The sequence below is a fragment of the Onychostoma macrolepis genome, chromosome 07 (assembly GCF_012432095.1).
Source record: "Onychostoma macrolepis isolate SWU-2019 chromosome 07, ASM1243209v1, whole genome shotgun sequence".
In the NCBI taxonomy this organism is placed as follows: Eukaryota; Metazoa; Chordata; class Actinopteri; order Cypriniformes; family Cyprinidae; genus Onychostoma; species Onychostoma macrolepis.
In genome coordinates this window covers 13,791,308-13,863,396 of record NC_081161.1, presented here as the reverse complement: position 1 = coordinate 13,863,396, position 72,089 = coordinate 13,791,308, and the positions used below count along the sequence as shown (strand labels likewise).

Here is a 72,089-nt window from a genome sequence, read left to right as displayed (position 1 = left end):
TTGTGAAATCTTACTGCTATTTCTAATATTGATTTCCTATTTTAATATACTTTAAAATAAAATGTATTTCTGTGACGCAGCGCTGAATTTCCAGCAATCATTACTCCAGTCTTCAGTGTCACATGATCCTTCAGAAATCGTTCTAATCTGCTGATTTATTATGAGTGTTAAAACTGTTGTGTTGTTTCATATTGTTTTTGGAACATGTTTTTGGAACTTTTTATCTTTGATGAATACAAAGATAAAAAGAGCAGCATTTGTTCAAAATATAAATCTTTTCTAACAATATAAGTCTTTACTATGACTTATTCATTTAACACATCCCTCCTGAAAAAAAAAAAAAAAAGTATTAATTTCTTAAAAATTTACTGACCCCAAACTTTTGAATAGCATTGTATATTGTAACACAAAATTATTATTTTTTAAATAAAAGCTGTTCTTTTTAACTTGATATTAATCAGAGAATTAAAAAAAAACAAAATAAAATAAAAAACCCACAGGTCCCAAAACAAATATGAAGCAGTACAATGGTTTCCAACATTGATTATAAATCAGCATATTAGAATGATTTCTGAAGGATCATGTGACACTGAAGACTGAAGAATGATGCTGAAAATTCATCTTTGATCACAGAATTCAATTATATTTTAAAGTATATTAAAATAGAAAACTCTTATTTTAAATTGCAATAATATTTCACAAAATAACAGTTTTTTTTCTGTATTTTTGTACAAATAGATACAGCCTTGATGAGCAGAAGAAACTTATATATATATATATATATATATATATATATATATGTATATATGTGCACACACACATACACACACACATATGGAAATGTCGTGGAAAAGTTCATTTATTTCAGTAATTCAACTTAAATTGTGAAACTTGTGCATTAAATAAATTCACTGCACACAGACTGAAGTAGTTTAAGACTTTGGTTCTTTTAATTGTGATGATTTTGGCTCACATTTAACAAAAACCCACCAATTCACTATCTCAACAAATTAGAATATGTCATAAGACCAATAAAAAAAATTTAAAAAAACATTTTTAGTGAATTGTTGGCCTTCTGGAAAGTATGTTCGTTTACTGTATATGTACTCAATACTTGGTAGGGGCTCCTTTTGCTTTAATTGCTGCCTCAATTCGGCGTGGCATGGAGGTGATCAGTTTGTGGCACTGCTGAGGTGGTATGGAAGCCCAGGTTTCTTTGACAGTGGCCTTCAGCTCATCTGCATTTTTTGGTCTCTTGTTTCTCATTTTTCTCTTGACAATACCCCATAGATTCTCTATGGGGTTCAGGTCTGGTGAGTTTGCTGGCCAGTCAAGCACACCAACACCATGGTCATTTAACCAACTTTTGGTGCTTTTGGCAGTGTGGGCAGGTGCCAAATCCTGCTGGAAAATGAAATCAGCATCTTTAAAAAGCTGGTCAGCAGAAGAAGGCATGAAGTGCTCCAAAATTTCTTGGTAAACGGGTGCAGTGACTTTGGTTTTCAAAAAACACAATGGACCAACACCAGCAGATGACATTGCACCCCAAATCATCACAGACTGTGGAAACTTAACACTGGACTTCAAGCAACTTGGGCCATGACCTTCCTCCAGACTCTAGGACCTTGGTTTCCAAATGAAATACAAAACATGCTCTCATCTGAAAAGAGGGCTTTGGACCACTGGGCAACAGTCCAGTTGTTCTTCTCCTTAGCCCAGGTAACGTTGTCTGTGGTTCAGGAGTGGCTTAACAAGAGGAATACGACAACTGTAGCAAAATTCCTTGACACATCTGTGTGTGGTGGCTCTTGATGTCTTGACCCCAGCCTCAGTCCATTCCTTGTGAAGTTCACCCAAATTCGTGAATCTATTTTGCTTGACAATCCTCATAAGGCTGTGGTTCTCTCGGTTGGTTGTGTATCTTTTTCTTCCACACTTTTTCCAACCACTCAACTTTCTGTTAACATGCTTGGATACAGCACTCTGTGAACAGCCAGCTTATTTGGCAATTTCCAGAGACCAGAGCAACTTTTCCATGAACTTCTGATGCTGACCCAGAGGATGTAGTGATAGTCCCAGAGAGTCCTCATCAGACAAGAATCTTATTTTGTTCAGACACATCACCTTTGAATGACTGGGATCTTGCTCTTCAGACACCTAATATTATGTAAAATGTTTTATTTCTATGGAGCTCTAGACAAAACAAACACTGTTCATAAGTACACAAGAGGTTGCACTTTATTCTTATTAGTCTATGCTGATCTTGGATTAGCATACCAACAGCATATGATTGTTAAGGGGATAGTTCACCAAAAAATAAAAATTCTCTAATTTTTTACTCACCCTCATGCTGTCTCAAATGCATATTACTATACTTTCGTTCTACTGGACAGGTAAACACAAATTAAGATTTTTAGGCAAATAATTAATCCCTGTGTATCCTAAAGATGCTTTTAAAACCACACACAGCGACCGTGACAGTAATCCATCTGACCTTAGTGGTTAAATCAGTATCTTCAGTAACAACAGATAAGAAAAACACTAATACTGAGCCTGGTTTCTCCCAAGGTTTTTTTCTCCATTCTGTCACAGAGGGAGTTTTGGCTCCTTGCCGCTGTCGCCTCTGGCTTGCTCAGTTGGGGACACTTAATTTCTAGCGATTATCGCCGATTTGATTGCACAGATACTATTTAAACTAAACTGAGCTAGACAATGACATCTCTGAATTCAATAATGTAATACCTTTAACTGAAAATTGAGTGTTTAATCTTATCATTATACATTACTGACACTCTATCCTCCAATTTGATACTGTTAAGTGCTTTGACACAATCTGTAATGTTAAAAGCGCTATATAAATAAAGGTGACTTGACTTGACTTAATAATATAAACTTTTGACTATTAACAATCGCTTCCAATCAACTGTCATATGTGCATGGGTTACAATTCACTTGTGTTATGTGGATTCTCAGAGATGAATTATTTTCTTAAAAATCTTTGTGTTGAGAAAGAAAGTCATATACATCTGCAAAAGCATGAAGGTGAGTAAATGAGAGAATTTTCATTTTTTGGATGGACTATCCCTGTTAAAACTGATATTGCACTCCATTACATACCATACTCATTCACGGTTTTGTAACTTATACTGTAACAGGAACTGTTGAAAGGATCATTGCCGTGTTTAAAACATATACAGAATGTTTCAAATTCATCATATTATGTTCTTGTGCATTTTGTGTAGTAATGTAAATTATAATAATAATACTGTGCATTACGTATACTATGCAGTTAGTGTTTTGTGGATTCTGGTCTTTCCTATCACAACATAATTGCATCAAAGACTTTCACTTTGATACTTGTGCATATTCTATAGTGTCAATAAAGAATGTAAATTCATATTTTCATTTACATTCATTCAACTGGTTTATAAAAGTCACACATGAACGAGTTGATGATTGTTAAAAATGTATTTCCAATTTTAAATGTTAGATGATGTTAACTAAATAAAATAACTAAAAATTATCAGCATGATAAAAACAATTGGCAGCAAGAACATTCTTTGTGTGGGATATGTAATAAAACAAGCTTGATTGCCTGGTTGGAGTGAGACTTTCTTGACGTCTGAATATCACAGGATAGTATTATATTTCAAATGTAACAGCTCAACCTAATTAGACCCTACAATGCAAAAGAATCAAGAGCAATAAACAAATATCATAAGAGAACATTGGACATTATACAATAGTTCCAGTATATACTGTACTTTAATAATTAAACCTAAATATGACCTTTTTCTCTCGCGTTTGATTTCTCGCGTTCCTAAAAGCTTATGTTGACAGAGTAGTAGCAACAGATAAATACAGATTGAATTCAAAAACAAAACTCCTAACTTTATATCATTAAAATGAAATATGAAGCCGCTAACAGACGCTCACATCCACACTGACACAACAACACTGACGCCTTCACTTCCAGGTCAAGAAGCTGTCAATCAAAAACTCAGTAGCCAATGAGAACACACCGCTGCTAGCCCCACCCCCACGACAGATTTGCGCCAGAATGGCGAACGAAAACTTCAGAATCATAAACGAAAACTTCAGAAGTGTAAATGAAAACTCTGGAAGCACATTTGTAAGTACAGATCAGTGAATGAAAGAGGAGAAAACAGTTACAAAACCTGCAGTATATTAAAAACGAAGTCAAAGATTTTCCCTGTAAATTAAAAAAAAAAAAAAATTTAAGTTTCAAAGACATTTTATTCAGTTTCAATTTATATTTTCATAAGTTTCTTGAAAAATTACATTAATTTTAACTGGCACAAATCTGATTCCATAAGGAACTGAGATAAGTCAGGAAGATTATTTATAAAGCAGTCTTTTGTGGTAGAAGTGATGGTTCTACCATATTTGTAACAAGGAGTTGGCTTTACAGCTTTAGCTATATGGAATATACAGTTGACTAGATAATGATCTGAGATATCATCGCTCTGCTGCAAAATTTCAACGCCACTGACATCAATTCCATGTGACAGTATTAAATCTAGAGTATGATTTCGACAATGAATAGGTTCTGACACATGTTGTTTAACACCAATAGAGTTTAGAATGTCTATAAATGCTGATCCCAACAAATCTTTTTCATTATCAACATGGATATTAAAATCACCAACAATTAGGACTTTACCTGCAGCCAGCACTAAATTCTTTAATAAAGTCTGTATGGTGCCCTGGTGGCCTGTATACAGTAGCCAGTACAAACATCACAGGGGATTTATCATTAACACTTGTTTCTTTGGATAATGTTATATGAACCACAGTAGTGATAGGAAGCCACGGAATGTCAACGATTTTGATTGATGACCGACAGCTGTTGACCTTTGACCTTAGGGATTAACTTCATGACCTTTTAATGATTGCAGCTGTGTTATGACATGTGTTATGACAGGTGTTATGACATGTGTTTGTAATATATCATGTTTATGTATCCTCATCCGTGAAATAAGAAAGTGGTTACATTGTTTGTTAATGTGCAGCAGCTGTTTGTGATATAGCATGCCGGACCTCCGATTCGTAACGCAACACGTGTTTGTAATGCATCATCTTTATGTATCCTGAAATAAGACAGCGGTTACATTGCTTGTTAAAGCGCAGCAGTTGTTTGTGGTATAGCATGCCGGACCTCCGATTCGTAACGTAACACGTGTTTGTAATGCATCATCTTTATGTATCCTGAAATAAGACAGCGGTTACATTGTGCGTTAATGTACAGCAGCTGTTTGTGGTATAGCTTGCCGGACCTCCGGTTCGTAACACGACATCTGTTTAAATTGGATTGATGGGACAGCAGGTGCTCTTATGTGGTGTCACGCCATCCCATCGGTTTCGGTCAGCCTGCATGGATGTGAGAAAGAGATAGTGGTTAAAGGACAATTTGAAAAATAAGTAAAAGAAAAACAATTTTAAGAGATAGTTCTTAAAATTCAGTGTGATTTATTGTTATAGCCAGTACAATCATTGCATTTTAGATGTCTAAAATATAATTACACCACTAAAGGGGTCAATAAATGAGTAATAATACAATAAAATAACTCTCACACACACACACACACACACACACATACACACACACACACACAGGCAGATATACCAGACTAGAGGAAGCAGGGGTCGTCTCTCACTCTCTCTCTCTCACACACACACACACACACATGCGCAGGCAAACTATATCAGACTATAGGAACCAAGAGTCAAATATGGAAAATATCGAGTAACGTTGGGGTTAAAAAATATTTGAAAAACATCACCGGTCATCTGGCAGCTGCATGGCTTACTCCTTGATTAATTATAGAGGTTCAAACACTTACACTAGTTTTAGGCATCGCTAAAAATATAAAAATGTAAATTTTTCCAGCAGCGGGAAAAGAGATTGTCGTGTTAGGGTTAGGGTTAGGATCAATTATAAATTTATAGATTATAAACACCAAATGGCAAAAAATATATATATATATATATATATATATATATATATATATATTAGTAGGCCAAAGGATAAGGGCTATTGTCCCGGACATGTCTGGACTTGCCATAGATGTAGTGATTTTAATTCTCCATCATTACCTACAGTAAACCTGTCACAAGCCAGGCCTCTGTGGCTCTCTCCGATCACCACCGGAGGGCACCCTCACCTGAGTACTAACACGCGTATGGACTCCATTTCCCACACACCCCGTACCTAGGACTAATCACCGCCAGGTGTTCTCCATCAATCCCATTATATAAGGCACACTCACACTCTCCTCCAACGCGAAGTCTTGTTTAGCCTGTCTGACATTTCTGAGCGTTTTACTTTGACTGTTCTTCCGTGTTTGATCCTGTACTGCCTTGACCTTTGGAATTCTCTGCCGCCTGCCCCTTTGATTGTTTGCTCGGACTCTGACCTGATTCTTGCCTGCCGCCTGCCCCGACCCAAGCCTGGTAAACGTCTATGATCCTGGTTCACTGTGTTATCCTAGACGCTGTTGATTGACCTCTGTCTGCTTGTTATACTGATCTTAAATAAACACTGCAAATGGATCCGATTGCCTCTGACTCCGGGTTACAGAAGACTTCGCCACACCAGGACCCAGCAGTGTTAGATCAGCTCTCCACTGAGGTATCAGCCCAAGCCTCGATGCTAGCCGCACATCATCAACAGCTGCAGAAGCTCACCTCACTCACAGAGGAGTTAGTGAGGACACTGCAAACCCCCCACGTGGCGAGTCCGCCACTGAACACCACTCCACCCGCACCAGCGCCGGTGCTAGCCACTCCTCACAACCCGCGACTTTCGCTTCCCGACAAATACGACGGGTCCCCGGAGAAATGTAAGGGCTTTCTTATGCAATGTTACCTCTACATCAACCAACAACCCCTCACTTTCTCCACAGAGGACAGCCAAGTCTCATTTATTTGCTCACTGCTTACTGGCAGAGCATTGGAGTGGGCCACTGCGATGTGGGAGGGAAACCGCATGTCTTTTCCCTCTTATAACAACTTCCTTCGTCAGTTCCGGGAGGTTTTTGAACACTCTGCTAGTGGAAAGGAGGTGGGTGAGGAGCTGCTCGCTTTACGCCAGGGCAACAGCACTGCGGCGGATTACACCCTCGCTTTCCGTACACTCGCCGCTCAGACTGGTTGGGAGGATGGTCCCCTTAAACTGCTCTACCGAAAGGGACTTAAGGAGGAGCTTCAGTCTGAACTGGCCTGCCGTGACGAGGGGAGAACCATAGAACAATTCATGGAGCTGACCATCCGCATTGATAATTTGATGCGCTCACGACGCACTCGTCGTCCAGCCCTACCTCAGCCCAGCACACAGAGACTTCCAAAACCAGAACCCATGCAGATCGGTGTCACCCGCCTCTCCACCGAGGAGCGAGAGAGACGCATCCGTCAACATCTGTGTCTGTACTGCGGGGAGTCGGGGCATCTGAGGGCTGCCTGTCCCACTCGCCCATCCCGGCGAGATTCAACTACGGTGAGTGCTGATCACGATCACCGCACTTCTTTTGGAATCCCCATCACTATTAACATGGAGGAGGGGGGAATCGAGACCCTAGCCATGATCGATTCGGGGGCAGCGGGGAATTTCATTGATATTTCATTTGCCAAGTCTCATAACCTCCCTCTCATTTCATGTGAATCCCGGGTAGCAGTGGCAGCACTAGACGGACGGCCGCTGGGCTCTGGGAGGATCAAATACCTGACCCCCGAATTACAACTTCAAACCGGAGCCCTGCACACCGAACCCATTAGGCTATTCGCCATTGAATCTCCTCAGAATCCTGTCATCCTGGGCTTGCCATGGCTGGAGAAACACAATCCCGCATCTCCTGGTCGACACAGCAAATTCTTCAATGGTCAGAGTTCTGTCAACACCACTGTCTGACTTCAAGCCCCAAATCAACTGCTCTTCCCATTAAGGAGAGGCTCAAAGATCTCCTCGAATTACCCATCGAATACCAGGACCTGTCAGAGGCCTTCAGTAAGGCCAAAGCCTCCAAACTCCCTCCGCATCGACCTAGTGACTGTACCATAGACCTTATCCCAGGGTCGATGCCCACTAGAGGCAGAATTTTCCCTCTCTCACAACCCGAGTCAGAGACTATGAAGCAGTATATAGAAGAGGAGTTGTCAAAGGGTTTATTGTACCGTCAAATCTCCAGCTTCAGCAGGGTTTTCTTCGTCAAGAAGAAGGACGGAGGCCTCCGACCCTGCATTGATTATCGAGCACTCAACGACATCACCATCAAGTTTCGCTATCCATTACCCTGGTCCCTGCCGCCTCGAGCAGCTCCGCACCGCCACATACTTCACTAAACTAGATCTGCGCAGTGCATACAACCTGATTCGAATTAGAGAGGGAGACGAGTGGAAGACAGCTTTCTCGACCACATCCGGGCACTATGAATATCGGGTTATGCCGTTCGGGCTTGCCAACAGTCCTTCTGTGTTCCAGGCATTCATCAATGAGGTCTTCCGGGACATGCTGAACCAATTCGTCATCGTCTACATTGACGATATTCTGATATACTCTAACTCCCTTGAAACCCATGTCAAACACGTCAGGGCAGTGCTCCAGCGGCTCATCAAACACCAACTGTATGCCAAGGTACAGAAATGTGAGTTCCACCAGACACAGATCTCGTTCTTGGGCTATATCATCAAATCTGAGGGGGTCACCATGGACGACAGTAAGGTGCACGCAGTGCTCAATTGGCCTAAGCCCACAACAATAAAGGAACTTCAACGTTTTCTGGGATTTGCAAATTTCTATCGACGCTTCATCAGGAACTTCAGTGTGGTCGCGGCTCCCCTCACATCTTTACTTCAAGGGGGTAAACAACGTCTAAATTGGACACTTACCAGCGAACAATCCTTCCAGCAGCTAAAGGAACGGTTTACTTCAGCTCCCATCTTACATCATCCCAATCCTAACCTGGAATTCATCGTAGAGGTGGATGCCTCGAACACTGGAATCGGGGCAGTTCTTTCCCAGTGTCATGGTAATCCACCCAAACTATTCCCATGTGCGTTCTACTCCCGCAAACTCAACTCAGCAGGGAGGAATTATGATGTGGGTGATCGGGAATTATTGGCCATGAAGGCTGCCTTTTAGGAGTGGCGGCATTGGTTAGAGGGGGCAAAAGTACTATTCCTCGTGTTAACAGATCATCGTAACCTCGAGTACATCAGGTCCGCCAAACGACTCAACCCCAGACAGGCAAGATGGTCCCTGTTCTTCTCCCGTTTTGACTTTAAAGTAACTTATCGACCTGGATCTAAGAATGGCAAGGCAGACGCCCTATCAAGACAGTTCGACCATCTTCCCACATGCAACACGGCAGAACCCATTCTGCCTTCCACAATCATTCTAGCACCTGTACAGTGGGACATTATGACTGAGATTTCCGAAGCACTCATTAATGATCCAACTCCGGCCGAATGCCCACCTGATCGAACCTATGTTCCCTCCACTCTACGTCTTCGAGTCATGCAGTGGGTCCACTAACTCCCCAGTGCAGGTCATCCAGGTATCAATGCCACCATTCAACTAGTCTCTAATCGCTTCTGGTGGGCAACCCTACAAACAGATATAACACGGTTCGTGCAGAAATGTGACACGTGCAACATCTCCAAGTCATCCCATCATCGACCAGCAGGTCTTCTCCATCCCCTTCCCATTCCTCAACGACCTTGGTCCCATATTGCCATCGACTTTGTGACAGATCTACCCAACTCCAATCACTTCACCACCATACTCACCGTGATCGACCGTTTCTCAAAAGCCTCCCCTCACCAAACTACCCACAGCATTCGAGACAGCTGAAGCTTTAATGCAACAAGTATTCAGGTTTTATGGCCTCCCAGAGGACATCGTGTCCGATCAGGGCCCGCAGTTCACATCACGGGTCTGGAGAGCTTTCTGCCAACAACTAAATATCAATGTCAGTCTCAGCTCAGGATACCACCCTGAATCCAATGGCCAGGTCGAGAGACTTAATCAGGAACTCACCCGCTTCCTTCGCTCCTACTGTCACAACAACCAGAATGATTGGAGCCGATATCTGATCTGGGCAGAGTACGCACAGAACTCACTCAGGAAACCAGCTACTGGACTTACCCCCTTTCAATGCATTCTCGGATTCCAACCCCCATTATTCCCCTGGTCAGGAGAACCCTCGGAGCTCCCCGCTGTCAATGACTGGCTAAGAAGGAGTGAGAAGACATGGAACGCAGCCCACGTGCACCTACAACGGGCAGTTCGGAGAGTAAAGGAACAAGCTGACCGTCGCCGCAGAGCAGGACCAAACCTTACTCCTGGCCAGTGGGTGTGGCTCTCCACCAGAGACCTGCGGCTCCGCCGTCCCTGCAAGAAACTCAACCCTAGGTACGTGGGACCATTCAAAATCCTTAGACAGATTACCCCAGTTTCATATCGTTTGGCATTACCTGCAGATTACCGTATCTCACCCACCTTTCATATTTCTCTGTTCAAGCCCGCCGGTGGTCCGAGAGGAGAGAGGGACCAGGAGGAGGCCACCAGGGAGAGCACCCCTCCCATTGTCGTGGACGGCGAGGAGGCCTATCAAGTGCGAGAGATCCTGGACTCACGACGCCGAGGCAGGGTCCTCCAGTACCTCTGGCTTGCTCAGTTGGGGACACTTAATTTCTAGCGATTATCGCCGATTTGATTGCACAGATACTATTTAAACTAAACTGAGCTAGACAATGACATCTCTGAATTCAATAATGAAATGCCTTTAACTGAAAATTGAGTGTTTAATCTTATCATTATACATTACTGACACTCTATCCTCCAATTTGATACTGTTAAGTGCTTTGACACAATCTGTATTGTAAAAGCGCTATATAAATAAAGGTGACTTGACTTGACTCATAGACTGGGAGGGGTATGGTCCCGAGGAGCGTTCCTGGGTAAACTCCCAGGACATCTTGGATCCCAACCTTACAACCGAGTTTCATCGGGATCACCCTGACAGACCAGCACCAAGACCCCGTGGAAGACCTCGGCGTCCAGATCGTTCTCGCTTCAGGAGCCGCTCGCAGGGGGGGGGGCTCTGTCACAAGCCAGGCCTCTGTGGCTCTCTCCGAGGGCACCCTCACCCGAGTACTAACACACGTATGGACTCCATTTCCCACACACCCCGTACCTAGGACTAATCACCGCCAGGTGTTCTCCATCAATCCCATTATATAAGGCACACTCACACTCTCCTCCAACGCGAAGTCTTGTTTAGCCTGTCTGACATTTCTGAGCATTTTACTTTGACTGTTCTTCCGTGTTTGATCCTGTACTGCCTTGACCTTTGGAATTCTCTGCCGCCTGCCCCTTTGATTGTTTGCTCGGACTCTGACCTGATTCTTGCCTGCCGCCTGCCCCGACCCAAGCCTGGTAAACGTTTATGATCCTGGTTCACTGTGTTATCCTAGACGCTGTTGATTGACCTCTGTCTGCTTGTTATACTGATCTTAAATAAACACTGCAAATGGATCCGATTGCCTCTGACTCCGGGTTACACAGACAGAGAACTTCATTAATTTCTATCTGATCCCCACGTTCAGTCATCATATCCAGAATTTTTCTGGTGGATACACAGATTGGCTCTTTGCTGTAAATAAACATGCCAGTCAAATCAGGCCAAGGGTTATTTTTCAAGCTTCTTACAATGTCCATTTCGTTCTTGAGATTTTTCACACGCTTGATATCCCCCGTACAATCATGATTTGGATCGCAACCATGCTCGATGACCGTTTGCATCAGTTTGATCATCTGTCCTCGGTAATGCGGTTTGAACGTAGTGTCTATGAAGCCAATCACGTGACACGTTTTTCCCGCGGGGCAGCCGCACCTCAGCTGATCATCCGCAGCGGCGTCAGAACTCCGGTCGCGCTCCATCGGCTTTTGCGCGGCGTCAGACATCCTTTTCAGAATTCAATTCTTTCCAAGAGATAAACTTTGTCTCCTAATCGATATAGAATGTTGTCGCCGTTTCCTAGAATCTGGACCGACTGTTTTAATCCACGAGGGTCCAGGCCTTGTGCAATTCCAATTTCAGCTTCAATTTCCGGTTTATGGTTCAGATCCGTCGAAGCCTTGTTAATTGAAAAATTGCAGAGTGCTCAGACAAATTGGATTGTTGGAGCTGATTCTGTTGGTCCATATAGATAATGTTTTGATCAAAAAGATGTTGCAGTAGCTCCGTTGACCGTGCTGTCAGGATCTAGGAAAGTACACGATAACTGCAGAGTTTATCCAGAACAGCAGCTCTTCGCACACAGGGGATGTAGCGTAGCTGTAGTCACAAGGAAGTAGTGGCGGATCTTTTGTATTGCGGCGTAAATTCGAGCGAAATAAATTGTTGGGGCTGAGGTTTTTACGTTTCGGCTGATGGTGGGTTGGTTGTTGAGATGGGGGTGTTGCCCTCAAGGGGCCTGTTTAGGGATTTGCTTTGACCAGCAAAGCCTCGCAATATTTTGATTACTGAAAGATATTTTGATTAAAGTTTGAGATAACTCGGTCATTTATTAGGATTTTTGTTGGTATTGTATTGTGGCTTGGGAAAACTCAACCCAATAGCCAATTATTAAACAATTAAACATACAGCAAGGAACACATAGATGGGTGAGTAAACGCTGAAAAAGAAGCATTACAATATCATAGTTCAGCTTTTGATTATACCGAATATTATACTGAATACCCAGCCTGATTATTCGGTTTAAAATAAATTTAACTTGACTGAAACAGCTCGTCTATCTTTGGAAAAAATGGTGTTTAACACAGGTACGTCGCTTTGATCGAAATATAGACTCTTTTTGCAGCATTCGAAAGGGTTGACCTCAGGAAGAGGCCAGTCTCGATCATACTCATCGCTGCTTTGAGACAAAATGTTTGTTTCTGAGTCCTCCCGACGTTTATTTACCAGCATAAGATAATTTTGGTCATGAAGCATTTTGTTCCAACAGGATGATATGGATATGTAGTCTGGTGGCTTGCTCGCATTATACCTCATGCCAGGCATCGTACCGTCCCACTGGTAATTGTACCAAATGTTTTCATCCATAATAAAGTTTATCCAAATTTGATTGTAGAAGTATGTCCAGTCTATGGCGGTCAAAAGCAGGTAGGAGCATTCGGGTGTATATTCATCGTAAGATTCCAAAACGTAGAGTTTCACAATCTGCAACTCTTTGTCAAACACAAATCTCCCCACACGATCACAAGACACATTGAAATCTTGTTTCACAATATCTTCATCTTCAATGAGAACCTTTCTTAGGCTCTTCCCTTGATTTTTCCTTGGTGCTAAAGTCAGGTCCTCTCTCATTTCAACAGAACTTCTTGGCGGTGTTACAGACATCATTCTTCTAGATGTTTCAGGACTGTTTGGAACAGCAGCATCCATTGTAACAGGAGACTGCAATGTCTTCTCTGGTTAACTCTATGGCCTCTAAACCTTATTTAAATACCAAATTTTGAATGTAGGTTGGGGCTGTAGGCGTCAATCAACCAAGGACGTAACGCCTTCAACAGTCATAAAATGTGCACTTTAACTGTTTTATTGTGCATTATCACCGGTTGTTCTTGCAAACTGTGCAAGAGTAAACTCAAGTAGTTTGTGAGAACCTCTGGGAAGGTTTTTATTTTTTAGTCAATTGAATAAAAAGAAAACGGAAAAGAATTATTAAGAAATGATCTTGTGTCCGATATCTGATATAAACTAGGATAATGTAATAATATAACGGACATGTCTCGAATGAAGATGAGGTTTAAAGCATATTTCATTAAATCAAGCAAATTCACAGAAATACAGCTGCATACGAACAAAGAGCTCGTTAACATGACAGCAAAAACTAGGAAACAAACCGCGAGGCCTAGCAATTACAATTAGATGGGAAAATGAGATAAGAATGGTGAAACAGGCCTAAACGAAATCAAACAGAAAGAATGATCCAAGTCGTGGAAACATAAAATTGTTCCGGTTTCATAGTGTAAGGCAATGAAAAAGCAATTTTGAATGAATGAATGAATGAATGAGGCATTTATATAGCGCTTTATTGTGTATTGCAATACACCCAAAGCGCTTTACATCATGTGGGGGGGGTCTCTCCTCAACCACCACCAGTGTGCAGCATCCACTTGGATGATGCGACGGCAGCCACAGGACAACGGCGCCAGTGCGCTCACCACACACCAGCTACAGGTGGAGAGGAGAGAGTGTCCTAGAGCCAATCAAGTGGATGGGGATTATTGGGAGGCCATGATTGACAAGGGCCAGTGGCGGGAATTTGGCCAGGACACTTTATTTTAGGCGTACTTAGCAGGGATCAGTCTGTTGTATCGTTAGGCTATATTGTAGATTTGCACGTTTATATTCATTTCAACATGTTTATGATCAGTGTTACAGAATTTGTCTTAGTAACATGCAATAAAATAGAATTATTAAAAGATAACACGGTGGACTGTTTGAGTAACACTCTAGTCCCTGACACTTTTACTGGCAAGTTTTCACCCAACCAACCGAGACTCGTAACTCTATCATAATTATTTAAAAAATAAATATAAGCTTCATGCCTGACACCTATGTAACCGACTTAAACTAATATTTAAGCTAAACAAACATTTACAATTGTGAAAAATGAAGAGATGTTAAAAATTATTCTTAAAAAAGAACAGGTTATTAAGACAACCATGACAACGCGCAGTCGCAGTTGTACTGCTGTTTCCTGGATCAGACCTAAAACTCAACGACCGACTAAAATGGTCAAAATCATCCCTCCTCTCGCTTAAATTAACTACATATCAACAGTGGTTTATTTATTGAAGTGTTGTTTAGAGACGCGTACAAAGCAAATAGCGCATCCATGACGTCATCCATGCGTCATTTTATACGTAATAGTTGTAACAGAGACTCGCTCTTCATGTCGAGGCCTTGTGTCTTGCGGCCGCTTCGTAGACAGACCAGAAAAAGCTCTACAGTACATCACAATCTCGGTTTAAACAATCTCTTGTAGAAGGACTATCCTTTTATTTTCTTATAATGTATTTGTTCATATTTTCCTGCAAACACTCGCAACATGATTGACCAGATTCTGAGAATAGTCTTCATCTAAAAACAATGAAAAGTATAGAGTGGTAGGCCTTCAAAATCATCATTAAAACTTTAACAAATTTAGAAGCGTGGATTTCAGTATTAGGTATTTGTTATACCGATACATATTTCTGTTGCGCAAACATATTTCCTGTATAAACGACTATGTCTATAGCCTTTTCAAGGGCATGTAGTGTAATGTTATGTTTCTTAATTGTGATCGCATTACCTACGCTTTAATGTCGAGTGGAAATGTTGAAACGAGTACGACCAATAAAATGTGCGCATCTGAGCAAGAGGTCTAAATCTAATGCCGTAAGGAAAAAGTAATTTAAAACAACGCTTATAAAAATATACCCAAATGATCACGAGTGGGTTTTCTGTATTCATATGATATTTACTTGTGAGTTACATGGAGAGCACTAAAAAAATGCCTTGATATTTTGTGTCTGTAGCCTTTTCAAGACCTCAAACTTTACTGAATGTGTAGCTTTGAGCACAATGGTAAGATATGTCAATTCAGTTGTAAGTGTAAAACAGCACGCCTTAATTTTTGTGTCGATACTTAATGGGGTCTCACATCAAATAGATGAATAATCGTCCTAAAAAGAAATAACGACTTAGTCAAACACTCTCAAGAAATTTTCATTTATTTATATAAACAGTGAATGCTGATTGCTCTCAGAGAGAGAGAAGGCCTCGCCTGCAGTCATAGTAGTGACATAAACGGTCCAACAAACAAAATGTGTACAGTATCATCCGCAATCCTGATCATTTGACTAAGTAAAACGCCGGTCATAATAGATCGAGAGGGGGGTTTCTGTATTCTGAATGCATTGTGGCGCTTTTATTAAATGGTGCTAACTAGGCCTCTTGAATTTACAATTGTGCATGGGGGTCTGTAAACGGGAAAAGCATGGACGATAAGGTTATTCTACACCTATTCTATATGCAAATAAAATAATAATAATAACCTAAGAAAATGGTAATAAACAGCTGAAACAACTGATACAACTCTTTAATTTCATGTTGGATACTGAAAAAATCCACATTCTGATGCATCTAAAGCATCAGACAAGCCTTTAAAAAACAAAAAGGCATGAACCCATGGTACTCGTGCAAAATATTAAAAATATGTTGAATGAATGTGAAAAATATGTTTTCTTTGTTCGGTTAAGAAGCTGCATCTGTAGCCCCTGTATTGGAACTTAGAAAATAAGAGCTATTCCGCTTTGATGTGAAACGCCTCAGGTGCAAATTACTTGAAACGTAGGTTTGTAAAAAAGAAAAAACTAATCCGTCGTCTGGTTTAGTTGTATTTTAAAACATCCCTTTCTTAAAAACATTGTGTAAAACTTATTTGGTACCACAATTATTGTTTCATCATGTATTGACCGCATATTTATTAGACTGATAAAAGTACTGTAGCATGAACCTTTGTAGAAAATAATAAAAGTAAATCTTATAAATTAAAGAGAATCGGTTGATGACATTGTGTCAAAACAAAACGGTTATGAAGATACATTTGTCAACCTTTTATTCAAATGTCCAAGCTACATTAAAAAGTATAAAATGGACAATATATGATTTTGGGGAGATGGAACACTTGAAAAAGTTGGAAAACTAGCTTTTAGCGCTCAGTGTAGACCTAGACCGTTGACCTTTCTGAATGGTGTCAGTGTGTGTGTGTGTGTGTGCTGTGTCTGTACTTGTTTATATCATTTATCAAGACAATTGTATGATTATATGTGTTTTACAATGCTATAATTACATAAATGCAGTTTATGAGGATATTTCTTGAGTCATTATAATTAAAATATTTACAAACATACTAAACAATGTTTTATTTAAAATGGGGTCTTTGGGGAATTGGGGAAGTTTTGACATACCCTGACATTTGTGTTTTTCAGTATCTTAAAAATATAATAATGGCTAAAGTCTGATTATACTGTATTTGCCACAAACTGGGCTACAATAATATGTGAGCAGCATGAATGTACATGTTTGTGTTTTTGTTATTGAGAAAACAACGTTTATGTGTGGTTAGTGAAAAACTAAAATTTGTGTTTAAAATGTATGATAAATGGCTTGCTTTGCTCGAGTAACATGTTTGTTACTATGATGTCATATATAAATCTATATTTTATTTATTTCCATATTCTTTAAAATAGAGAGAAGTCTCTTTTTAGCTTGAAATGTTTATGTATGTGTGTACTTGTTTATATGATTTCTCAGAACACAAATTTGTATAATAACACGGGTATTACACTGATATAACATTGGAAATGTGGTTTATGATGAAATTTCTTGAGTCCTCATAATTAAGATCGCTTACAAACTAAATTTTATAAAAAATGGAATCGTGTGCAGAAATTTTTGTGTGATGGGTAGGTCTAGAATCTGTAAAAAAAAAAAAAAAAAACATTAATTACGTCTGTATGGAGTGTCCCCCAAACCATATGTGTAGTAATAGTCCAAATGATTGACCTCTGCTAAATTTGTCTCCATGAGCATAACAACTTTTTAAATGATAAATTATACAAAATTATGTTTTTGAAAATTTTAATGAAAAATAAATGTAGAAAGTTTACTGTGATGGATAGGTTTACTGTAGGTAATGATGGAGAATTAAAATCACTACATCTATGGCAAGTCCAGACATGTCCGGGACAATAGCCCTTATCCTTTGGCCTACTAATATATATATATATATATATACATATATATTTTTTTTTTTTTTTTTTGCCATTTGGTGTTTATAATCTATACATTTATAATTGATCCTAACCCTAACCCTAACACGACAATCTCTTTTCCCGCTCCTGGAAAAATGTACATTTTTATATTTTTAGCGATGCCTAAAACTAGTGTAAGTGTTTGAACCTCTATAATTAATCAAGGAGTAAGCCATGCAGCTGCCAGATGACCGGTGATGTTTTTCAAATATTTTTTATCCCCAACGTTACTCGATATTTTCCATATTTGACTCTTGGTTCCTATAGTCTGGTATAGTTTGCCTGAGCATGTGTGTGTGCGTGTGTGTGTGTGTGTGTGACGGCTGGTCCACCTCCCCCTCCCCTGCCTCTCATTTCACTGAACGATGGGGAAGTTTTTCTAATTTAGCTTCAACTATCTGCAAGCCTTTTATTTGAGGATCTGCTGTCAATGTGTAAAGACGTAATTTCTCAACCTCCCTGAAAATGTAAGTCATTTTCATTGTACTCAAAGTTTTTTATTGCAATATTTATTTTATTCCTTAAGCTAAGTTTTAATTCTTTATTTCATTATAATGTGTGTGTGTGTGTGTGTGTGTGTGTGTGTGTGAGAGAGAGAGTGAGAGACGACCCCTGCTTCCTCTAGTCTGGTATATCTGCCTGTGTGTGTGTGTGTGTGTGTGTGTGTGTGTGTGTGTGTGTGTGTGAGAGAGTGAGAGACGACCCCTGCTTCCTCTAGTCTGGTATATCTGCCTGTGTGTGTGTGTGTGTGTGTGTGTGTGTGTGTGTGTGTGTGTGTGAGAGAGAGAGTGAGAGACGACCCCTGCTTCCTCTAGTCTGGTATATCTGCCTGTGTGTGTGTGTGTGTGTGTGTGTGTGTGTGTGTGTGTGTGTGTGTGTTAGTGTGTGTGTGTGTGTGTGAGAGTTATTTTATTGTATTATTACTCATTTATTGACCCCTTTAGTGATGTAATTATATTTTAGACATCTAAAATGCAATGATCGCACTGGCTATAACAATAAATCACACTGAATTTTAAGAACTATCTCTTAAAATTGTTTTTCTTTTACTTATTTTTCAAATTGTCCTTTAACCACTATCTCTTTCTCACATCCATGCAGGCTGACCGAAACCTATGGGATGGCGTGACACCACATAAGAGCACCTGCTGTCTCATCAATCCAATTTAAACAGATGTCGCGTTACGAACCGGAGGTCCGGCAAGCTATACCACAAACAGCTGCTGTACATTAACGCACAATGTAACCGCTGTCTTATTTCAGGATATATAAAGATGATGCATTACAAACACGTGTTGCGTTACGAATCGGAGGTCCGGCATGCTATACCACAAACAACTGCTGCGCTTTAACAAGCAATGTAACCGCTGTCTTATTTCAGGATACATAAAGATGATGCATTACAAACATGTGTTGCGTTACGAATCGGAGGTCCGGCATGCTATATCACAAACAGCTGCTGCTCATTAACAAACAATGTAACCACTCTCTTATTTCACGGATGAGGATACATAAACATGATATATTACAAACACGTCATAACACCTGTCATAACACATGTCATAACACAGCTGCAATCATTAAAAGGTCATAAAGTTAATCCCTAAGGTCAAAGGTCAACAGCTGTCGGTCATCAATCAAAATCATTGACAGACTGGCTTCCTATCACTACTACTAACCACCATTACTTCGAACGAATTATACTTGAAACTCGACCTCTGAGAAATACTGAAAATATTGCTATAAATTGTAGCAACACCTCCCCCTTTACCTTTTGGAAGCGGTTCATGTTTGTAACAGTAATCTTTGGGTGTACACTCGTTTAAAGTAATGTAATCATCTGGTTTTAGCCAGGTTTCTGTCAAACAAAGCACATCTAGTTTATGGTCAGTGAACATATCATTTACAAAAAGTGCTTTTGTAGAAAGGGATCTAATATTCAATAAGCCAAGCTTTATCATGTGTTTATCTGTATTATATCTGTTTTTTATTTGTTGAACATCAATTCAATTGTTACTCTTAAATTGGTTTGGATGTTTTCTGTATTTTCTAGTTCGGGGAACAGACACAGTCTCTATAGTGTGATATCTAGCTGAAAGAGTCTCTATGTACTGAGAATTAACTGACTTCTGTGACGCGAGGCGGCTAGCAGACAGTCGGTTTAGCCAGTCTGTCTGCTTCCTGACCTGGGCCCCAGTTAGTCAAATACGAACTCTTAAGACTATGTGCCATATTTCTAGAGAGAAGAGCGGCACCACCCCAGGAGGGATGAACATCATCTCTTTTCAACAGGTCAGGTTTGCCCCAAAAACTCGTCCAATTGTCTATAAAGCCTATGTTATTTTGCGGGCACCACTTTGAGTGACATCCAGCCATTCAGTGACGACAGTCTGCTATGAATCTCATTGCCATGGTAAGCAGGGAGCGGACCAGAGCATATTACAGTGCCTAACATCGTATTTGCAAGTTCACACACCTCTTTAACCTTATTTTTAGTGATCTCCGACTAGCGAAGTCGAACATCATTAGCGCTGACGTGGTTAACAATCTTACTGAATTTACGTTTAGCATTAGTCAGCACTTTTAAATTTGCCAAGATGTCAGGCGCTCTGGCTCCCGGTAAACAATGGACTATGGTGGCTGGTGTCTCTATTTTCACGTTCTGTACAATAGAATTGCCAATAACTAGAGCACTTTCATCAGGTTTCTCAGTGGGTGCGTCACTGAGTGGGGAGAACCTGTTTGATGTTTTGATCGGAACGGAACAGCTGTGTTTTGACCCACGACTAGGCCGCCTAACAGTCACCCAGTTGCCCTGCTGCAGAACAATGAACAGAACAATGTACAGGACTCCCTGAGCTAGTCGCATCCAAAGCAGTATCTACAGCCCTCACATTCTTACTATTCTCAACTAAAGTTTGGATGCGTGTCTCTAGTTCTAAAGCCTTCTCTGTCAGCCTAACTATTTCCCTGCATTTATCACATGTGAATCCCTCGCTGCTGACAGAGAGAGATAAACTGTACATGTGGCAAACAGTGCAAACAACAATAGCAGGAGAAGAAGCCATTACTCACCGTGATTGAAGAATGATTCACTTACCACTGTTGTTTGATGAACTTGTGAAAAATGGAGCGAGAGAGAAATGAAAGTGAGCAAGAAAAAGAAAACAATAATAGGCGCGAATAGAAACATGAATGGATCCGTGAGTGACAAGCTAACCGGCTAACGAATGCTAACATGTTGCACTCGCGGTTTTAAAAAGCGAACGATCAAATTAGTTTGATAGATAATAGCAGAAATATGGTGGGAAATAAGTTATATATTGTCACTTTAAACAACAGAGAGTGAATGTGAGATTCAATAGAAAAGCAAAGCTACAATTGCAAACCTCTCAGCAGCACGACAGACAGAAGCAATTCTTACAGGCTTGTCTATAAGAAATACTCATACGTGAGCTCATCCACTTATTTGTTTCAGCTCAATGCAGCAGCGGAGCTGAAAGAAATAGTAATTAGTCGGTGTTACGACCTATGGCTCCTAAAAGGACGCAACAAAGAAAGGTACACACGCGGTTATGTAGAGTACTGTACTGTGGCCCTGGTAAACCGAACGAAAGGGTCCACATCAAGTAGTAGACTGGCTCCTTTTGAAGGACAAGATGATGGGGAAGCCAGGTGTGCGTGATAAAACCACTTATGGAATCAACCATCTTCCAAATGCAAGGTGGGGTTTTAGGGAATGCACACAGGACCGTCACACCCCTCCCCTCAAAAACAGGGGTTCTTTCAGAAATCCCTGTAAGCAAAGAACAAACAGTTAACAATACACAACATATCAATTGTGCTAAACTTAGGATCCATGAACAGCTACTGGAACAGCCAATTAATCATAGATAGGGGCACAGGACAGTGCATCCGCTACAGGATTTTCTGCCCCTCGAATGTGTCGAATATCAAAACAATATGCATGCAAAAACAACGACCATCGAATGAGTCTTTTGTATTTTGTATTAAATATATGCTTAGTTATACTTTTAAGGAATATGCTTAAGCATACTTTTAATATATTCCTAAAAAGTATAGTAGAAATATTATGTTAATAAATATATTCTTAGTTTCACTTTTAAGGAATATACTAAACTTAAGCATACTTTTAGTGACGTTTTAGTGTATTTACAGAAAACACACTGTAAAGATAGTCCACTAAGTCGAGAGCTTAGTGAATCAAAGTGCAGATTTATTTACAAAGGTGATATCCAAAGTACAAACAGACTTGATTAAAGCTCTCACCGACAGCAGGTTAAATACATTCAATACACGACAGGGAACAAAGGCAATGACATGGCTACTTATAACAAACAATGAGGGTTACATGACATGAACAAACCAATCAAAACATGACACAATGAACAAGGGTGTAGTATATTGTGTGAGACAGAACTCAGGAATATATATATATATATATATATATATATATATATATATATATATATACACAGTATATATGTTAGTTGGCCACACTTTGTACTGATACTGAGTTAGAGTTTGGTTGGCCACCCTTTTCCTTGTAGTGCTCCTGCTTCATCACTGCAGACAGTTCAGTAAAGAAAATAAGAAGAAATGCTCGCCCGTGTTTAGACTCTTTATTGTGTTTTTAACAACAATCACAATAAAGGGAACCAATAGCATGAAGACATGAGGGAAGGGGAAGCATGACACAAACAGGAACCGTGACGAAACCTCAAAATAAAAGACATGAAAAACAAGAACATGAAACAGAACCCAAAACAGACCTTACAGATTCCCCCCTCAAAAAAGGCAGCTCCAGACACCTAAACCCAAAACAGACAAGTCCAGGAGGGTGGTGGAGCAGAGGTGGAACTGGGGGAGGGATGGAGGGCCAGGCCCGTGAAGGGGAACAGGACGCGGAGCAGGCAGAGCAGGGAGCCAGGGCAGAGCCAGAGGCCAGGACAGGGCCGACAGAGCAGGGACCCACCAGGGCGGAGTGGACGGAACAGGAGCCCACCAGGGCAGAGCAGACGGAACAGGAGCCCACCAGACCTGAGCCGAAGACCACCACGGTGGAGCAGATGACCACCAGACCTGAGCAGACGAAGCAGAATACCATGGCATAGACCGAGATCTAGGGAAAGCAGAGACAGACAACACAGGCAGTGCATTCATGGTCTCAGGGACCGTGGCAGGGAACACAAAACAATCATCAATAGGTTCGCTGACTGAAACTGGACAGAATGACAGTTCATAAACAGGATCACAGACTAGGACTGGTAAGGCAAATGGTTCAACTGACACACTTGGGGGAACAGAACAAGCAGCCAGTTCATGAATAGTCTCTATGGCAGTGACAGAGTTAACATGAAAGACATGGGATGCATTTATAGTATCTGGGCTCAAGACAGGCTGGGGGAAAGGCGGGTTTTTGAGCTGTGTCAGACAGAGCTGAACGTTCCGTGTTAATTTCATTGAGAGTGGTCGGACAGACAAACCGTTCAGCATTGGGTACATTGACAAAGGCTGATTGGGTTGACAGTTCACAATTAGATGCAGGAGTTGATTTAAAACAGACAGATAGTTCAACATCTGACTCAAAAGCTACCTTCATGCAGACAGAGAGTTCATAACCAGGTTCGTTGACAGAGGCTGGAGTAGGCAGTTTTGTGACAGAAACTGGCAAGACAGACAATTCATACTCAGACCTATTAATAGAAGCTGGACAGATGGATGGTACAACAATAGACTCAATGACTAAAACAGGACGGACAGAAAGTTCAGACACATTATTTGAAATGGAACAGACAGATGGCTCAATATCAGACAACTTTGAAGAAACAGAACAGACAGATAGTTCATGAGTGGTTATTTTGTCAGTGACAGGGTTAACGGGGCAGACATTGAATGGTCTTTTTGTTCCGGGGTTCATGACAGGGTTAACAAGGCTTACAGAAACTTCATTTACAGCTTCCATGGCCGTGACAGGCAGGGATGAGGATTCACAAATGGCCCCTATAGGCGCAGCAAAACAGTCAGGAATTCCACAGCCTGCATCCTTGGGTGTGACAGACAAAGCTGAGAGTTCAGAGGTAGCCTCCTCGGTTGGGTCGGGGCAGGACAATAGTTCATAACTGGCCTCCATGGCCGGTTCAGAGCAAGGCAGGAGTTCACAGACGGCCTCCATAGCCGTGACAGGGCAGAACGAGGATACACAGATGGCCTCCATAGCTGTGAGAGGGCAGGACGAGAGCTGATAAGTGGATACCACTGACACCTCTGGAGGTTCTGCAGTGATTGCCGCCACCTGTGGAGGTTCTACTGTAGTAACCTCAGGACACAAGGAGAGTTCAGTAACGGTCTCTTCAACCGCGACATGACAGGCTGTAAGTGTATTATTGGGCGCCATCACCACGCAAGGAGCTGAAGCGAGCACCACTGCTTCGGAAGGTTCTGCAGCATGCGCCGCCACCTCTGGAGAAACTGCAGCAGGCACCATCGCTTCAGGGAACACAATAGCAGGCGCCACTACCTCAAGAGGTTCTGCAGCATCAGCCCCCACATCTAGAGATTCCATAGCAGACGTTGCCACCTCGGGAGGTTCTGTGGTGGTGTACGCAGCCCAAACACACCAAAAAGTGATCCCCATCATGGGAAGCACTTCAGACAGGGGAATCAGTTCAGGAACAGGAGGGCTAAAGTGAGTGGGTTTGGGGATACCAGCTGCGCATGCAGACACCAGCGGTGCATCCCTCACACTGGATACCAGACTAGGATACTGAGGGACTGACCTTGAATATCTGGGTGCAACAGACAGGGAGTGACAGGACGCTGGACGATCAGCTGTGACGTGACGTAATGTGACGAGACGCTGGACGATCAGCTGTGACGTGACGTGACGAGACTCTAGAATGGCGGCCATTTTCCGAAGAGACTCTTGAGTGGCAGGCATGACATGAGCAGACTCTGGCTTGGCAGGCATGATGCAAGCAGACTCTGACTCTACATTGCCTTTGCACTCCGTTTGGCTGGCTCACCATTTACTGTGGGGATAGTTGATGAGGAATCTTGCTATCCTCCAGTATCCTTCACACCAAAATGTTTGCACATTTATGTCTGAGATTATTCAAGTCACGTCAGAGTCTACGAAACCTGCTTGTTCTGCAGTCTATGGGTAGTGCAGCGTCACCATACAGATTTAACAACACGCACAGCTAAATAAAACAGGCTGGGTGCTGATTAAAATTTCTGAAATAAATATTTCTGTGAAACGCTTTAGGTTGCACAGAAGAAAGCCCGATCTAGGACCTGCCCCATACAGCAGCAGAGGACTATTATTTTGCTGAACGAACTGAGGATGACGTCACGGGCTCAGATTTGGTTGGCCAATCGGCGGAAAGGGGCGTGTCATGACTGCCCACATGGGGAAAATGAATTTTGAAGTTGTTTATCCGTTTTCTACCCGTGAACCAAAAAAAACGAAAATCGAGCCAAAATCTCGTTTTTTTTGTTTTTCAAACAAATGAAAAAATGACCGTTTTCTGGTTTCTGCTTATTTAATTTCAAATTGAAAAACAAATGATCAAAACGTACACAGACCTGGTTGCTTGGTAACAGACCTGAAAGTGGATTGTCGAACTTGATACAATTTAAGATTTCCTAACTAGAGATAAGATATGATTTTTTAAGGATAAGAATCCCAAATCAAGTTAAGATTTGTTTCTGGAATACGAATTTGCGAAAAATCCTAATTTAACACATCATATCTTAAGTTAAGACCTAAGATAAGAAACTTTCTGTAATACGCCCCCAGGGTATATAATTTTATAATTTATAATTTTAATATTTGGAAAAGTACAATATTTTGAAAAAAACTAACATTTTTAACATTTACAATGTACAAACGTTTGTCAACTATTATTAAGTATTGCAATACTTAAAATATGTTGTTTAGTGTAACGAGTGGGGCGGGGCCGAGAGCCGTGGGAACGGAGCGAGGCCGGTGGAGTTAATAGGTGCCGGCGCCGACGCTACGTCACTGTCACGTGTGGCATCAAAGTACCGCGAGAACGTTTTGAGAGCAGCCTGCTGACTCAGCCAGCGAAGTTTCTCCAGAGCGACTGCGGGATCGCTGATGACCACACAGCTGTTTCACGATTGGCCAAATTCACCACATGACAACAATGACATGTGTTTCTAACATCTTCAATTCCAATACAGCTCACAAATATTATTTTACTAGGAAAATATCACAATCGTGTGAAAAAATGGAAGCTAATCCAAACTTTGAACAATTTATAAAAAGAGATCAAACAAATGGTACTACTACATTAGATAATTAAGAACAAAAAAGCAAGAAAGACCTATGAAGCTTTTTGTTACTTTAAATTGTTGTAATTTTACCCCTGGCATGAATTCACTTTACATATTCTTATGAATGTTTATTTGTTTTTGTACTTTTTGTGAGTTGTATATGCTTGTACAAACCTTTGTATAATTTTTGCATAATAATAAAAAAAATACTGCCCACAAATCTGATTTTAGAACAGTGAAAGCTTTTTTTACTGTATAGTCACAATGTTATAATGAGTCACATTTAATAATAAAAAAACACTGATAAAGGCTTATTGGTATTTAAATAGTACATGTTTATGTTGAACTTTATTCTTGAACAGATGGCCCTGTATTGAAAACATTTCTGAAACGTCCGTGCATTTGACAAATATTGCTGTTATTCACTTTGATAAGAGTATCCAAACACCGCGAGAGCATCACTACTGGGAACAGAAAGAGTCTGACTTCAAGTCTCCGCTTTCAATTCCGCCCCCGACTGCAAGCGGCTATTCTCGCAGATAGGTCTGTGCGGCGCCACATGAAGTTGAACACACCTAATGATAATGAGCGACACCTGCGCCACTCACCGGTCTCGAGTCCCACGGAGGAGCTCTGGAAGGATAAAAGGAGGAGCGACGACAGTGCAAGACGAGAGAGGACCAGGCCTGGACTTTGATTTGTGTTTTGTGTGCGGCAGTCGTGAGGGGCTGCCGCTTTACTTTTATGTTTGTTTATTTTATTAAAACCTGTGTGAATGTTCGCCGGTTCCCATCTCCTTCTTCCCGTATCTACGAACTGTGTTAAATTTAGTTTTACTTAAAACATTATACTTTGGTTGATTAGGCTGTTGTCCATTACATGATACATTAATTGTAATAAACTACTACTGAAATTCCAACAAGGATTTCAACATCATATCAGAATTTTTTTTTTTTTAAACTTGCGTTTACTTGTGTTTAATGCTTCTGTCATGAATCCGGTCTGTGAACTTCCATTCACTCACCACCAGAGGCCACTCACTCACCACAGTCACTCTTGCACTACACTAACTGTTGCACATCACCTCCAGACTACAGTTCCCATCATCCACTGCACTGACGACACTCACACAGCTGATTGCACTGATCACACACAGCTGATTCCCATTTGCACGCCTTACTTAAGCCATGGACTTTCTCTCTCTCACTGCCGAGTATTGTATGCACTTATTGCTGCCCTAGCTTTAGCTACCCTACAGAGCCTTTTATAGTTTTCCTAGCCTTGCCTTGCCTTGCCTTGCCTGTTTCGGATTGTGTTTTCCCCTGCCTGGACTATTGCTTACGTTTTCGGATTTACCTCTCTTGTCAAGCCCCTTTGGATATTGTTCGCTGTCAACTGACTCATGCCCATTTTGGATGACTCTTTGCCTTGCCTGTGATATACCTGTTTGCCACTGTTTGACCCTTGCTTGTTTCCTGACCACACCTTTGTAAATAAAGCTCGCACATGGATCTGCAAGTCTCTCGTCTCGTTGGCTCCATTACAGAATACTCGGCCACACGAGGATCCAGCGGCTTTTCTAAGGAACCCTAGCCAGGTATGGATCCATTCGACCAGCTGCTCGACCTGAGACAAGGGAGTTCATCTATTGAGGAGTACGTCACTCAATTCTGTGAGATAACTTACAGGGTACCCTTTGATGAGGTCTTATTAAAAGCAGACAGACTGGCTAAACCGATCGTCTGCTAGCCGTCTCACGTCACCAAAATCAGTTAACTCTCAGCACATAGAATCTTTTTCACCTAGATATCACTCTATAGAGACTGTGTCTGTTCCCCGAACTAGAAAATACAGAAAACATCCAAACCAAAGTAATAGTAACAATTTAATTGATGTTCAACAAATAAAAAAACGATATAAAACAGATAAACACATGATAAAGCTTGGCTTATAAAATATTAGATCCCTTTCTTCAAAAGCACTTTTTGTAAATATGTTCACTGAACTAGATGTGCTTTGTCTGACAGAAACCTGGCTAAAACAAGATGATTACATTACTTTAAACGAGTCTACACCCCAAGATTACTGTTACAAACATGAACCGCGTCCAAAAGGTAAAGGGGGAGGTGTTGCTACAATTTATAGAAATATTTTCAGTATCTCTCAGAGGTTGGGTTTCAAGTATAATTCGTTCGAAGTAATGGTGCTTCATATAACGTTATCCAAAGAAACAAGTGTTAATGATAAATCTCCTGTGATGTTTGTACTGGCTACTGTATACAGGCCACCAGGGCACCATACAGACTTTATTAAAGAATTTTCTGATCTTCTATCGGAGTTAGTGCTGACTGCAGATAAAGTCCTAATCGTTGGTGATTTTAATATCCATGTTGATAATGACAGAGATTCGTTGGGATCAGCATTTATAGACATTCTAAACTCAATTGGTGTTAAACAACACGTGTCAGGACCTACTCATTGTCGAAATCATACTCTAGATTTAATACTGTCACATGGAATTGATGTCAGTGGCGTTGAAATTTTGCAGCAGAGCGATGATATCTCAGATCATTATCTAGTCTCCTGTATATTCCATATAGCTAAAGCTGTAAAGCCAACTTCTTGTTACAAATATGGTAGAACCATTACCTCTACCACAAAAGACTGCTTTATAAATAATCTTCCTGACTTATCTCAGTTCCTCAGCATATCCAATAGCTCAGAACAACTTGATGATGTAACAGGAACTATGGACTCTCTCTTTTCTAGCACTTTAGACGTGGTTGCTCCTTTAAGCTTAAGGAAGATTAAGGATAAGAGTCCAACACCGTGGTATAATGAGCACACCCGCGCCCTAAAGAGAGCAGCCCGGAAAATGGAGCGCAGCTGGAGGAAAACTAAATTAGAGGTATTTCGTTTAGCTTGGCGGGAAAGTACCCTATCCTACAGAAAAGCATTAAAAACTGCTAGATCTGATTACTTTTTGTCTCTTCTAGAAGAAAACAAACATAACCCCCGGTATTTATTCAATACAGTAACTAAATTAACGAAAAATCAAGCATCAAGTAGTTTATGAACTACTTCACTTCCAAGATCGATACTATCAGAGATAAAATTGTATCCCTGCAGCCGTCAGCTACAGTATCGCATCAGATAGCGCACTATAGACCCCCTGAGGAACAATTCCACTCATTCTCTACTGTGGGAGAGGAAGAATTGTATAAACTTGTTAAATCATCTAAACCAACAACATGTATGTTAGACCCGATTCCATCTAAACTACTAAAAGAGCTGCTTCCAGAAGTCATAGATCCTCTTTTGGCTATTATTAATTCATCATTGTCATTAGGATATGTCCCCAAAACCTTCAAATTGGCTGCCTCTCATTAAAAAAACACAACTTGACCCCAAAGATCTAGTTAATTACAGACCGATCTCAAATCTCCCTTTTCTGTAAAAGATACTAGAAAAGGTAGTATCCTCACAATTATATTCCTTCTTAGAGAAAAATGATATCTGTGAGGAATTCCAGTCAGGATTTAGATCGTATCAAAGTACTGAGACTGCTCTCATTAGAGTTACAAATGACCTGCTTCTATCATCTGATCGTGGTTGTATCTCTTTATTAGTTCTACTGGATCTTAGCGCTGCGTTCGACACTATCGACCACAACATTCTTTTGAATAGACTACAAAACTTTGTTGGCATTAGTGGAAGTGCCTTAGCATGGTTCAAATCGTACTTATATAACCGCCATCAGTTCGTAGCAGTGAATGAAGAGGTATCATATCGATCACAAGTGCAGTATGGAGTACCTCAAGGCTCAGTACTAGGGCCGTTACTTTTCACGCTCTATATGTTACCCTTCGGAGATATTATCAGGAGACATGGTGTTAGCTTTCACTGTTATGCTGATGATACTCAGCTCTATATTTCTTCGCAGCCCGGTGAAACACACCAAATTGAGAAACTAACGGAATGCATAGTCGATATAAAAACTGGATGACGAGTAATTTTTACTGCTAAATTCTGAAAAACAGAGGTGTTAATTATCGGACCTAAAACCCCACATGTAATAACCTAGAACATTATCTAACACTTGACGGCTGCTCTGTCAATTCTTCTTCATCAGTCAGGAACCTAGGTGTGCTGTTCGATAGCAATCTGTCATTTGAAAGCCATGTTTCTAGCATCTGTAAAACTGCATTTTTTCATCTCAAAAGCATATCTAAATTGCGACCAATGCTCTCAACGTCAAATGCAGAAATGTTAATTCATGCGTTTATGACCTCAAGGTTAGACTATTGTAATGCTTTATTGGGTGGTTGTTCTGCACGCTTGATCAACAAACTACAGTTAGTCCAAAATGCAGCAGCTAGAGTCCTTACTAGAACCAGGAAATATGACCATATTAGCCCGGTTCTGTCAACACTGCACTGGCTCCCTATCAAGCATCAGATAGATTTTAAAATCTTGTTAATTACTTATAAAGCCCTGAATGGTTTAGCTCCTCAGTACTTGAGCGAGCTCTTATCGCGTTATAGTCCTCCACGTCCGCTGCGTTCTCAAAACTCCGGCCGTTTGATAATACCTAGAATATCAAAATCGACTGCGGGCGGCAGATCCTATTCCTATTTAGCACCCAAACTCTGGAACAGTCTACCTAACACTGTTCGGGAGGCAGACACACTCTGTCAGTTTAAATCTAGATTAAAGACCCATCTCTTTAGCCTGGCTTACACATAACACATTAATACGCTTCTATTATTCAAATCCGTTAAAGGATTGTTAGGCTGCATTAATTAGATCAACCGGAACCGGGAACACTCCCCATTACACACGATGTACTCGTTACATCGTAAGTTGAATGGCATCTACGCTAATATTTGTCTGTTTCTTTCCTAGTCTGTTTCTCAGTCCGTATCCGATCAGATGGTGGATCAGCACCAAGAGATGATGTCTACAGCCCTGATCGTCAGCGGAGACAAGGACACCCAGATGACCCCCAGAGATATATCCCCAGATATATCAACCAGAAATAACAAAATAACTAAAATATAATAAAATACCTAACTACTATTGTTAGAAATTGCAACAAAATTAAAATAGAAATATAAACTTTTGAACTGCGGGTTTCGTCTGGTCAGAGGAGAACTGGCCCACCGACTGAGCCTGGTTTCTCCCAAGGTTTTTTTTTCTCCATTCTGTCACAGAGGGAGTTTTGGTTCCTTGCCGCTGTCGCCTCTGGCTTGCTCAGTTGGGGACACTTAATTTCTAGCGATTATCGCCGATTCGATTGCACAGATACTATTTAAACTAAACTGAGCTAGACAATGACATCTCTGAATTCAATAATGAAATGCCTTTAACTGGAAATTGAAAATTGAGTGTTTAATCTTATCATTATACATTACTGACACTCTATCCTCCAATTTGATACTGTTAAGTGCTTTGACACAATCTGTATTGTAAAAGCACTATATAAATAAAGGTAAATAAATAAATTAAAAGACATTTTTCGTTTTGGATTAAATGAGCCCATTAAGTCATGTTTACCCGAAAGGAAGTTAAATTGTAGTTTAAAGGACTTTATGGACTATGCTTTGCTGTGTGCTGACTCTTTTGTTTACTGTGGGTGTCGTGGAAGAGGAACGCAACACCGCGTCTGTGACTGAAATGGCAGACGTACCAGCGTGCGCTCACAAAATGGCAGTGACACCGGAGCCCGTCCACAAAATGATGGCCACAACAACATCCCGTCATGTCATTGCTGCCAGTAATGAGCCACATCGAGTTACAGTTGATGTTAAAAAGCCAAATCAAGTGATAGTTGATCTTCGTGAGTCCAGTCAGGTCACAGCTGATCTTCACATCACATCTCAGCTGATCGTCCAGAGTCGCAGCACGTCACGGCTGATCGTCCAGAGTCGCAGCACGTCACGGCTGATCGTCCAGAGTCGCAGCACGTCACGGCTGATCGTCCAGAGTCGCAGCACGTCACGGCTGATCGTCCAGAGTCGCAGCACGTCACGGCTGATCGTCCAGAGTCGCAGCACGTCTCCGCTGATCTTCTAGAGTCACTTCACGTCACAGCTGATTATCAAGAGTCACACCGAGTCACAACGGATCATCCAGAGTCTTGTGACGTCCCGTCCATCACACCCAGATATTCAAGGTCAGTGCTTCAATTTCCCAGTCTGTTATCCAGTGTGAGGGATGTACCGCTGGTGTCTGCACGCACAGCTGGTATTCCCAAACCCACTCATTCCAACCCTTCTGTCCATGAACTAATTCCCCTGTCCGAAGTGCTTCCCAGGATAGGAATCGCTTTATGTTGCGTTTGGGCTGCGTACACCACCGCAGAACTGCCCGAGGTGACGGCTCGCCTCAGCCCCTTGTATGGTGATAGCGCCCAGCAATATACTCTCAGTCTGTCATGTCACAGTCATGGAGACTGGTACCACTGTAGAACCTCCAGAGGTGGCAGCAACTTCTGCAGAACTTTCGGAGGTGTCAGTGGTATCAACTTTGTCTGTCCTGTCGGAGCCAAAAGGGATGACCCTGAACTCCCGTCCTGTCCTGTCACGGCTATGGAGGCCGTCTGCGAATCCTCGTCCTGTCCTGTCACGGCTACGGAGGCCATCTGTGAACTCTTTGCCTGTCCTGTCGCAGCCAGAAGGGCTGTCCCTGAACTCTTGTCCTGTCCAGTCACGGCTATGGAGGCCGTCTGTCAACTCTCACCCTGTTCTGAACCAGCCATGGTGGCTGATTGTGAACTGTCTGTTTTGCCTGTCTCCGTCAAGGAATCTAACCCTGAACTGTCTGTCTTGAGGCCAGAAACTATAAATGCACCCCATATCTGTCCCATTAACTCTATCACTGCCTTAGAAGCCTTAAATTAACATTCTGTATGCTCTGTTAACCCTGTCATTGCCAAACAGTCCATTATTGAGCAGTCTGTCTGTCCCCTTCCAGCCAATGCATTTCAATATAAACCGTCTGTCTATCCGGCTTCAAACACTGAACGATCTGCCAATCCCATTCCCACCAATGCTCTTAGTTATGGATTGTCTGCCCGCTCAGTTGCCACCAGGAAAATTATTGATAGACTTCCCATGTTCACCACTTCGGTCCTTGGGTCCGTGCATGCTCTTTCTCTTTCTTGTGTCTCAGTTTTCCCTAGGTCCCAGTCTCTGCTGTGGGTTCCTGATCCGTCGTGGTGCTCTCCTGATCCGTCGTGGTGTTCTCCTGATCCGTTGTGGAGGTCTTCTGCCCTGTCTGCTCCGCCCTGGAGGTCTACTGCTCAGGTCTGGTGGTCTTCTGCTCCGCCGTGGTGGTCGTCTGCTCTGGCCTGGTGGTCTTCTGCTCCGCCGTGGAGGTCTTCTGCCCTGTCTGCTCCGCACTGGTGGGTTCCTGCTCTGTCTGCTCCTCCGTGGAGGTCTTCTGCCCTGTCTGCTCGGCACTGCTGGACTCCTGCTCCGCCCTGGTGGGCTCCAGTCCCGTCGAATCCACCCTGGTGGGCTCCTGTTCCGTCGAATCTGCCCTGGCTTCCTGCCCTGCTGGCTTTTCCTCAGTCCCTGGTCTCTCCATTTCCTCATGGACCTGGCCCTCCGTCCCTCCCCCTGTTCCGCCTCCGCTCCACCACCCTCCTGGATTGTGTAATGTTTGGAGCGTCTGGAAGCCGCTCCTTGGGGGGGGCTCTGTCATGAATCCGGTCTGTGAACTTCCATTCACTCACCACAGTGACTCTTGCACTAACAGTGTACCTAAAAAGGGTACACTGACGACACGCACACAGCTGATTGCACTGATCACACACAGCTGATTCCCATTTGCACGCCGTACTTAAGCCATGGACTTTCTCTCCCTCACTGCAGAGTATTGTATGCACTTATCGCTGCCCTAGCTTTAAGGTTGAAGGTTCTTTATTATTTGTCACATACACAATCATACAGGGTATGATCAGTAGTGAAATGTAGGTCAGGACAGGTCCGCTCAATGGACAGTGCAGAAAAAATAAATATGAAACATAACACGAGAATATATATATTAATATAAATAGGAAGAATTAGATAAAAAGTAAGAAAAGATAAAATAAAATAAATTAAAGTAGGGAGTAAAATGTGCAATGAAATAAATTGTGCAATACAGTCTTACTGTGGATTTAATAAATATTAATATAAACAGGGATGTGCAATAGGAATGTGCAAACAGGTTGTACCGGGTAAGTACACATAGCAGCAGTGCGGATGATGGAGAATAATGAATGGATTTACAGTTTATTAAATTAAATTGAGTCCTGTAGATGTTATGAGACTGAGTTTAGGAGTCTGATGGCCTGAGGGAAGAAGCTCCTCCTTAGTCTCTCAGTTTTTGCCATCATGCTCCTGAAGCGCTTGCCAGATGGCAGTGTGATGAAGAGGTGGTTACCGGGGTGATTTGAGTCCTTGATTATTTTTGCAGCGTTTGGGATAGATGTCCTGCAGAGAGGGGAGGGCAGACCCTGAGATGCGCTCGGCTGAGCGCACGACTCTCTGCAGAGCTTTGCAGTCTTGATTTGTGGCATTACTATACCACACTGAGATGCACTGGGTCAATACACTTTCTATGGCCCCTGAATAGAAAGTTTTCAGGATTGCTGGTGAGACCCTGAATTTCCTCAGCTGCCGCAGATGGTACAGTCTTTGCCTGGCTTTCTTGACCTGTGTTTGAATGTGTGCAGTCCAAGTCAGGTCCTCAGAGATGTTTACACCGAGGTACTTGAAGCTGCTCACCCTCTCCACAGGGGTCCCGCTGATCATAAGAGGGGTGTAGGGCCGCTGCTGTCTCTTCCTGAGGTCTACAATCAGCTCTTTAGTTTTGCTCAAGTTCAGAGAGAGACAGTTGTCCTGGCACCATGATGTAAGTCTCTCTACCTCACCCAAGTATGCGGTCTCCTCATTGTTGGAAATGAGGCCCAGAACCACAGTATCATCAGCAAATTTAACAATGGAAGTGGAGCTGTGAGAGGATACACAGTCGTGTGTGTAGAGAGAATAGAGCAGGGGACTCAGGACACAGCCCTGCGGGGCTCCTACGTTCAGGGTGATGGAGTTGGAGGTGAACTGGCCTACTTTCACCACTTGTGGTCTGCCGGTGAGGAAGTCTTGAATCCAGTCACAGAGTGAGGTGTTTAGGCCGAGGTCTGAGAGTTTGACAGCTAGTTTGGTGGGGACTATAGTGTTGAAAGCTGAGCTATAGTCAATGAATAGCAGCCTGACATAGTTACCATTTTTGCTGTCAATATGTGTGAGGGAAGAGTGCAGTACCTGACAGATAGCATCATCAGTAGACCTGTTTGGGCGATAGGCAAACTGAAGAGGGTCCAAAGTAGCAGGAATGGAGGAGCATATGTGTTTCTTTAAAAGTCTCTCAAAAACCTTCATGACTGTTGATGTGAGGGCAACTGGGCGATAGTCATTCAGGCAAGAGGGTTTACTGATCTTTACTTGACCTTCTTAATGTCTGTGTAACGAATGCATCCTTCAGGTGCTGTGAACTGTGAAAAGCAGTGGCGTGCACAAGGGGGGGGCCAGGGGGGCTCGAGCCCCTGCCCCTTTGAGGTCCGACGGTAAAGTGCCCTTAAGGTCCGGTGCCCCCGGTCTGCGATTTCTGCCGAGGGCAGAGGTGTTCGATATGACGATTTTTGATCGTGGACTATAAAAATGTCTCCACGATTTGCTTTTACATACAAGGAATATCAGAAAGCCAAGTTCTGACTGTGGTGAAAGGAGGAGTTGGAGATGGAGGAGGGTAATTTGCTAAGCGAACAAGCTGCTGAATAATACTGAATAGAGCTTATATAGGAATGCCGTGCTTGTGTCTTATTCATATGGGTAGATGTGATCAGCTGAGAGTCAGCTGATGCAAGCTTGACTCACGTGATCTGCCAGAATTTAACGCTTAATTTCTGTCTATCAGCATCATTTCTGGAAAGATCATTCACCGCTTTATTACAAGTTTAAAAAAGCGCAGCACTGTTGACGCGCCCAGACGCGACGCTTTGAATTTGTGTGTACAATGAATAACATCGTGTCAGGAGCTGACTAGCAAAATAGCTACAAAAGTAAAAGCAAAGAAGTTTGTATTCAAAATCAAAAAGCAAATTCTGTTGATGATTACTGCTCTAACATAACACATAATTTCAGTTTCAACTAACTAGAAAATAACTTATTTTTTTTCTGCTTAGTAGTCTTTCTCTTCCACTTGATTATATATATATATATTGTATAATTAGAATGTCGTGGAAAAGTTAATTTATTTCAGTAATTCAACTCCAATTGTGAAACTTGTGTATTAAATAAATTCAATGCACACAGACTGAAGTAGTTTAAGTCTTTGGTTCTTTTAATTGTGATGATTTTGGCTCACATTTAACAAAAACCCACCAATTCACTTTCTCAACAAATTAGAATATGGTGACATGCCAATTAGCTAATCAACTCAAAACACCTGCAAAGGTTTCCTGAGCCTTCAAAATGGTCTCTCAGTTTGGTTCACTAGGCTACACAATCATGCACTGTAAAAAAAATGCCGTAAAATTTACGGTAAAAAAACAGCAGCAGTGGTTGCCAGAATTCTACCATAAAATATACGGTAGCAACGTTTTAGGTTTTACAGTTTTAACTTAAATTTACAGTTAAATACCGTAATTTCATTAACTGATATAATGTTAATATACCAACCTATTGAAGTACTGAAATCTGTTTTGTACCTTTAAAATACACTGATAATCACCAAATGCAGAAGGTGATGAGAAAGTCACATGATGAACCAAAGCCCATCACAAGCAGCTTTTAAATAATAACATATATAGAAGGTGCACAGTGTCATTCACACAAGCACTAAACACCATAATGGTGAGACTCATTAAACTGAAATATGCAATAAACATTAATTTAACAACATTAGATGTAACATACAACCCTAATAAACATAACTAATAAGAAAAAACTAAGAAGAAACCTAGTTATTTCAAAGAAAAAAACATCAAATTCAACCAAATTTTAAATGCAACGCAGGGAATTCTGGGAACGGCAATTTATGGTTTTTCCCTGTAAATTTTACATTCTTTTTCACTTCCAAAAGCGGTATTTCACCGTAAAATTGTCTGAAATGTCTATTACAGTTTTTCACCGTATATAGTAGGAGAACTTATCGTTAACCATTTAACAGGTTTTTACCGTAGCTTTTTCACAGTTTTTTACCGTTAAAATCACGATCGTTTTTTACAGTGTGGGGAAGACTGCTGATCTGACAGTTGTCCAGAAGACAATCATTGACACCCTTCACAAGGAGGGTAAGCCACAAACATTCATTGCCAAAGAAGCTGGTTGTTCACAGAGTGCTGTATCCAAGCATGTAAACAGAAAGTTGAGTGGAAGGAAAAAGTGTGGTAGAAAAAGATGCACAACCAACCGAGAGAACCGCAGCCTTATGAGGATTGTCAAGCAAAATCAATTCAAGAATTTGGGTGAACTTCACAAGGAATGGACCGAGGCTGGGGTCAAGGCATCAAGAGCCACCACACACAGACGTGTCAAGTAAATTGGCTACAGTTGTCGTATTCCTCTTGTTAAGCCGCTCCTGAACCACAGACAACGTCAGAGGCATCTTACCTGGGCTAAGGAGAAGAAGAACTGGACTGTTGCCCAGTGGTCCAAAGTCCTCTTTTCAGATGAAAGCAAGTTTTGTATTTCATTTGGAAACCAAGGTCCTAGAGTCTGGAGGAAGCTCATAGCCCAAGTTGCTTGAAGTCCAGTGTTAAGTTTCCACAGTCTGTGATGATTTGGGGTGCAATGTCATCTGCTGGTGTTGGTCCATTGTGTTTTTTGAAAACCAAAGTCACTGCACCCGTTTACCAAGAAATTTTGGAGCATTTCATGCCTCCTTCTGCTGACCAGCTTTTTAAAGATGCTGATTTCACTTTCCAGCAGGATTTGGCACCTGCCCACACTGCCAAAAGCACCAAAAGTTGGTTATGACCATGACCATGGTGTTGGTGTGCTTGACTGGCCAGCAAACTCACCAGACCTGAACCAAGAGGAAAATGAGAAACAAGAGACCAAAAAATGCAGATGAGCTGAAGGCCACTGTCAAAGAAACCTGGGCTTCCATACCACCTCAGCAGTGCCACAAATTGATCACCTCCATGCCACGCCGAATTGAGGCAGTAATTGAAGCAAAAGGAGCCCCTACCAAGTATTGAGTGCATATGCAGTAAATGAACATACTTTCCAGAAGGCCAACAATTCACTAAAAATGTTTTTTTTTTTATTGGTCTTATGAAGTATTCTAATTTGTTGAGATTCGTGAATTTGTGGGTTTTTGTTAAATGTGAGCCAAAATCATCACAATTAAAAGAACCAAATACTTAAACTACTTCAGTCTGTGTGCATTGAATTTATTTAATACACGAGTTTCACAATTTGAGTTGAATTACTGAAATAAATTAACTTTTCCACGACATTCTAATTCATTTATATATATATATATATTTTTTTTTTTTTTTTTTTTTTTTTTTTTTAAGGTAACTAATATATACATATTTAAGGTAACAATGCAATAAATAATATCATATTATTGATATTAATAATATGACAATATCTGTAGTCAATATTGATTAAATTGGAGGGGTAAATCCTGCCCATACCCAGCTAGGAAAAAAATGATAAAAGCACTTATGTTCATCTACTGAAGTGGTATTCTGGAACTGTGAATAAATTGAATAAAACAGCAAAATAATAACAACAATAACATCCTCATTAAACAAAAAAAAAGAGATTAGCTTAGATAAAGTTTGATTAATATGTACATACAGTACTGGTTTCAAGAGAAACATTTATGCTCATGAAGCTTGCATTTATCCAATAATACAGAAAAAAACAGTAATATTCAGCAAGGATGAATTAAATAAAAAAGTGACATTAAAGACTTATATTGTTATAAAAGATCACAGGTTATAAAATAAACATTAAGCACTGTTTCTAACATAATAATAAATCAGCATATTAGAATGATTTCTGTAGGATCATATGACACTGAAGACTGGAGTAATGGCTGATGAAAATTGAGCTTTGCATCACAGAAATATATATTTATATTTATTTAATATATTTATGTTTTTTTTTTTGTATTTTTGATCAAATAAATCCAGGCTTGATGAACATAAGAGACTTTTCAAAAACATTAAAAATAGTAATGTGTCCAAACTTTTGTACTGTATAAGTAAAAATATACAAAATTTAAAATTAAATGTTATATAAATAAAAAGGTTAGGAATCATATTTGTTTCAAGTGCTTTTTATTAGGGGTGGGGGCCACCAGCATGAATTTTGCCTAGGGCCTCCTAATGTCTAGAACTGGCCCTGGCCACCAGTGTCTCCATGATGAACTTAGCTCACGGTGCTTCTGAGAAAGGCAGCCCTGGCTTACTGTTGCTATGGTTACCTTAGACGAACGCGACTTCTGTTCTCAAAGGTCTGTTTAGTGCGCCCTGACTAGCTTGAAATCTAACTTTATGTTAGGTGTTGAAAACGCGGTTGAAACGTACTGCGATATGTTAATGTAATAGGGCTATATACATTTGAGCACCCACTCCCAAAAGGTCCCTTGGATGGAGAATTGGAGCATAGGTTTCCAGAAGACGTTGTGAAATTTGTCGTATCGAAAGTATATTCATTAAGCGAAACCACAAGATTTTAAGGGTTTTTTAAATTTATTTTCCCCCCCATAATTTCTACAAAACGACCTCACACAGTCACTGCCCTTGTGCGCATGAGCTAAGAACAAAGCAGTACAGAGTGAGTCCCTGGGCTCTACCAACACGAGCTTTGGGATGCGCGGGACTGAGCGCCTCTATCACGATGGACACTGGATAGGTTTTATTCCGTCATATCAGTGCACTAAATGTTCATTAGAAATGGCTTTGTTACAAATCTAAAGAGGGAAACCTGCAGGCGCGATTATGGTTCAGAACTCTGGACAGCGCATCCGAGTGTCTGATACGACTGGAGTTATTTTATCTCTGCGTGTCTAACAGACGAAGAATCATGCAGTTGATATCTTATTCACTACAAAAGATGGGCAAATACATCGCAAGGGAACTTCTGAAGTGAGAAATGGACTTTGTGGAAATTCTGTTTGCTTTGTTCATCGTTGTGATCGTGATTGTTTCTTTTTTGTCGAACTTACTGGTGTTGCTATGTTTAATTCACAGCAGCGAAATACGGCGCCAGGTGCCAGGGGTATTTACCATGAACTTGTCGTTTTGCAACATACTGATTTCTGTGCTGAACATGCCGTCCACTTTAGTTGGGATTGTAAATCACCAGCAGCCTTTTGGGGACCGCCTCTGTCGCATGCTCAGCTTTCTGGAGACCTTTCTTACAGCCAACAGCATGCTGAGCATGGCAGCACTCAGTATAGACCGGTGGATCGCCGTGGTTTTCCCGTTGAGTTACTCAAGCAAAATGCGCTATCGGGACGCGCTGGCCATGGTGTGTTATTCGTGGCTCCACTCGTTCACATTCTCCCTCATTCCGCTGCTTTTCTCCTGGTTTGACTACAGTCCCATTTACGCATCCTGCACGTTGCATTTGAGCAAGGAGAGCGCACGGATTAAGTTTACTGCGTTCACCATCGTCTTTCATGCCACCAGCTTCATGCTCTCGCTCGTGATATTGTGTGTTACATACTTAAAGGTTTTAAAAGTTGCACGCTTTCACTGCAAGAGGATTGATATTATAACCATGCAGACCCTCTTCTTACTGGTAGATATTCATCCAAGGTATTTATGACCATTCATTTTCAGTAAGGATCATAGGGATGTTTGGGCAAAATTTCCCATTGTAACGCAAGTGTCATTAACATTTTGTAAAACTCTTTTGTAGTGTTAAACAGCGCTGTATTGCTGATCAAAAGAGGAGGAAACAGCGCGCAACTAAGAAGATTAGCATTTTCATTGGCTCTTTTATCATCTGTTTCGCCCCTTATGTCATCACAAGGTATGTAGACTACTGTTTTAAGCTAAACATTTTTACAAAGCATTTGGTATAGCCAGTGGTGGAAATGGCCAGAATTCACTGGGGGGACCCTAGCTTGGAAAGGGGGCGGGGCGGGGTTAATAATAGTAATTTTAAATGACCTTTCGGATTTATTTAATTATAAAACACTTTATAATCTATAATAACATTTATTAACAACGTATTTTATATTTTCTCTAAACTTTCTTGTATATTTAGACAAGCACCTGCAACTCTGGCCAAATTAAAAATACGTTGTGTGTGAATTTGCACATATTACTTTGCAAAAACGTTTGCAGTTAGTTTTTAATATTACATTCTTGAGGACTCTATGCTTACATTTCTTTTCAGGAGCACTAGTGCTCCTACTTAAAAATGAATAAATAAATAATAAAAAAAATTAGGAACAGACCTTCTGATCAATGACGGGAGGGTCATTCCTGGGATTCGTAACATTTCAACTTGGAATATACATGTTTTTCAACTACATGTGATTCAACTTCTAAATACCCCACATCATTAGGCACATATCAAACCTCAAAAAAATATTCATCATATTTTAATATATCAAAATATCATATTTTCCCACCTCAGGCATTAAAGATCTTTTATCAATTTGAGTTTTTTTCCAGCTTTTTTTTTTTTTCTCAACCCCATAACGGACAAAATGGGATTGGTTTAAAAAGAATTTTACACAGAAATCGTTATATAACAAACATCTACCTAATGCTCTAATGTCCCTGATAACAATTTAATGATAACAAATGTAACATTTATCATCATGTTCACATTTTTATAGGACTGAAGCTAAAAATACACAAATTGTGTCTACAGTCTCTTTATTTTTGTAAAAAATATTTTTTTATTTAAAATTTTAACTAAAACCACAATTTTATTGTTTTAGCCCTTAACATGTCAGATGGTGAAAAAAATCTATTTAAAACAAAAATATGAGTTGTCATGATTTTGGAGTATATATATTTACTGAAACCATGAATATTTTATATTTTTTCATAAAAATTATTAATAAATGAAGCAAATAACTCAACCCTGTCACAAGTTTACAACCCTGTAACAATGAGAAATACGTATATTTGTGATGGAGTTGAGTGTGACGGGGTTGTGGTTTTTCACACAAAATGGCCTCTGCTGCTCATGTAGCATAGGAGAGTAGACCATATATGGCAGCAATAAAATAAACACATTGTATATACTTATGAATAAAATGAAATGTTGTAAAATTAATAATTTTCCATCTTAATTTTATATGACGGGGTTGAGTTGTTAAGCTTGACAGTACCCTCCCTGACCATAACATGCCTCAAAAATATGAATAAAAAGTATGATACCACTAACCATTTTCTGCACCACTATTAAAGAGACCTGAATGAAGTCACATATGAGTGGAGGTTAAATTATTATGGGCGAAGAATGGTTAGTGTGACGGGGTTGAGTTCAGACTGAAAGACATAACTTTAAAGTTTTTTTATCAAATATTTTCCTTTTTTTTTAGAAAAATGTTTTTTACAAGAAAGGAACACAAGTAAATGCTTACATTGTTGCCAAAAATCACAGACACTATGCACATTTTGTTAATAATTTTCTAAATACAAACTCAGGGACATTACAAAATGCTTGGTTCAAGATAGATATAAGACATTATTTTATGCTAAAAATATAAAAATGCAATAATTATTTTTATTAATTATAATGGGCATCCCAAAGTTTTGTGAAAAGCTTCTAACAATTCATTTTGGTGAACCACCACTTTAGAAACTCTGGGGGACTGAAATATTACCGAATCCCAGGAATGACCCAGAAATTAGCCTTCCTATTGATATCTGACTCCTTAAAGTTTTTTTTTTTTTTTTTTTTTTTTTAAACCTTTGTAATGCCATTTTTCTAACATTATTAAATGTATGTCATCTTTTGTGCCAAAAAAAAAATTAGGTTTATAAACTTTTATGAAAAAATTAACTAAACAATAAATTCAATTAAAATAATAAGATATAACAATAACAATCAGGAAGAATAAGTTTCCAGTCAAATGAAATCAGCATCAATAATTCATCTTTGCACAGCACAGAAGAGCACAAATGTTGGCATTAAGGAGTATTTATAGAATTTAAGAAATTTTTGACAAGTCTCAGAGGTGGCATTAATGCATCTCATAATAACAATGTTATGAGATTAATGTTTTAAATATATCAATTTCAATGAATTAAATGACTCAAGTTATACTTTTATAAATTTATATGAAACAGAAACTGCCAGTAGATGGCAACAAGTCTTTGTCACTGAATCATTCATTCAATTGATTCGTTCAAATGGCTGATTCATTTAGCAACGAAGTAAGTGACTCTCTTTATGAATGGGTCATTGAATCATTGACTCACTAGATTTGTTCAAAAGCAAAGATTCATTCATAAACGAAGTGTCAAAGACTTGCGCAGAAGCTCAGCTGTGACTTTGTTTTTTAACTATATTTTTTGTTGACAAAATAGAGCAAAACAGTGTTCCTAAAATGTAAGTCACTTAATATTAACTTTTGTATAAAATCAAAAATGTATAAACTTTTCTATAAATATAGTTTCACATTTGCAAACTCTCTATAATCATTAAAAAGCTGTTACCCTCGGTTCATCGCTATCTCACAAACTTCCATTTTAACGAATGAAGCTCTCTACACTGCACACTGAGTATATTATTTACATCGTCTCTACACTTTGTTTGTTACAATGAATGACAACAACTGCAGTCTGCTTTCACGGTCTGTGCTGTGAGGAGCAGGATGCGCAGCGATAGAGAAGCATTTCTATTGGCTGCAGTCTGCAGGTATTAAATGGCAAAAGACGGCATTGTGCAGCGAACCACGTTTATATGCAGAACTGGGATCGCTTTCGTAGTCTTTTGAATGGATAAAATATAGAAATCACTTTAATTTCCAAACAAACCTAACCAGTTGAAAAACCTAACCTAACCTAACCTAACCCCCAAACACTATGGAATAATCCTAAACTTGTAGCCTAAACACTATGGAATAATCTGGGAGGAGTTGTTTATCATACAATATGATACACAGATCTAAATATATTAGTAAGGCTAATGTGGACCCAAAGCGGGTTGAAGCGCTGAATAACGTTTAATTGTGCATTATGAACTTAATTTCTTGTTTGAATAAATATTTCGCTATCGAAAAGTAAAAAATTGACCAAATGACGCCATTTAATTGAGTCGTGATACAAGAAAAACAAGACAAGAAAAAAAAAATCTTCTAAACAATTTTCTAAGAATAGCTCTTGTGCGCTACAGGAACACAAAACACTTTTTGTCACTCAGTTGATTCCCTCACAATCTTGTAAGAACGATCTGGATTTTTCTTCTCTCTCCTCGGTTTTATTTATGCAGCGATCATTCGATATTGCCTTTTCATGACAGATACAGTCGGATATTTTCAAGAGACAGATAACTGATTAGGGGAACTGATTTTTAATAATTTTAGGTCCACTTTTTGAAACAGTAAAAACGAAGTGTTCATTAACAATAAAATCATTATTTTTATTTTACATTCAAGCAAGAAAAACAAATTATCAAATGTAAAAATCACTTCAGTGTGTTCATTACAAATAAATTGATTATTAAAACTACAAAAGCAGTTCAATCAAGAGCAGCGATCTTTTCTTTTATTGTTAGATTATCATTGAGACAAACGGTCTACATGTCTTAGTCCTACGGGACATTCTAAAATGCTTAACGTTTTAAAACATTTTTAAAAAGGCCAAACTCGGTAAACACATTATTAAGCAAACTATTAACAGACAAGCAGATGAGCCCAGAATGAAAAGGTAAACGCTTAACGTGACTTAATGCATTAAAACTGTGTTGCACTTAGTGCAAATAGCCACTGCCTTTAAAAAAATACCAAACTCAATAAGAATTATTAATAAATCACACTATGTACAGACAAGCAGATATGAGTCCAGAATAAGAAAGCAACGTCTTTAATTATGTGTTAAGCGTTTTCATCCCATAAAAAAACACATTACAAGGAAAATGCTTAATGTGGCTTATATGCATTAAAACAGTGCTTTAAAAATACCAATCATCTAAATCATTCTATGTACAGACAAGCAGATATGAGCCCAGAATTAATTACGTGTTAAGCGTTTTCCTTATGGGAGGAAAACACTTAATGTGGCTTAATGCATTAAATGAATTCATAAATGCACGGATCTAATATAATGCTACACATCAGATGTTTTCCCCAACAGTTCCCCAAATGTTCACTTAACCCTCCCTCCCTCCCTCCGAAACTGATTTTCAAAGATTTTTTAAAAATCGAGCGTTGATTGTTATGATCCAAGACTTCAGGATTTTTGTCGCACTTGCACCGGGAACACGAAGATGTTAAGTGGGCATGAAAATAAAAGTAACAAAAGTGTCCCGGAGCCAAACAAGACTAGAATTCATGAAAAAAAGGCGGATTTTTTTAATTGAATTTTGTCACACTTGCTCACACACACAAAGAGTCAATTCGATGATTTTATGTTGGTGTAATAAAAAAAGTAAAAAAATGTAACCCAGCCATAGGAATTTGACCCGCCCATAGGAATCAATGGAATGTCCAAAAAAAAAACAGCATTTTTTTTTTTTTTTTGTGGATTTTTTTTACCATACAAAATCTGACACAATCCAGGAAAGATGCATTCTCAAATGAAGGGCAGAATGTCCACAATGCAGAAAAAACTCACATATCCATACACACAGGCACACACACACACACTGGTACACACACTCCCATAGACATACATTATAACATAAATAATGTTTCTGCTGGGAAATGAATATCATTTTGACTTTTTTTTTGACCAAAAACGGTTAAATTTGAGTGATGAGGTGAAGACCAATAATTTGATATCGTATTTGTATTTTTACATTTATCTTTTATATTTATTACATATTTATGAAAGGTTATGGATTTGCATATGTTTGGATTAAAATCCAGTATAAGTTTTTTTTTTTTTTTTTACAAAATAATCATTTTTAAATGTTTTTATATATATATCTGAAAGCCTTGATATAAATCTGAAAGCTAAATGAAGCCTCAAGTTGGTGTAGTTTTCAAGATTTCACATTTTGAGCTCAGTTGAGAATCTCTATAGGGTTCAATAGGCCCATCTAGTGGCTGAAACTATAAATTCAGTTTTTTGTCATTTTAAACAGCCTGATGGCCTAGTTCCTGATGGATAATGATGTTTAAAGTAGAAATTGTGTCTTTGTTTGTTTTTGTTTTCTTGGTGAAAAAATGTATGCAAATATGCTAATTTTCATAAAAAAATTCTGGAATTTAAGGAATAAATTTTTTAAAAAATCACCAAAACTCATAACAAAACCTACATAAATAATTAGAATAATTAAAAAAATAGCCAAAAAAAATTTTTTTTGGACTGAACAAAAAAAAGTGTAACATTGACGGTCTCCGGGTCATTTTGACCCACGAGGGACACTTTTATTACAGGTTCGGGAGGGATGAATGAGGGTTAAGACATAACAGATTATGTTTGCGTGAATAGCCTACTTAAATACAGCTATTTTATTTTTAATTTAATTTAGACAATTTAGTTGAACGGTTGAATAAATGGTGACAAAGTAGAATCCCAGTAAAAAAAAAAATGCTGTAACGAGAGTCCACTGAGGCAAGCATAGTAATGAAACATTACATAAAGACAAAACATAATCCAAAAAGACTTGAACAGACTTGACATCAACAGACCTGACTTGTCATAAAAAAAACTAGACTCACCAACAGCAGGTTACAACATCAATACACGACAAGAGACAAAGGCTACATGAGGGCCATATACCAAACAATACAGGTCACATGACAAGAACCAACCAATGAGAGTCAGGACACATGACTAAGACAACCAATGAGAACATGACACATACACAAGGCAGAAATAGATGAAGGCAAGGAAGCATGCCCCCCTCCCCCCCTCTAAGGACGGCACCTGACGGAATGGAGGAACTGTAGAGCAATGACGGACCTAGGCCGTGGAGCAGTGGCAGACAGTGGGACAATGGAGGACCTGGGCCATGGATCAGATCCATGGAGCCATGGCGGAGCAGGCAGAGCAGGAATCCATGGCGGAGAACGCAGAGCAGGGAGCCATGACGGAGCAGAGACATGGATAGACCACTTGACTGTGACAGAGCAGGCAGAGAGTTCTTGAATGGCCTCCTTGGCCGTGACAGGACAGGCAGAGAGTTCATTGACGGCCTCCTTGGCCGTGATAAAACAGACTGTGAGTTCGTGAACGGCCTCCTTGTCCGTGATAGGACAGAGTTCAGAAGTGGACGCCGCCGCCTTGGGAGGTTCTGCAGTGGAAGCCGCTACCTCTGGAGGTTCTGCAGCGGATGCCGCCACCTCTGGGGAAGACTCGTGGACAGGAGAGGCCTCTGGAGTGCAGTGTGCAGCGCAAACACTCAGGATGGCTACCGAAATCACAGGCAGTGCAGTAGACCATGGCATGCTCGCCGAGCTTGAAGGTGTTGAGGCTGTGAGGCTTGAAAATGTAGAGACCACTGGGATGCCAGCCGCTCGCACCGACATCAGAGGTGGATCCTCCACACTGGCAATCAGTCTTTTCAGTCCTTCCCCAAGCTCCACATCCTCAAGAGCTTGGGTCCTATAGCGGGCATCCAAGTGCAGCTCCTATCTCTTTGAATGGGGAAACATCAAATTCTCCAAAACTGTTGACTAAGCTTATGATTAAATTTCATATTTGAAATCACCAAAGAAATCTGACAACAACTGTATCATAAATGTTGTTTCTTTTGCTCAAATAGCATTATAAAAAGCTTATTTTTCAGGCTAGATCAGCCAGTGCGCATGCGCAGTCCTAAACGCAGGTCTCAGAACGCTGACTGTTTCTATAGCAACCGGGACTTCTAAGGGCAGCTGCAGTGACGCGCTGACTTTACCGATTAGTGATTGGCTCTTTCATTCAGAAGGCGGGGCTTCCTGCGGCCATATTGAGCGTTGCATTTTTCCCAATTCAAAACTATACCAGTGACACGTCTTGGGTATTCTATAGACTTTGAACGTACTTATCGACCGTTAAAAAAGTACCTTCTATCCACCTTTTTCTTGATGTAAAAAAGGGGCGCGGCCATTTGTAAATTCTATGGGTCTAGCTTCTGGTCTCATCAGCGTCCAGCTATTTTTAGCTGTACAAAACAGTTCGTTTTTCTGCTTGCTATTGAAAATTAGTGTGTCTTATCATATTATTTTACTGTATTACCTTAATTATGAACACACTGGTTTGTAGTGCAAACAGTTTTACCATTTACTGCACGTTGTTATTCTCCTCGTTATTTACCTATAGCGGCTAATGAACCCATAGTCTCACCCATAGACTTACTTCCTAGTTCAGTCCTTCAGAGTCTTGTAGGCTAGACTCCTCATTGGCATAAAGGCTAGAATGAGACGCTCTAGTAAGTGCGCGTGGCTACGTCACATATGTTCCCGCCCTTACCGTCATGGCACAAAAACACTAATAAAACTTAGTTTTGGAAAAAAACCTTTGTATTACAAATCTTTATATTATTTGGCTTTCTATTAATGCAATACAATGAAAAACCGCCATCTATGATCTCCCTGTGGCATAAATTATTGGCAGTTTAGCATTTAGTAAGTAATTTACACCAAAACAAAAGATAACATCTATCCTTTCATGTCCAAAAACATTATTTTTGTCTTAGATTTCATAATAAATTCAGACAAGCTCAGTACTGACTCGTTTTTCGTCAGTTTATTTTCATGAAATGGAATGGGTACAAAGGAGTGTGGGTGATTGAAGGTTGCGGAGGATACATCCCATGCATCCTTCAAATTCAGCTGAAAGAGGGATGCGAAATGAAGGCTGTCTTCCAAGGATCCTTCCGATTGAGATGGCCTTCAGCGACGTTTGATGACGTGGCAGCCGAGATATGCAACCTTTGTAGGATGCAGCCTTCCGTTTGAGAAACACCCATAAGCTGTGTCCCTAAGCTAAGTGTACACACTTCGGAGTGTACGGACTTCGAAAGGCCACGCCTAAGAAGTGCACGAAGGACCCTCCAAAGTGCATGAGACACTCCGCCTTCGCAGGATTTCCTATTTGCGCCACCAGGTGTTCCCCATTGCGGCTCCTGTTGCGTAGCAACGGTGCGAGATGAGAGCTGCCATCCTGACAGGTCGTTTAAAAAAAGTTATGGAGCCAGCATTGCACATATTTATTTTTATATTTTATATTTTACTGGAGGAGATGGTAGGTGCGTTTCACCCCCGGCGGCGCCGGGTGATGTACCTCATAGGCTTAGCCAAAACCGTGGTCGGGTAAATTTTATTGTTTTGCTGCGTCCTTGCTGGATTACAACTTTTAATGCTGGCATTGCGTTTGAACTGACTTGAATAATGTAATGATACATATGAAAAAATACAAAATCATGCACAAGCATATATAGCAGTTCAAATGCTGACTGATATGTTACCAATGTGCGATTTTATAATAGTTTATTGTCTTGACCATGGTGAACATATTTCGAAAGGTTTGCAACCCTGATTTTAGGCAATTAAGTAAACATAAAAATAAAACTGAATAAATAAAAAAACAAATTATGCATTGTTCAGCGGCAGCTGTGACAGCTGAACAGTGCCCTGTATGGCCGGTCCGATTTCTTCACATGCACCCTTTGATATAGTTACAATTTGTCAATTTTATGTCAAGAAATGTTATTTTCATTTTCAAAATAATCAGTGGTGGACTGTAAGGAAGTACATTCGTTAGGTATTCTCGTACAAATGTGAAGTAATACGTTTTTGTTTTGTTTTTCCTCACAGGACAATAACACTACAAAAATGTGGTATTTTACAACATGATGCATTGTTGTGGATTAAACTACCCAACAGTTTATGAAGTAGGTAACTTTAAATTTAACAACCTTATCATATTCTTAAGTCAAATGCAACATACACAGTATGCATCAGTAATATTAATGCCAAACCATCCTGACAAATTATTTTTTCAGAACAATACTGTATACCTTTACTTTTACTTTTACTTTTACTGCACATCAATATACCTTAAGTATATTAGAGTATGCAAAATAATAATTTTACTTCAAGGATAGTTCATCCAAAAATGATAATTCTGTAATCATTTACTCACCCTCAAGTTGTTCCAGGTTTGGAATTTTCATTTTTTGGGTGAACTATCCCTTTAACTAAGGATTTAAATATAATATATATATATATATATAGTAGTTTTCCCCCAATGTAGTTCACTAAAGTACCTCAATATTTCTTTTACTAATTACTTTGTCATAGCTATGAACAATGTTTATTTTCCTTCTTTCCCTAAATCAGACCAGACCCTATACTCAGGATAAAGCTGAATGTGCCAGCGCTGGACAGGTTTTTTAATGGTTTTTGGCTGAGCGGGGAGGCCCTGACAGCAGGGCCTGAAAAAGGGGAGAAAAAAAAAAAATCGGTTCACTCCGAGCAGAATCATATTTTAACGTTTCTGTTCCTGTGTTCTTCTATTATTACCGTTCCGAAACCGGTTCGAATAGAAAAAATAACGGTTAATATCGTTATTTTTATTTTTTATTTATTTAATTGTCTTTTGCTATAATAATAAAGTACAGTGTTTTCTTTACACAAAAAGAAAAAGAAAAAAACAAGAAGAGATGGCATCTTAACCATAGACATAATACCCGCTGTGCTTAGTCACAGCCAGCATCATCTTTTCTAGATTTGCCTAAATGTAGGCTACTAAACAAAAGAAAAAAAAATCTATTAATGCTTTAAAGACATTAAAGTATTTTTAAAAGATATTTAAAAACGTTTGCTGCATTGTTAAAAAAAACGCTACTTGCATAAAATTGCATTTTGAGAAAAAAAAACAACAACAACATGTAGTCGCGTCGCATTTTACTATTACATTCAGAAATTATGTAGGCTAAAATGGCAGTAAATCAAAATGTTTACAAACATTATAAACACAGTTATTAGTTTCTCTCCACAACAAATCCTCTAAACTTAAGGATAGCCTATACCAGGCTTCCTCAAATCTTACCCTGGAGGTCCAATCCACTGCAGAGTTTAGCTCCAACCCTGATCAAACTCACCTGTCTGTGATTTTCTAATGATACTGAAGACATTGATTAGCATGTTCAGGTGTGTTTGATTAGAGTTACAGCTAAACTCTGCAGGAAAGTGGATCCAGATTTGAGGAGCCCTGGCCTATACTATAAAAAGTCAATCCAAAAACAAATTAAAGGTGAAACTGATGGCACGAATCCAAATGTTTCCATATTCGCGACGTATCTGGATGCTAAAATATTATTTATTATAGACTTTGTACTTTCATCGACGTAAAACATCATCCTTCACATCGGCTATATCAGCACAGTGAGGCGGTGGTCACGCTGAACGCAACAGATTGGACAACGGGGCACTAACCTTTTATACATTCCTTTAACTGTATTTTATTTTGATAATGAACTGGCTGCAATGTCACAAAAATATGTTGTGTCTTTGTGCGCGTGAGGCGCCAGCGTGATATGGCTATACCAAAGCTGGTTGGTTATAAAGATGCAAGATATCATTCAAAACTGTAAAGCTTTTGCAAAACAAATAAAATCCGCTGTGTTCTTTGAATATGAACACCGTCGTCATCTGCGCGCAAGTGATTCTGGGATATGGTAGAGTGCGAAGTGTCCATAGATGTACACTTCATTTTCCTGGGAAACGGAGGGCGCATTTGAAGTCGCTTTCAAATTACGGGAGCTTTCGTCGCGCCGCGGTGACGCAATCGGCCTTGGAATGCGGTCTTCGGAGTGCGCATTCTGGATTGGAACAGTTTACGTCGTGACGCTGTGATGCAATCGCACTTCATTGGGACAGTCTCAGTAGTGTCGGTGTGACGCATTCGCACTTAAAATGCGCACTCCGAAGTGTGTACACTTAGCTTTGGGACACAGCTATAGTATGAATATGGGTAGTATGAATGGAATTTGGACGTACTACATCCGCCATGTTGATGTTATCACGTGTCATGCGTCTTCACAACAGCGCAAAAATTTAAAGAGCCCACTTCACTGCGCGAACATCGTTAATGATTTAAATTCTTACCGCTTTCATTTGCGTTTTAACGTCATTTGGCTCAACAGCTCTCAGATCTTCGTCGACAGCTTGTAAACCATTTATTAAATATATATTTAGCTAGTAAATTTGACCTCAGAATAAAAGCAGCTGCAGCTGTGAACAGAATGACAGAGGCTGATTTTGAGCAAGGAAGTAATAATGCAAGTAAAAATACACAGGAGAAACAAAAGGAACATGAAAAAATTAATAAACTTGAATACACACACACTATGTATAAACAATACATAACGTAAAACAAAACATAATAAGTATCACCTATTTGTCTAGTAAATTTCACCTCAAAATAAAAAAGTCACAGCCAGAATGACAGATGCTGATATAAATCTAAAAATACATAATTATATAAATACATATACAAATAAATACATAATATATTCATTACAAACAACATATATATATACAGTGGGTACGGAAAGTATTCAGACCCCCTTAAATTGTTCACTCTTTGTTATATTGCAGCCATTTGCTAAAATCATTTAAGTTCTTTTTTTTTCTCATTAATGTACACACAGCACCCCATATTGACAGAAAACACAGAATTGTTGACATTTTTGCAGATTTATTAAAAAGAAAAACTGAAATATCACATGGTCCGTATTCAGCCCCTTTGCTGTGACACTCATATATTTAACTCAGGTGCTGTCCATTTCTTCTGATCATCCTTGAGATGGTTCTACACCTTCATTTGAGTCCAGCTGTGTTTGATTATACTGATTGGACTTGATTAGGAAAGCCACACACCTGTCTATATAAGACCTTACAGCTCACAGTGCATGTCAGAGCAAATGAGAATCATGAGGTCAAAGGAACTGCCTGAAGAGCTCAGAGACAGAATTGTGGCAAGGCACAGATCTGGCCAAGGTTACAAAAAAATTTCTGCTGCACTTAAGGTTCCTAAGAGCACAGTGGCCTCCATAATCCTTAAATGGAAGATGTTTGGAACGACCAGAACCCTTCATAGAGCTGGCCGTCCAGCCAAACTGAGCTATCGGGGGAGAAGAGCCTTGGTGAGAGAGGTAAAGAAGAACCCAAAGATCACTGTGGCTGAGCTCCAGAGATGCAGTCGGGAGATGGGAGAAAGTTGTAGAAAGTCAACCATCACTGCAGCCCTCCACCAGTCGGGGCTTTATGGCAGAGTGGCCCGACGGAAGCCTCTCCTCAGTGCAAGACACATGAAAGCCCGCATGGAGTTTGCTAAAAAACACCTGAATATGATTCTCTGGTCTGATTCTCTTGGCCTTAATTCTAAGCGGTATGTGTGGAGAAAACCAGGCACTGCTCATCACCTGTCCAATACAGTCCCAACAGTGAAGCATGGTGGTGGCAGCATCATGCTGTGGGGGTGTTTTTCAGCTGCAGGGACAGGACGACTGGTTGCAATCGAGGGAAAGATGAATGCGGCCAAGTACGATATCCTGGATGAAAACCTTCTCCAGAGTGCTCAGGACCTCAGACTGAGCCGAAGGTTTACCTTCCAACAAGACAATGACCCTAAGCACACAGCTAAAATAACGAAGGAGTGGCTTCACAACAACTCCGTGACTGTTCTTGAATGGCCCAGCCAGAGCCCTGACTTAAACCCAATTGAGCATCTCTGGAGAGACCTAAAAATGGCTGTCCACCAACGTTTACCATCCGACCTGACAGAACTGGAGGGGATCTGCAAGGAGGAATGGCAGAGGATCCCCAAATCCAGGTGTGAAAAACTTGTTGCATTTTTCCCAAAAAGACTCATGGCTGTATTCGATCAAAAGGGTGCTTCTACTAAATACTGAGCAAAGGGTCTGAATACTTAGGACCATGTGATATTTCAGTTTTTCTTTTTTAATAAATCTGCAAAAATGTCAACAATTCTGTGTTTTTCTGTCAATATGGGGTGCTGTGTGTACATTGAGGGAAAAAAAATGAACTTAAATGATTTTAGCAAATGGCTGCAATATAACAAAGAGTGAAAAATTTAAGGGGGTCTGAATACTTTCCGTACCCACGGTATATGTGTATATATATATAAATCAGCAAAAATGTGTCACCTATTCAAATTATAATCTTAAAACAAACTATATACATATTAACAGACTGAGAGCAGCATCATACAGGGTGGCCTTCGACATCCCAAGTCCTCTGAGCATGACATTGTGCTAAGAATGAGCAGGGCAGTCATCAGGATTTTGAGGAGGCTGATTGCTTTCCCCTCTGCTGATGACCTGGTGGCAGTGGGAGCAGGTTTTGCAGCTAGGTGGGTCTCCAGCTGTCCATGTGACAGCTGGAACAATAGATGTGTGTCACATCCGAATTGAACCACCAGCGACGCCCAACACTATTTTGACCGGAAGCTGTTTCATTCAGCTGCAGGCCGTCTCTGACCGCCAGGGGAAGTTCCTCGATATCTTTGTTGGGTATCCCAGGTCTGCGCACAATGCCAGGGTGCTGAAGAACAGCCCTGTTTACACTGGCCGCCTGTATCCACCTGCAGGAAAATTAGACTCTGCAAATCAGTTCATGTTCCCATAATGCTATCGTTTAAGCTTGTGTAAGTTAGTTAATTTGTAGGTGTGTGTATTGTGATGCATTAAGTTCAGTATCAGTAGTTAGAGGTGCACTGCATCTGTGTAAGCATTTTCAGGGCTTCTTGCAGGCTTTATAAAGAAAATTCTAGCAACATTTATTTGAACTTAATTTGACAAATTTATTATTTAAATCCTGGGGTAAATGTCGGATTTCCACTTTTTCCCCATTCATTTTTGCTACCCAAATTTAAAGTCCTTATCTTGTACACATGCAGAGAAGAAAACATTGATATTGTTTTGAAGTTATATTTATGTATTTTAAGTTTTTTGAAACCTGTCTGTGAAAGTTACCTAACTGAAGCTGATGAAGTTCATTAGCCTGACAATATCATAAAAATGTTTTTTTTTTTTTCCTTTTGGTGTTACTTTAATCTCTATTATAGTACTTTATGCAAAAGTTAAATAAATAAATATATAAAAGAAAGAAAGAAAATAAATACATTTGACTTGTGGTGTATGGGTATTTCTCTAAAGTGTGGCACCCATTCTCAAGACAACATTCTTCAGTTGTGAACATTTTGCATGTTTAAAAAGTGCTGGAAACTGCTACAAAATCAGTGTGCACACAAGTGCTTTAAAAATAGTTATGCAAAGCCATATTAAGCACTTTGCAACTGACAAAATATAGCTACTGTAAACACCTGCATATTAATGTTATAATAATACTCACTAAAAAAAAAAAAAAAGAAGCATAAATCAATGTAGATCCTTACATAAATGTAAAAAGAGTGTGGAGTTAAGATTAATATTCGTTTGTATACCTTAAACCCTTTGATTGCATCATTATGCTTTTCAGTGAAGAGGGCTTCATTACACTACCCACACTACACTGGATGAGAGGTGTGTTCATCAGTCCCTATAACATAAAAACAGTATTTAAACATTTGTGATTATTCATGATCAATCTATCAATGCTACATTGACAAGCTGAGGCAATTATTAACAGTAGTTTCCTATGTATAAAAAAAAACAAAAAAAATTCTCTCAAAATATCAGCATGGTAAAATAAATAAAATCGCTTTAATTCCCTTAAGTTTTGTAATTTTCCCATTAAATTACTTAAAGAACCGTCTATTTAAAGAAAGCAGCGTTAACAAGCTGATGTACTACATTTAGGTTAATGTAACTCCATCTGATCGGTAATGATTAAAGATCTATTTACACCCAATTCACAAAATCATTTAATCTGTTTGTTAATCCCTCAACAAGTCAGTCGTTTACTTGGATGATGTTAAACAAGTACAAGTTAACCACAATGAACAACGTTTTTCCCTGAGGTACCTATACTTGAAGATAGCCGCGTCGCGGTTTTCCACCTTTTTTCGAATATGACGCCTCCTCTCCCGCGGCCTCATGGGATAGTAAAGCATCCATCGTTTGCCTACTACAGAATTTGGGTGGAAGCAGTTGGTCATCTGGGTACTTCTCGCCTACTGTTTTTCAAATACTATGAATTCGGACATACTACTCGCCTCGCATACTGTTTTTCGCATAGTATATAGTAGGGAAGTATGCGATTTCGGATGCACCCAGGGTCTTCACTGGGGATCAGCCTCTGGGGCTCATTTAGATGTCCTGGTCTCCGCTGACGTTCAGGGCTGTAGAGGTCATCTCTAGGTGCTGATCCACCATCTGATCCGGATACGGACTGGATCCGGGTGGCTGCAGTGTCCATCTGATCTGGATACAGTCTGGATCTGGTGGCTACGGTGACCTTGGAATAAGAAAGAAACAGACTAATATTAGTGTAGATGCCATTCTTCTAACGATGTAACAAGTACATCAGGTGTTCCCGGTTCCGGTTGACCTAATTAATGCAGCCTAACAATCCTTTAACGGATCTGAATTATAGAAATGCGATAGTGTATTATGTGTAAGCCAGGTTAAAGAGATGGGTCTTTAATCTAGATTTAAACTGACAGAGTCTGCTTCCCGAACAGTGTTATGTAGATTGTTCCAGAGTTTGGGCGCTAAATAGGAAAACGATTTTGATATTCTAGGTATTATCAAATGGCCAGAGTTTTGAGATCGCAGCGGACGTGAAGGACTATAATGCGATAAGAGCTCACTCAAATACTGAGATGCCAAACCATTCAGGGCCTTATAGGTAATTAGCAAGATCTTAAAATGTATACGATGTTTAATAGGGAGTCAGTGCAGTGTTGACGGAACCGGGCTAATGTGGTCATACTTCCTGGTTCTAGTAAGAACTCTAGCTGCTGCATTTTGAACCAGCTGGAGTTTGTTTATTAAACATGCAGATCAACCACCCAATAAAGCATTACAATAATCTAGCCTCGAGGTTATGAACGCATTAATTAATGTTTCTGTACTTCCGCTCAATTTAATTTCGCTCCTGTACTCAGTCTGACATAGCAGACCATCTCCCGGTTTATCTCCAGCTCCGCAGCAGCCGGGCCAATCAACGAACAGAGGGCGGGCTGAGAGCCGAATTTAAGATTGTAGTTTAGGTTAATGTTAGGAAAATCTGAAACAACAGCGGACATGGAGACACGGGATGCCGTTAGCTCTGTTGTGGAGAATATTCCCGGCATTTGCCAACTGAAGCCCGAACAAGAAGATTGTTTGGTTCGCATTTTGAATGGAGGTGATGTTGTGGCCCTACTCCCAACAGGTTTTGGGAAAAGTTTAATTTATCAACTGTTACTGATCATCAGCGAGAAACTGGGGAGGCCAAAGTCCGGCAAGGCGATAATTGTGGATGCGTAGATTTACTTCACATAATCTGCCAAAGTCGTTCGCAGCCATCTTCTCTCCGGTATTTCTCTTGATGGTTTTGTTTTCGCCGCATACCTGTGTTTACAGCATAAGTTCAAGGCGGCTGAGCCGGCGATTAACATACGTCATAACCAACCGTTATGTGATTGGCTTACGGGTACACCAAATGATTTTAAACTTCAGACAAGCGCCCGCCCACGAGAAAGTAAACGCTTGTCAATTATGCCCTTCCAGACTCTCTCTACGAAGCAAAGCGAAGTAGCAGAGTTTGGTATTACCAGGCTTGTAAGAAATTGCTAGTCATCCAGTTTTTGATATCAACTATACATTCCGTTAGTTTTGCAAATTGGTAAGTTTCATCAGGTCACAAAGAAATATAGAGCTGAGTATCATCAGCATAACAGTGAAAGCTAACACCATGTTTCCTAATGATATCTCCCAAGGGTAACATGTAAAGCGTGAAAAATAATGGCCCTAGTACTGAGCCTTGAGGTACTCCATACTGCACTTGTGATTGTTATGATACCTCTTAATTTACTGCCACGAATTGATGGCAGTCAGATAAGTACGATTTGAACCATGCCAGTGCACTTCCTCTAATGCTAACATGATTTTCTGGTCTATTTAAAAGAATGTTGTGGTCAATAATGTCAAACGCGGCCCTAAGATCCAGTATCACTAATAGAGAGATACAACCATGTTCAGATGATGAAAGCAGGTCATTTGTAACTCTAATGAGAGCAGTCTCAGTACTATGATATGGTCTAAAACCTGACTGGAAATCCTCACATATATAATTTTTCTCTAAGAAGGAACATAGTTGTGATGATACTACCTTTTCTAATATCTTTGACAGAAAAGGGAGATTCGAGATTGGTCTGTAATTAATTAATTCTTTGGAGTCAAGTTGTGTTTTTTTAATGAGAGGCTTAATAACAGCCAGTTTGAAGGTTTTTGGGACATATCCTAATGACAATGATGAGTTAATAATATTCAGAAGAGGATCTATTACTTCTGGAAGCACCTCTTTTAGGAGCTTAGATGGAACAGGGTCTAACATACAGGTTGTTGGTTTAGATGATTTAACAAGTTTATACAATTCTTAATTTGCAATAGAAGAGAATGAGTGGATTTGTTCCTCAGGGGATCTATAGCGTACTATCTGATGTGATACTGTGGCTGAAAGCTGCATGGTTACAATTTTATCTCTAAAAGTTTCGATCTTGGAAGTAAAGTAGTTCATAAAGTATTTAGTACTGTGCTGCTGGGTAATGTCTGCACCTGCTGATGTTATATTTTTTGTTAATTTAGCCACTGTATTGAATAAATACGAGGGGTTGTGATTGTTTTCTTCTAAAAGAGACTTAAAGTAAGCAGATCTAGCAGTTTTTAAGGCTTTCCTGTAGGAGAGAGTATTTTCCCGCCAAGCAATACGAAATACCTCTAATTTTGTTTTCTCCAGCTGCGCTCCATTTTCCAGGCTACTCTCTTTAAGGCCAGAGTGTGCTCATTATACCACGGTGTTGGACTCTTTTCCTTAATCTTCCTTAAGTGTAAAGGAGCAACTGTATCTAAAGTGCTAGAAAATAGAGAGTCCATAGTTTCTGTTACATCATCAAGTTGTTCTGAGCTATTGGTTATGCTGAGGAACTGAGATAAGTCAGGAAGATTATTTATAAAGCAGTCTTTCTCTAACGAGAGTCCACTGAGGCGAGCATAGTGATGAACCCAAGTGCAGCTTTTATTTACAACAAAGACAAAACATAATCCAAAAAGACTTGAACAGACTTGACTTGGCATGAACAGACTTGACATGAACAGACTTGACTTGGCATAAATAAACTAGACTCACCGACAGCAGGTTACAACATCAATACACGACAAGAGACAAAGGCTACATGAGGGCTATATATATACGAAACAATCACATGACAAGAACCAACCAATGAGAGACAGGACACATGACAAGAGAAACAATTATGGTGGCTGGGGGCATCTACAACCATCTTGCCCTATAATTAACTTCATAATCAGTTTTGCAAGTGTTTAGCACACAAAATATATTAATTGATTAAGAAGTCATGGTAAATAATTACTAAATTATGTTTTTATGTGTCTCTTGCCTGGATGTTGTCAGCTATGATGTTAATGGATTCATCTCTGTTTCCAAGGTTGACTGAGCTGCTTCCCTTTGTAGATGTCAATCGGTACTGGGGTATTGTCAGCAAGTGTTTAACATACAGCAAGGCAGCTTCAGATCCCTTTGCCTACTCCCTCCTGCGGCAGCAGTACAAGAAGGTCTTGGTAACGGTGGCCAATCGCCTGTTGAAGCGTGATATATACCCTTCCTCAGGACACAGCAGCTCTATGGACACAGAGAATGACTACAGTCTTCAGAGAATCAGTTAAATTTTGCAAAATCTGTTGCAAAAACTGGAAATGCCCAATGCCTTGATTTGAAAGGTCTGTGAGAATTCAAAGTGTTTGTGTATGTCTGTGTGTACCTGGTATTCACTGTGCTATGGGGACCAAATGTTTTCACCAGGATAGTAATACCAGTAATTTTGACCTTGTGAGGACGTTTTGTCCCTATGAGGAAGACAGCTAATAAATCATACAGAATTATATTTTTTGAAAGTGTAAAAATGCAGAAAGTGGGAGGGGTAGGTTTAGTGTAACGAGATAGAAAACACAGTTTGTACAGTATAAAAACATTACGCCTATGAAATGTCCCCATAAAACATGGAAACCAGTGTGTGTGTGTGTGTGTGTGTGTGTGTGTGTGTGTGTGAAAGAATCTGGCTGTTTGGTTACAGCTGGTGGTGTTAACCACTCTAATATAACAATAATGTAAACAAGGACACTAGCAAAGTGCAAAGCATACATATACGCACTTACTACATAGGCTGCATTACATCACATTTGGCTTGACATTATGGTACGTTTTATGCTGTGATCTATACTTTTGGTCTAATGTGCCCCCTGCTAATAAGAGTCAATTAAGAAGATTTTGTTACTTAAGTGCATGATATTCAGAGAATTTACTTATATGACTGAGGCTTTGGGAACCTGCACAATGCCATATAAGTTTCTCTTAAGTTACACTCTCTTGCTAAAAGACTTTCCACCCAAAAGCCTATTGATCACTAGACAGTGATCCACATACTTTCAACATTAGTGACAGAACAGCTAAAGCTAAAAAATCTCTCTTGTACTAAATGTCCTAGATTTCTCTAAATGTACTAGATTTCTGACACAGCTGTTCATAGTGCTACATTGTTCGGTTTGGTGGAATGTTGCGAGTTGTTTTTGAAAGGTTACTTTGTTAGACTTGATGTAGATACTTTGCACAGTATAAGAAATTTATAGTGTACCTAATTTACAATGAATTCTGTTAAGCAGTTGTAGGGTTTACAGAGTACCAGGGTTTATACAGCTGTATTAGTGCCAGATTTGTTAACATTGGTTCAATTTACTGTTTTGTGAAAATGGTGCAATAAAGACATCTGTATGAAAAACGAAGTAATGAATATAAATATAAATGGATAATTGCATGCTATTTCACTAAATTAATGGTTTGCATGTATATTGATTTTAATGCTATACATTAACTTTCCATAAGTATTCACATTGACTTTTTTTCTACAAGTTTATAGATGTAAATAGTTATTGTAAATAGTTATTAATCACATTTTTAGGACCTATTAACATAAAAAAAAAATGTAGGCTATTTGATCTTCTGATCATAAAGAAATAATAATAAAAAAATCGTTAGTCTTTCAAAACAAGAATCCAAAAAATGCAAGAAACATGAGAGATTAAACTCAACGGTAGACGTTGTTCAAAAGTCAGTTTGTGGCCTTTGCAGAACAGAAGATATAGAGGTTTTCATGATTATTTAGGTGTTGTTTAAAGACTGTAAACACTGGAGTGGATATTGGACATAAAGTAGCCTACAGTTTACAGTCTCTAATACAGCAAGGGGTTGTTAAAAGTTGTTTTAGCTTGGTCAGGACCCATTGGCCTCACTTTTTGACGCTTTAACGTAATTTTTTAACGCACGGGGTAAGGCAAGGCAAGTTTATTTATATAGCACATTTCATACACAGTGGTAATTCAAAGTGCTTTACATAAAAGGAAGTAAAATAGTCATTAAAAAAATAATCACAACAATAAAAACAAGGAATTAAAAAAAAAAAAAATAATAATCACAACAATAAAAACAAGGAATTTAAAAACAAACATTCACAAGCTTTGTTCAAACTCTTCCGCATTAAGTGAAAAAACCTTCCAAAACACCTAACTATTATACTACTTCACCCCCTACTTACTTTGACCATCATAAACCAAACACGCTTGTCTTTCTTTGCCCACATTCTCTTTATCATCACAGCACTTACTTTCTATTTAAACTTTTAAAATGATATAAAAATTGATTTAAAATGAATTTTAAACAGTTAAGATTAGAAAAGGATTATACATAAAATACAGTGCAATGAGTTTGGACGTAGCACAGTGCTCATTCAACAAATTCACAGCTAAACAGATGAGAGTAGTAAATATGGAGTAACTTTTGATCTTTCCCCCCTCCCCCACACGTGCCACCCACGTCGCGACCACCCCTGTCGTGTTGACCCCGTGACCCGTTAAAGAGATCCAGATGTTGGAATAGGCGTGTGTGAAATTCCGATGTCATCTGGGGATGAGATATGTTGTCCGGCCGGTGGCAAAAACGTAAATGAGCTGTCAAGTAATGTTTTTGAAGATTTTATGCACATCCGGGGGGTTTGCCCATCTGCGGCCCACGTGCGCATGGGAAGCATCAGGTTACATTCAAAGGCTCTCTCTCTCTGTATGGGTGATGTATGAAAAAGAAAGCAATAACAGAATAAATAAACAATTTTAACAGAATATAAGAGCATATCACAATATGCGTCTGCATACCCGCAATATAATATGATGACTGTATAAAAAGAAATTAAATAAAATATGTAGCATAACTAATAATGGAATGGGAATAAAACAATAAATAAAGAAATAAAATCCAAGGATGAGCATTCTTCGAATGAGAGGTTTACAAAAAATGTGTAGTTGAAAGAAGACATTTTTTTTTAGCTCTCTTTCTCCACCCTCAACCTCTCTCTCTCTATCTCTCTCTCTCTCTCACACACACACACACGTTTTCTTAGGTATCTAAATGGGGAAACTACACAGACTCCTATTGTTTTGTTTTGTTTTTTTGCTTGTTTTTTTTATCTACAGATAATTATACATTTTACAACCTAACACTAATCCATCACAGAAAACTTTACATCTTACAAAATCAATAAATAACTGATGTGCTTTATAAGTAATTTTCTCATGGGGGTCAATAAAATGGCCCCTGCAAAGTCGAAATGCTCCTCTCTTTGAGAGGACACTTGACCCCACAGCGTAGGTTAAAAAAGTATACAAACACACATTCACATTCGAGTCTTATTCGCTTCTTTTAAATGAAATGAATATAAATAAATTATGCGATCACACACACGATATAAAACAATGCAAACATTTACACTATTTTTAGTCATCACTAAAAATATAAAAACGTTGTACATTTTACCAAGAGCAAGAAAAAAAGAGTTTGTCATGTTAGAAAAAGAACCAGCGACGTCGAAATAAGAAAAGGGGAAAACAATATATATTTTAATAGGCCAAACGATAAGGGCTATTGTGGCCCCCGACATGTCAAATTTCTATGTTTTATGGATGCTTAGAAATAAACGTGAATTTAATTGATATACTTTATGTCTATGAAGTATATCAATTCAATTCACGTTTATTTGTATAACTTTTCACAAAACAAATGATTGCAAAGCAGTTTCTACATTATATTTAGAAATTTTTATATTCATATTTACATTATATTAACAAATTTTATACAGTATCAAATTGTATACAGTATCATCCCCTAAACCTACCCATCTATCTTACTCTCTGTTGTTTAAAGTGATAATACATAACTTAATTCCCACCATATTTCTGGTATTATCTATCAAACTAATCTAAGTAACTCGTTCGCTTTTTAAAACCACGAGTGCAGCGCGTTAGCATACATTAGCCTGTTAGCTTGTCACTCGCGGTTAAATTCACGTTTCTATTCACACCTATTATTGTTTTCTCTTTTCTCACTCCGTTTCTTTTCTCTCTCGCTCCGTTTTTCATGAATTCATCAAATAAGAGTGATAAGTGGTAAATCAGAATCAGTCATCAATCACGGTGAGTAATGGCTTTTTCTCCTGCTATTGTTGTTTGCACTGTTTGCCACATGTATAGTTTATCTCTCTCTGTCGGTGACGAAGGATTCACGTGCGATAAATGCAGGGAAATAGTTAGGCTGACAGAGAAGATTTTAGAACTAGAGACACGCATCCAAACTTTAGTTGAGGATAGTAAGAATGTGAGGGCTGTAGATACTGCTTTGGATGCTAGCTCAGGGAGTCCTGTACATTGTTCGGTTCTGGTAGAGCCCGTGCAGCAGGGCAACTGGGTGACAGTGAGGCGGCCTAGTCGCGGGTCAAAACACCACTCTTCCGTTCAGATCAGAACATCAAACAGGTTCTCCCCACTCAGTGATGCACCCACTGAGAAACCTGATGAAAGTGCTCTAGTTATTGACAATTCTATTGTACGGAACGTGAAAATAGAGACACCAGCCACCATAGTCCATTGTTTCAGGAGCCAGAGCGCCTGACATCTTGGCAAATTTAAAAGTGCTGGCTAATGCTAAACGTAAATTCAGTAAGATTGTTATTCACGTCTGCGCTAATGATGTTCGACTTCGCCAGTCAGAGATCACTAAAAATAATGTTAAAGAGGTGTGTGATCTTGCAAATACAATGAACAATTCCACTCATTCTCTACTATAGAAGTGGAAGAATTGTATAAACTTGTTAAATCATCTAAACCAACAACATGTATGTTAGACCCTATTCCATCTAAACTACTAAAAGAGGTGCTTCCAGAAGTCAAAGATCCTCTTTTGGCTATTATTAATTTGTAATTTTCATTAGGATATGTTCCCAAAACCTTCAAATTGGCTGTTATTAAGCCTCTCATTAAAAAAACACAACTTGACCCCAAAGATCTAGTTAATTACAGACCAATCTCCCTTTTCTGTCAAAGATACTAGAAAAGGTAGTATCCTCACAATTATATTCCTTCTTAGAGAAAAATGGTTATCTGTGAGGAATTCGAGTCAGGATTTAGACCGTATCATAGTACTGACCTGCTTCTATCATCTGATCATGGTTGTATCTCTTTATTAGTTCTACTGGATCTTAGCACTGCGTTCGACACTATCAACCACAACATTCTTTTGAATAGACTAGAAAACTTTGTTGGCATTAGTGGAAGTGCCTTAGCATGGTTCAAATCATACTTATCTGACCGCCATCAGTTCGTAGCAGTGAATGAAGAGGTATCATATCGATCACAAGTGCAGTATGGAGTACCTCAAGGCTCAGTACTAGGGCCATTACTTTTCACGCTTTACATGTTACCCTTGGGAGATAGCAGATGGGAGTTTTACTTACTCAAACATGTTCTGAGGGCAGAAAGGAAAATGATTGGTTCACAGATTCAACCAATGAAATTGAAGCAGAGTCGGGGTCAGGAAATTTGAATGTGTGTGTGGAGGAGGGAATACTTCAGACAGATACGTTACTGATGCTTCGTGGGAGGCATTTATAACAAGGTAAGTGAATTTACCATGTATTTTAATGAAAAAATAAACATCTCTAACATTTAGTGAGATAATTAGCAAACAAAGACGCACAGAACAAATAATCATCGACTAAATATATCATATAGTATGCATTTTCATTAGACTGCTTCATCAGTTGATCGCACCAAATCTGCTAATGAGGTAACTGGAGTAAAACATGCTTTTCCAATGTTACCGTGCTGTCTGTGAAACCGATATGAGCGACAACATAACTCGTTCAAATCTCCGTGACATTTCATCAGTCAGTTAACGTTAGCATTAGCATTAGTACTTCTCTTGGGGCAGGAGAACTCAATATTCATATTACTGTTATTTTTACTGAACTATGCGCTGCTCTCGGGGCAGGAGTACTCAATATTCATATTACTGTTATTTTTACTGAACTATGCACTCAGTATTCATATTACTGTTATTTTTACTGAACTATGCGCTGCTCTCGGGGCAGAAGTACTCAATATTCATATTACTGTTATTTTTACTGAACTATGTGCTGCTCTCGGGGCAGAAGTACTCAATATTCATATTACTGTTATTTTTATTGAACTATGCCAGGAGTAACATTACTCAATATTCATATTACTGTTATTTTTAGTGTACTATGCACTGCTCTCAGGGCAGGAGTACTCAATATTCATATTACTGTTATTTTTACTGAACTACAGTTGTGTGAAAAAGTGTTGGCCCCCTTCCTGATTTTTTATTTTTTTGCATGTTTGTCACACTTTAATGTTTCAGATCATCAAACTAATTTAAATATTAATCAAAGATAACACAAGTAAACACAACATGCAGTTTTTAAATGAAGTTTTTTATTATGAAGGGAAAACAAAATCCAAACCCACATGGCCCTGTGTGAAAAAGTGCTTACCCCCTAAACCTAATAACTGGTTGTGCCACCCTTAGCAGCAACAACTGCAATCAAGCGTTTGCGATAACTGGCAATGAGTCTTTCACATCGCTGTGGAGGAATTTTGGCCCACTCTTCTTTGCAGAATTGTTTTAATTCAGCCACATTGGAGGGTTTTCAAGCATGAATGGACTGTTTAAGGTCATGCCACAGCATTTCAATTGGATTTAAGTCCAGACTTTGATTTGGCCACTCCAAAACCTTAATTTTGTTTTTCTTGAGACATTCATAGGTGGATTTGCTGCTGTGTTTGGAATCATTGTCCTGCTGCATAACCCAAGTTCACTTGAGCTTGAGGTCACAAACTGATGGCCGGACATTCTCCTTCAGGATTTTCTGATAGAGTGCAGAATTCATGGTTCCATCAATTATGGCAAGTCGTCCAGGTCCTGAAGCTGCAAAGCAGCCTCAGACCATCACACTACCACCACCATGTTTGACTCTTGGTATGATGTTCTTTTTATGAAATGCTGTGTTGGTTTTACGCCAGATGTAATGGGACACACACACCTTCCAAAAAGTTAAACTTTTGTTGCATCAGTCCACAGAATATTTGCCCAAAAGTCTTCGGGATAATCAAGATATTTTCTGGCAAATTTCAGACGAGCCTTTGTGTTCTTTTTGGTCAACAATGGCTTTTGCCTTGGAACTCTCCCATGGATGCTGTTTTTGCCCAGTCTCTTTCTTATTGTTGAATCATGAACACTGACCTTAATTGAGGCAAGTGAGACCTGCAGTTCTTTAGATGTTGTTCTGGGTTCTTTTATGACCTCCTGGATGAGTCGTCTTTGTGCTCGTGGAGTAATTTTGGTAGGCCGGCCACTCCTGGGATGGTTCACCACTGTTCCAAGTTTTCTCCATTTGTGGATAATGGCTCTGACCATGGTTTGCTGGAGTCCCAAAGCCTTAAAAATGGCTTTATAACCTTTTCCAGACAGATACATGTAAACTATTTTGTTTCTCATCTGTTCATGAATTTTTTAAGATCGCGGAATGATGTGTTGCTCTTAAAACATGCTTCACTTTGTCAGACAGGTTCTATTTAAGTGATTTCTTGATTCAACAGGTCTGGCAGTAATCAGGCCTGGGTTTGGCTAGTGAAATTTAACTCAGCTTTCTAAAATAATGTGGTTAATCACAGTTCTTTCATAATTTAATAGGAGGGGGCAATACATTTTTCACATAGGGCCAGGTAGGTTTGGACAGCTTTTTTCCCTTAATAAATGAAATCATAATTTAAAAACTGCATTTTGTATTTACTTGCATTATCTTTGTGTAATATTAAAATTTGTTTGATGATCTGAATCTTTTAAGTGTGACAAATATGCAAATAATTTAAAAATCAGGAAGGGCGGCAACATTTTTTCACACCACTGTATGTGCTGCTCTCAGGGCAGGAGTACCAATAGGTCCGTATTACTATTATTTTTATTGAACTATGCGCTGCTCTCGGGCAAGAGTACTCAATATACATATTACTGTTATTTTTACTGAACTATGCGCTGCTCTCAGGGCAGGAGTAATGTTACTCAATATTCATCTTACTGTTATTTGTACTGAACTATGCGCTGCTCTCAGGGCAGGAAAACTCGATAGGTCCGTATTACTATTACTTTTACTGAACTATGCACTGCTCTTGGGGCAGGAGTACTCAATATTCATATCACTGTTATTTTTACTAAACTATGCACTGCTCTCAGGGCAGGAGTACTCAATATTCATATTATTTTTACTGAACTATCCGCTGCTCTCGGGGCAGGAGTAATGTTACTCAATATTCATATTATTGTTATTTGTACTGAACTATGCACTGCTCTCAGGGCAGGAGTACTCAATAGGTCCGTATAACTATTACTTTTACTGAACTATGCGCTGCTCTCAAGCAGGCACGTGCAGAAGGGGGCTTTGGGGGCTTGAGCCCCTGCCCTTTTTCAAAATTATTCAAAAGTGCCCCTCTCTGACAAATAGCAATGATATTGTGGTAAATAAAACAAAATGCATTTGAATTATAATTAACATGACAATTCGTACAAAACAGTAACTAATCACTCAAAAGTCGGAAAATTCCTGTTTATTTTTACATATCTGTCAATCTGAGGCGTTGCTATGGGTTTTGTGCGTTTTGCTCGACTGATATTCCACAGTCTGTTCGGAAACCGAGGCTCTCGAGCCATGGTTATTTCAGTGAGTGCCTATGGATCGACGGAAGGAAGAAATAAACTAAACAATATTTTAAACATTTTTCATCAATAATCAAAGCTAGTGTGTCGATTTAATAAAAAAATCCATATATTATATATTTTAGAATATTACATAATTCATCAATGCCCGTTTGTTGTGTAATACACCAACCAATCATGATCTGGCACAAGAAGTTCAAATTTCATTGGACAATACGTGAAGTGGAGTGGTTATTTTCAGTTCTTATTCATAATCGGCTGAAAATTACATGGTACAGACGAGCTTATTTGTGGAGCGATCTGGATCTGCGGTTTGTCTCATTTTATAAATCAAATTACATACAAATTACAAAATGTATGCTAAAAGCACTGCACAAAACCGTGCAGCGCTAAAAGTCGCAATAATGTTAATCAGTAGGCTATTCAATTCACTTATATTTATGTATGATATACACCGTTTACTATTTGATGAAACTATCATAGTTATTTAAGCCCAAGTGCCACCTACAGGCCTATTATGTGACGTGTAGGCTGGCGAAATGGTGACTTGAAAGGGCTTTATTATATTACCATTTTTGATAATTATGCAGCATTATGAAAGTGTCTTGTCTCATCAAGCTTGCATTTATTTGATCAAAAATACAGAAAAAAAAACTGTAGCTTAATATTGTGAATTATTATTACAATTTAAAAGAATGTTTTTCTATTTTAATATACATTTATACTATTTTAATAAAATCTCATTTATTTCTGTTATTCAAAGCTGAATTGTCAGCATCATTACTCCATTCTTCAATGCATGGTCCTTCAGAAATCATTCTAATATGCTGATTTATTATCAATGTTGGAAACAGTTGTGCTGCTTAATGTTTTTTTATTTTAATTTTATTTTTTTTATTGGAATCTATGATACTTTTTTGGGGTTCATTGATAAATAAAAAGTTTAAAAGAACAGCATTTATTCAAAATACAGATTTTTTTTTCTTTTTTTGACATTGTCAATCTTTATCACTGTTTCTATCAATTTAACAAATCCTTGCTGAGTAAAAACTAATTTCCTTAAAAAATTTTAAAAAAAAAATACTGACCTCAAGCTTTCGAACGGTAGTGTAGGCTATATTGTTACAAAAGTTATATTTTAAATAAATGCTGTTCTTATTTAACTTTTTATTCATCAAAGAATCCTGAAAAAAGTATCACAGGTTTTCAACATTGCTAATAAATCAGCATTGCATAAAATGCATTAAGTAAATAAGTAACATTTTGATCAAATAAATGTAGGCTTGTTGACTATAAGTGACTTCTTGCAAAAATATAAAATAGAAATGTATCCAATCTTTTGACCTATAATTTTTTTCCCCCTCATATTACCTCTTTTTTATATTTGAGCCCCTGCCCCTGAGGAACTCTCTGCACGTCCCTGCTCTCAGGGCAGGAGTACTCAATAGGTCTGTATTACTATTATTTTTACTGAACTATGTTCTACTCTCAGGGCAGGAGTACTCAATAGGTTCATATCACTGTTACTTTTAGTGTACTATGCGCTACACTCATCAAAGTATTTCTGTATGACTATACTTTGATTGGGCATTTAAGAATGACCTTAACTACATTTCAGATGCTGTGCAATAAGATTGGTCTGCTGGTTAGTCAGGTTATGCTACCCTGTCGCACAAAGTTACATGATTTTTTGATATGCATAGAGGAATTTATATGGCAATTGCATTTCCATCTCACATTATTTGCATTTACTCTTAATCACACAAGCCAAAAACCATCTCAAGCATTTTATTTTATTTTTTTCCTGGAGCCTCCCCAGTCGACAGCATTGCACATTTTGAATGTTTTCCTTATTCCTTGTTTTCCTTAGATTACCTTGAAAGACTCTAGGAACAATTTTAAAACCCTTGGTTTAAACTAATCCTGTTCCTAGAGATCTACCTTCCTGCAAAGTTCAGGTTCAGCCTTATGCCCTAAACACACTGCACGATTTTCGACTGTCCCAGACGAAAGATTGGCATCGTGAAATAATCGTGGCCAATCAGAAATCGCCGCAATTGCTTCACGAAGGCGGTCTTTCGTCTGGGACAGCCGAAAATCGTGCAGTGTGTTTCAGGCTTTAATCAAACAAACAAGAACCAGCTAATTAAGATCTTCAAGAGCACTTTACAGACAGGTGTGTTTGATCAGGATTGGAGCTGAACTCTGCAGGAAGGTAGATCTCCAGGAACAGGACTGGACACTCTTGGTTTAAACTGTATGTAGCTGAAAATACAGTAGTCTAAGAAAAAATTATTATAATGTGTTGAATATAACTTGCCAGCAAATAATAATAATAATAATAATAATAATAATAATAATAATAATGCTCTGTACCCATACATTTTTTATTTATATATACAGTGGGGCAAAAAAGTATTTAGTCAGCCACCAATTGTGCAAGTTCTTCCACTTAAAAAAATGAGAGAGGCCTGTAATTTTCATCATAGGTATACCTCAACTATGAGAGAGAAAAAAAATCCAGAAAATCACATTGTAGGATTTTTAAAGAATTTATTTGCAAATTATGGTGGAAAATAAGTATTTGGTCAATAACAAAATTTCATCTCAATACTTTGTTATATACCCTTTGTTGGCAATGACAGAGGTCAAACGTTTTCTGTTAAGTCTTCACAAGGTTTTCACACACTGTTGGTTGAGTGTGCCAAAAGACTGGAAAAGGGAAGAACTGATGGAGGAGGCTATCGTTTGTTTCTCCCAAATGGGAAAAATTCTCATGGCAGTATTTCTGAGTTTGAATTGGATCTAACAAATTATCAGGAAGTGTCACTAGATAAAGAAACTACAGTGGGGCAAATGTATAATACATCCAAGCTCACAATGATGAGGTTCTACCTGACAACAAAAAAGGTGAAGAGGGAAGAGGAAACGGAAAGTGAAGTGGAAATATCAGACACAATGGAAGACGTACACAGTAACAACCAGGATCAAAGTCTTTCCACTTCTTCCAGCAGAATGAATGACTTCATTCAAGTTTCAGACACGGATGTTATTTTTGTTGAAAGTCCAGGCAATTATGCTGTATCTCCCTTGCATTCCACCGAGGATCTGAATGTTGCAGATGATTATCTGAATGTTCATTTTCAAAGTTCTTCAATGACCTTACCAGATTACTCGGATACAAGTGATGTAGTGACAGTATTCACTGGTGACATCACTGGAATAGATGAACAAAATTTATACTACGGGGCCGTTGAATGCTTGAATCTGATTGGCTGACGAACGTTCTAAGGTGTGCAATTATTTTCAGGGAAACGCACGGCGAATGTAGTTCCAGGCAGCTCTTGACCGCATTACATGACCATATCACTTCGCCAAATGATTTCCGTTATTTCAAAGGTCTTACAACAGCAAAATAACCAAAACCCACAACGACACTGGCCAAATA

The 72,089-nt window shown here is 39.4% G+C and overlaps 1 protein-coding gene across 2 annotated transcripts; it reads left to right on the top strand.

Moving 5' to 3' along the window:
* The first annotated feature begins 39,913 nt into the window (after positions 1–39,913).
* On the top strand, positions 39,914–60,536 carry gpr78b (G protein-coupled receptor 78b). Of its 2 annotated transcripts, XM_058783643.1 has the most exons (4): positions 39,914–40,361; positions 40,467–41,036; positions 41,140–41,253; positions 59,961–60,536. In XM_058783643.1, exons 1-4 carry the CDS (start codon positions 40,300–40,302, stop codon positions 60,196–60,198), a joined length of 984 nt encoding a protein of 327 aa, XP_058639626.1. In that variant the 5' UTR covers positions 39,914–40,299; the 3' UTR covers positions 60,199–60,536. The 2 variants fall into 2 exon arrangements, with proteins under 2 accessions (XP_058639626.1, XP_058639625.1); XM_058783642.1 differs by having other exon boundaries at positions 39,914–41,036.
* Positions 60,537–72,089: the final 11,553 nt, after the last annotated feature.

Bases quoted from the DNA above. Each gene is read 5' to 3' on its own strand.
- gpr78b (XM_058783642.1), top strand. From the start codon at position 40,369: ATGGACTTTGTGGAAATTCTGTTTGCTTTGTTCATCGTTGTGATCGTG. The intron at 41,037-41,139 runs GTATTTATGACC...ACTCTTTTGTAG, and splicing joins CTGGTAGATATTCATCCAAG to TGTTAAACAGCGCTGTATTG. The intron at 41,254-59,960 runs GTATGTAGACTA...TCTGTTTCCAAG, and splicing joins GCCCCTTATGTCATCACAAG to GTTGACTGAGCTGCTTCCCT.